Source organism: Pogona vitticeps, chromosome 2 (assembly GCF_051106095.1).
Source record: "Pogona vitticeps strain Pit_001003342236 chromosome 2, PviZW2.1, whole genome shotgun sequence".
NCBI classification, from domain to species: Eukaryota; Metazoa; Chordata; class Lepidosauria; order Squamata; family Agamidae; genus Pogona; species Pogona vitticeps.
In genome coordinates this window covers 28663649-28715625 of record NC_135784.1, presented here as the reverse complement: position 1 = coordinate 28715625, position 51977 = coordinate 28663649, and the positions used below count along the sequence as shown (strand labels likewise).

The following is a 51977-nucleotide window of genomic DNA, read 5'->3' as shown; positions in this document are numbered from 1 at the left end:
GAGACTAGGGCACACCTGGGCAAAGTGCGGCCCGAGGGCCACATATGCCCCCCCCCGAGCAGCCCCTGTCCGGCCCGCGGACAGTTTTGAACATCAAAACCATTTATAGCTTTTTGTCTAAAGTTGATCAGTTGCTTATCTTTCACATATTGCAAAAAACCTCTTTAGTATTTGTGAAGATTAACAAGTTTAAAATAAAAACAATCATAACATCACTGTTTCATTTTATTTTTAAGTAAAGTTGGTTCGGTCCACGAACAAAGTTCAGATTTTTCATCTGCCCCCCCTATAGAAATTAATTGCCCACCCCTGGACTAGGGGAAGCCTGCACTAGGATGAACAGGCTTTTTTTTTACTTCTTCAGGGAACTTTGCTTCTAATGACATAGTCATTGTGTCATCCTAGCTCGGCCATCTGCCTAGTTTTGCGAAGGCATCGGTCATCTGTTTGGGCTGAACTTGTTTTGGAAGTGTTGATCTGCCCCAATGATCTGCCTCTGCCATTAGGCAACAGGAGGGGCTTGATTTGGGGTACAGGAACAGCGGCAAGGCAGCGGAGAACAGATCCTAAGTATCACCCATCAAGCCTTGCCTCTCTTAAGCTTGCCTCTTGTCCCTAGAATAGTGGACTACATATCCTGTTCCATTGCCAGCACTGCAGTAAGATTTGTTGTTGTTGTTGGCTAGGCCTGTCCTTGTTCATGAAGATACCATCTTGTTCATGACCTCAGGCTGGAAGCTGTCTTGGGCCGACTCTGGTCCTGGATGTTTTGCCAGAGAACTGTGCTAGATCACCTTTTGGGTTCCTTCCAGCTCAGGATTTATGAATGCAGCTTGCCCAATCAGCAATAAAACAACCATATTGTTTGCCAAAATCTGTTATCTATTCACAGAGAGGCCATTAAGGGAGGGCTTGGCAATGGGAGGGGAACCAGGAATCCTTCTCAGCTCATACACAACCCTCACATTAGGCCAACACCATGTAATGATTAACCCAGACCACATCTCTCCAGCCAACTTCCCTGATTCTAGGCATCGCAGTGGCTGTTTCCAAAAACAGTTGTGCTCCTTTAACTGTTAGGCATGCTAAAAGTGTGTGTGTGTGTGTGTGTGTGTGTGTGTGTGTGTGTGTGTGTGTGTGTGTGTGTGTGTTTGTGAGTGAGTGAGTGAGTGAGTGAGTCTGTGTTGGGGGAAGAGAATTTGGCTATGTGATCGGCATTGATGACACGGACATGGTTGTTATGAGCGACCAAAGAAGTAACCACAGCAAAGAGCTAATTTGGAAAGGAGCCACACGCTCCACAGTTCAGCACATGCTTTGTGTGCCGAAGATCCTCCCTGGTACTTTTTGTGAAGTGGATCTCAGACAGCATCAGGGCTGAAAAGCCCCTTGCTGTTTCTGGATGGGAGGCCCTTTTGGCCTTTAAAAATTGGTGTTTTTCCCTACAAGCTAACATTAGAATTGCAATGGACTATTGGGGATAGAATTGCAATTGCCTGCTATTGGGGATATTGCACTTTTTCTGTTTCTTCTAGGGGTGTGCCATTCATGATGTTGTTGTTGTTGTTGTTGCTGCTGCTGCTGCTGCTGCTGCTGTTGTTGTTGTTGTTGTTTTCTATTATTTTGTGTGTTGTTGTTTTTTTTTTTTAAATCCAGATCCCGAATTCTCCAAGAATTCCCCATACATAATCCTGGGAATTTCAACCCCCGAATCTGCAGATACCTTCATTCCACTCACCTGAAAAAGGTTGAAGCCTCCTTCTCTGCTTTCTTTTAAGCCTTTAATTCCTGCCACAATGCTTTTTTTTGGGGGGGGGGAAGAGGTAATAATCTTGTTGCTCTTCATATTCTCACAGGGTACCTCCTAAAAAAATTGAACTAGTTCAGCACTAATTTGCCCACCCTTTCCTCTCTCCCCCCCCCGGTCCTTGATTCGTCTCTACCACCGTCATTGTTTCTGTATTTTGCCTCCGTTTTGACACCCTCCTTTTCTTTCTGCTCCGCGCCTCATCCTTTTGGATTTCGATTTCTCAATTTTCCTTTCAATACCATGGTTTTAAACACTCCTGAAATATATTGTGCACTGATTCTTTCTTTTGGTGGGAACGGAGAAGAATATGCACAGTTCTCAGAGCAGGTAATAAAAAAGTTTGGATATATTATTCAGACTGCAATATCCGGAATCTCTCCACCAGAGTTAGTGAGGGGCTTTGAAACTTGTGATGCAAAAAAAAATTACTTCCCTATTTTCTGGGTAACAGCTGTTCGATCCAGTCCATCAAATACAGTAGACCTAATTTCGAAAGAGCAAACTGAACTGCATGCCAGTACAGACCTTGAAACCTTGCTAAGCATTTATCGTCTTCCCACTGAAATAAAATCTCCCCTCCCCTAGTTTAATTCACATTGTGAGAATTAAGCTAAAAGCCAAGGGTCAACAGAAGTGGGATGAGCTGTAGAAAAGAGGAACGTCTGCCATCACATTTGTTCCATAGGCCATATTTCTCCTCTTACGGGATGTTGACTGCCATCTGTAGATGGACCTCGGCTGAGAATGGATGGGCTCAGGCTGTTATTGTTGTTGTTTTCTCTGTGCTCTGTCCTCAGCTGCCTGCCCCACCTTAAAAAGGCTCCGTGCCAAATCAATTACGACCTGTTAATCCCAAATCCCTTGAGCTGCAGCTCATAAGCACAACCAGCTATTAAACCCGGCGTACAAAAAAAAAACAAAACACTCAGCTACTGCTGTGGCTGGGCAGAGATTCCAACCAGCAAGATTGAGGGATCTCCCCACCCCGCTCCGTTCCCATTCCTCTATCCCAGGGCAAAACTGGATTAGAGGAACCATTTTAAACTAGCATGTGAAACCCAGATCTAATTTTGGCCAGTTTGGCAGAGTGCTGTTTTTGTCTCTCAGCGATCATCCACGTCAAGGTCACAAGAGACAGAGACCTGCATAGGTCTCCTCCTTCATTTCTCCTCCTCCTTGGGTGTTATTTAGCAATTAGATGGGCAAGCAGCTCAAAATATATAGGGAGAGATGGGTATAGTGCAGATGACAACTTGACACGAATAGTGTTAAGAGAATACAGTGACACTACACCTTCTTCAAACACACAGTGTCTAGGCCAGATCTTGGGATGTTACTCTTTTTTTGCAAGTAACTTCTGAATGTATCTAGAAAACATTGCTCACACATTAACACAGTGGCTGAAATCCTGTTTGTTGTTTCTTAAACACAACAGCATTGCACCTTTCTCTCCAAAAACTGAGCTTGGATAAGCACTTCTGTAGAATAAGGATCACACTATACATTACAAGTAACTTGTTTGCTTGCTTACTTGCTTCAAAACTGGTACTGTATACAACCTGATTAGTGCTAGGCCTTATTCTGGGCAGTTAACATCAAACAGAATGAAATCTATAATTGTTATTTTCCAAATTAAACTTAAATTTTAGACTGGACACCTCTCACTGATTTGTAGGGTTGACAAAAATCACATAAATCATGCCAAGCAATGGCTGCCCATTAACATAGTACAGTACTATTTATATTCCTGGGTGCACACCCAGTTGTATGACTGGTGAGTGCCCAGGAATTCAACTAGCACCTAGTTAATGAAAAGCAATTTGCCACCAAGACTTATGGCATTTCCCTTGTTGTTGTTGTTTAGTCGTTAAGTCATGTCCGATTCTTCGTGACCCCATGGACCAGAGCACGCCAGGCCCTCCTGTCTTCTACTGCCTCCTGGAGTTGGATCAAATTCATGTTGGTCGCTTCCATGACACTGTCCAACCATCTCGTCCTCGGTTGTCCCCTTCTCCTCTTGCCTTCACCCTTTCCCAATACCATCGTCCTTTCCAGGGAGTCTTCTCTTCTCATGAGATGGCCAGAGGATTGGAGCCTCAGCTTCAGGCTCTGTCCTTCCACTGAGCACTCAGGGTGTATGTACCAAAACATAGTTTAATAAAATAAATGCATTGTAATTAGTTTAATAAAATAAATGTAAAATAAATGTACAGTGGTCACAATGACCAGATAGGTGGGGTATTAAATAAATAAATAAATAAATAAATAAATAAATAAATAAATAAAGAAAGAAAGAAAGAAAGAAAGAAAGAAAGAAAGAAAGAAAGAAAGAAAGAAAGAAAGAAAGAAAGAAAGAAAGAAAGAAAGAAAGAGCCTCCTCCAGCACCACATAAGGGAATGGCACTTCCCTTATGTAAGTGTAAATAGCTGGCTGGAGAGCTCAGTGGGTTAAGTCTCTGGTTGCAGAGCCATAGGCTGGGAGTTTAATTTCCCCATTGTTCCTTCAGGGAGAAGAGCCACTCGGTGTAACCTTGGGCAGGTTGCAAAATGTCAGAGTGATCTCAAAAGCAGAGAACGGTAAACCACTTCTGAGTATTGTCTACCTAGGAAATCCTGAAAAGGGCGGCCGTAAGTCATAGATGACTTGACAGCAAAAAGGTTGTGATTAGTAAGTGTAAAAAAGGCAACAGAATTCAGGCCAACATTGAATGAGTTTCTGAAAACTAAATAAGGCTTTTCTGAAGTCTTGATTAGTTGTTCCCATAGAAGAACTATGGGATGCCACCAACATGAATTTGACCCAACTCCGGGAGGCAGTGGAAAACAGGAGGGCCTGGCATGCTCTGGTCCATGGGGTTACGAAGAGTTGGACATGACTAGACGACTAAACAACAACAACTACTACAGGTTGTTCTATGGGAGTGAGTGAGACTCACTGGCACAGCTGAAAAGGCCACCCTTTTTAAAAACCTTGATGGTGGCTTGTCTTTTTAGCAATGGGAACCGATGTGGTGGAATCAGCAAGAAAAAATTGCACTCCTGTGCATAATTCTTCTCTACCCACATTTCCTCATGCCTCAGATTCCAGACGTCTATAAACTATTGGGCAAGCCGTTAAAGAGGCAGCTTCACAAACAGAGACCTTGTTCGGGTCATCACAAGTAATGCAGACGTGGACATAAAGAATCAGACTAGCTAGAATATTTTTTTAAAAAACAACAACAACCCAACAACAATTGGGTGTACAAAATGTAGTCAGCAAGGCACAAGCAACTCGTAGTTACACATAACAGAGACAAGCAAGCCCACATTTCAGAAGAGAGCCGAAGCTGAAGTCAACACTTAGGCTTGAAGAAGACACATTACACCCACACAAAGAGGAAGAAATCAGAAACACACAGATGGCTGGAACAGACACGTTGACAACATAAACATTTAAACATACGCTGACTGAGAAGTACATTCCTACCTTCCTGCCATTCCACAAACTAAATCCACAGATGCTCTGATCTGCAGGATGTAGTGGACCCACAAGGGTACCTTTGTACACTGGTAAAATTTCCACACAAATATAGTTGGTGCAACCTGTGAATGAGTGTGATATGGCACCTGATTTCTGCATAAACACAACATCACACAGAAGTCATACTTAAAATGTGTGTTGATGGGTTGGAGCAGTGGTTTGCAACTTTAGGTAACCAGGCGTTCTTGGCCGGCAGCTCCACAGAGGGAAAGACGTTAACTCTACCAGCTCATTCACCTCCTCCTTCCCAACAGCATCATACTACTAAATAGCTAATGGGATTTTGACCCACAAGCGAAAAATGTGTACATTTCAGAAAAGCTCGGAAAATGCATACTTTAAAAAAATACACATGGAAATACATGCAGATGTGAAACAGATCCCAGTCCAAATAAGATGGAACTGAGAGAATCCATGTCACCTCACAGTGTATTAATTTCGCACCTCAGTAGAAGTACAGAACTTCTTATCCCTAAGAAATTACCCTACAGGCAGTCTTAGTGGTGATTGCCTTTGTAACTCAATCGTTAAGTACACAATATTATACTGAATATTTACAGCCCAAGGAGCCATAGAAGGAGGGACTTTGGCTCATGAGCCAGACAGGATCCTGCCTGGGTAGCAAACTTCTTTTGCTGTTATCTCCAGTCATGGATCACAGATAAGAGGTTATATATGATGGAGCTTTTGCAAGGGCTAAAGCTCTGGTTTGCAGCTTGAAAAGCTCTCACATAGGTGCTCTGGTCTGGAGCCCAAGAAGCTGTTGTTGTGATGTGCCATCAAGTGACCCCTGACTTATGACAATCCTATGAACGAGCAATCTCCAAAATGTCTTGTCCTCGACAGCCCTGTGAAGTTCTTGCAAACTGAAACATGTGTCTTCCCTTAATCAATCCATCTCATGTTTACTCTTCCTCTTTTCCTCCTACTTCCAACCTTTCCCAGCATTATTGTCTTTTCCAGAGACTCCTGGATTCTCATGATGTGCCAAAAGTAGGACAGCCTCAGTTTCAACTTTTCTCTCTTCCCCAGAGATAATTCTGGCTTGATTTGATCGATGACTCTTTCCCAGCAGTCCAGGGGATCTGCAAAATTCTCTTCCAGTACCATATTTCAAACAAATAATTTTCCCCCCTCTTTCCCCACCCAACCCCCATTTGGTACATGGTATTAAACTCTGTTTTGCAGCCTGTCAAACTGGGATTATTTCTGGCTAGACATGGCAAAGGATTCAGTGCCATTTTCCATGCTTGGTGGGGAAATGAGCCAGTTGGCTTCCTGTGCTTTGTACTGGATCTGTCCCATATCCTCAACTCTGCCCTCATTGCGACAAAGTGACCCTGCGACTTTTCTCAGATTAGAATTTGGCTGATGGGTTGGAAAAAAAGTTTCTTCACTCCTGATCTATCAGGTTCAGCAGAAGTCCTGTTTACACATGTGGGATACTAGATAAGCTGTCACCTTACAAATGTGTCCGCAGAACAACCTGACAAACTGGTAGCGTATTTTATGGACACAGACTTTCCTTCAGCAATGACATGTTGTGGTGGAATAGCTAAAATAGGACAGAATTGAGAGCGGGAGATGGGGAAGGTGCAAGATTGCCACATTACCCAGCTAGTTGGGTTTTACCCATGTCTTACATGGACTATCCTTATGTCTGTTTAGACCAGTAGTTTCCAACCTTGGTTCCCCAGATGTTCATGGACTTCATCTTCCAGAAATCTTAGCCAGCACAGCGAGTGATGAAGGTTTCTGGGAGTTTTAGTCCAAGAACATCTGGGGACCCAATTAGGAAACTACTGGTTTAGACCACCTGCTCCTGGCCCAGGTTCTAAGCCTTCACAACCGACCAATCGATCAATCAATCAATCGATAACTCCTAGCCCTTATAGAACCAGAGGCACAAAACAAAAGCATACAGACTGTTTGAGCTGATTGTTTTGTAAGAAATAAGCAAGAAAGATTATTATATGAATGGCTTGAGTCAACCAGATAGTGCTTGAATAACATAGAATTAAACTAAGATGTACAGTCGTGCCTCGCTTTACAATTGCCTCGCTTTACGTCGAAACCGCATTACGGTGATCTTTTTGCGATCGCAATTGTGATCGCAAAACAATGGTCTGAATGGGGTTTTTTCGCTTTGCGATGATCGGTTCCCTGCTTCGGGAACCGATTCTTTGCAAAACGACGATTTTAAAACAGCTGATCGGCGGTTTCAAAATGGCCACCGGGTAAACAAAATGGCTCCGCACTGTTTTCTGGGACAGATTCCTCGCTGCACAGGCAGCGAAAATGGCTGCCCTATGGAGGATCTTCGCTGGACGGTGAGTTTCCAGCCCTTTGGAATGCATTAAATGGGGTTTGATGCATTTCAATGGGCTTTTTTTCCGCATTACGACATTTTCGTTCTACAGCGATTTCACTGGAACGAATTAACGTCCTAATGCGAGGCACCACTGTAAGTTGAAACCCGAAAGACGAAAATACGACCTGATATCACAACATGAACAGATTGGATGACAGTACATTTTGTGTTCTCCTTCCCCCTCTTCCCCCCCCCCCATTTCCCCTCTATCTTTTATACTCCTTACCTTATCCCTAGTTGTTAAAAATAATAAATAAATAAATAAATAAATAAATAAATAAATAAATAAATAAATAAATAAATAAATAAATAAATAAATAAATAAATAAATAAATAAATAAATAATAAGCAAGAAACATACAAAAATGTTTTTATTTTATCTTCCACAGACTTCTGGAAGCTTAGCTGAATACAGCTTTCAGAACAGAAGAACAAGGTGGGGGGAGAAAGAGGGAGAGTATAAATTACTAAAAGCTTCTGTTGTTGTTACAGTTTTTGAGGTTGACCTTCTGGTTACTGTGAATATTAAATTTCTGGAAAGAGGATTCCAATAAGGAGATTATAATGTCTTTTTAAGAGAACTAATTCTACATTCATTTCTCTTTGTATGGGTCTTTTAAACTGCTTACTGAGACATGTATCCTTCCTAGTAAAGTTAAATGGGTCTTACATCTCAGTACTGTAAATGTGTGTAGCAGATTGATAGAGCTCTACCTATTAGGAAGCAGGATTGGCCAAGTTACTTTCTTAGCCTACCACATCCGGCTTCTCCAACCAACATGCTCTGCGTCTCTTCTGCCTGAAGGATTCTGAATGGGGAACTCGAGAAAGTAAAAATTGCTAGATGTGCTATGAGGATTTTCCCCTAGGACAACATAACCCATAACAGAGACACAAAGCAGCAGCTAATGGAGGTTTCTTATGCATAAGAAAGCACACATAAAACATTTGCTAGTTATAGTGAAAATATTCTGTCTATATCACAGGAGATGGCACTCCTGATTTTTGCAGTGTCTTGCATTTCTCCTGCTCTGCCTCACCCCCAGCAAATTAGATGACACTGTATAACTTGTGAAGAATTCCTGTAGTATTCCTCTGAAATGTGTGTGTGTGTGTGTGTGTGTTGCTTTTTGCCATTAGTAAACACTGAAGGCAAAACAACAGCCATCTCATGAGAGTGTCACCAGAAACCCATTACTGTAGATGGCAAAATGCCATAATTTCTTTATTTATATGTGCCAGCAATGAACAAGTGCTGCTTTACACGGTTTTCCTCTCTCCATTTAATTTTAAAACCAGCCCTGTAAGGTAAGATTTGTGAAATTTCTTTTTTCCTGCATCTGGCATTTGAGGCAAGCCCCACACTTCAGCCCCTCCTCTTCCTGTTCGCCCTGCTTGCTTTTGCTTGCTTCTCTCTTTCTCTGACCTTTTGACCATGTGGTCATGGGGGTAGTGTCTCCCGCATGTGGAGATTGCAACTTGTCATTTATTCTTCTGTTTGTAACTACTGATTGCAACTGTAAGTAAAGATACATTTTTCTTTTTCTGCTTGAAATGTTTCCAGAGTGATTTTTCACGTATGAAGTGCTAGTTAATGTGAAGGGGGGCAGCTCTGAGATTTGAGCTGTTCTCGAAGGCTTTCTTTGTGCAGTTGTTGTTTGTATTTTAAACTCTGCTAATCAAAAGAAAATGACCAGTTTTCCATAATAGAATTATGAATGCTGATTGTGGAACTCATAAAACCCATAAGAGTATTTAGGTATATTTGTGTTTTTATTTTGTTCTGGACTTTGGTATACTTGTTGAAACTGAATAATATGGCTAAATGCTCTGACAGCAGTTAAAAGGTACTTAAGATGCAGTGAGTAACTCTTTATAGCTATGTTAAAAATTTACTTTAAATGGGCTTTTTAAGGGCTTTTGGAGGCATTTTGTTTATGTATGTATGTATGTATGTATGTATGTATGTATGTATGTATGTATGTATGTATGTATGTATGTATGTATGTATGTATGTATGCATTTATTTATTTATTTATTTATTTATTTATTTATTTATTTATTTAAACTTCTATGCAGCCCACACTACCCAAAGGTCTCTGGGCGTAATGTTGGGAATGTTGTTGGGAATGTTTCAAATTTTATAACCTTTCATTAACTTCAAAGAGCAAGGGAAGTAATTCATTGATTTTGACTTTTTGTAAATATTTGCAAGGCATGGTAGAAGAATGGGCAAGAATTTGCTTTGAAACTCTTACAGAGACCCAACATTTTATTTCCTTACACGTCTGATGTGCTGGCAAAGAGAACACAATGCCTTAGTAATGCACAAGTAAGATAAAAGTTAAGAGCTCAGACTATAAAAGATCTCAAAAGAAATAAATACTAAATTAGTAGCTTAAGGCCTCAGCGTATCTAAATTTGGTTCTCAGGACAGGCCATGTGGCATATTCACCTACATGAGCTCCAGCAGGCTCAAAAGGAAGGGGTTCTAGCTGCTGCTGGGGTTCTGACATTGCCCCACGCTGCCTACAGATTAATTGCTGATTAATTGTAGCATCTGCATTTGTGGATTACGATCCGCTTTTTGAGACACAGTGACTAGAATCTTTCATGTAGTAAATCACAGAATACTACAGAGTTCACTACTCTGTTTAGGCTACAGCTTTAGCGTGGGGCATAGCAGGGATAGGGACCAACTGAGAAAGGAAACAGAAGACAATTGCATAATTAACACAGGCAATGAACTTTCAAAGTAATAATGGCACTGTTAACACAGGTCATAAAACATTCAGGGTTCATTACAGAAGCAGCTTGGTTACAGGTAGATAAATTAGCTTATCTGATGGATGGCAGTCAATAGTTAGATTGTTGCTTCTTAAATGTAGATGCAAATGGCTTCTGTTTTGAGGAAGCAATTGACTGCACTGAGGTGAGAGTTTCACCCAAGTACAACTTTTTGTCTATACATCAGTTTGTAGGGGGGGAAATATGTACAGTGAGCTGAAAATGCCTTGTCTTTATTCAAGTCTCTAGATACACACCGGCATTTAGCAGTGTACCTCACATCAGCTTTCTCCCTGTCAGATCTCCCTTTGCACTTCCGTTTTCCGCTTATTCACTTGTGCAGATTCATTCCTATCTGCCTTATGTGGAATCTAGGGGGGAACTGGTGAGAGAGGACAAGCATATATCATATTAGAAGATGAACAAATAAATGGACCTCTAACATTGTGGTCGCCCTGGACCCATAGAACTCCAGGCAGGCCTCTCTCCTCTCTCCGTCTGGTGTCCGGGTCTGCTTGTTTCCCTCTTCCCTTCTCATGCCATTCTTTTATTGTTCTTCCTTCTTTCAAAGGCTTGCTGCTCTGGCATTAGGACAGCTAGGTGACTGGAGAGAGAGAGAGAGAGAGAGAGAGAGAGAGAGAGAAGCAGAAATGGGCAGAGATAGAGGAGGTCAGCCTTGTTTCTAGCTTAAGGTAGTTCTGCTTTGGACATCCGGATTTGCAGGAGGCATGATTAGAGCAGAGCTACCTTAAAACCTCCTTCTCTTTCTTTCTCTGCTGATTCCTTGCTTTTTTTTACCGCTTTGGCTGGCCAGCTAGCTCTCCTATCCTGTTTTCCTGAAAATGAGACCTACCCTGAAAATAAACCCTAGTATGATTTTTCAGGATGTTCGTAATATAAGCCCTACCCCCAAAATAGTCCCTAGTTAAATGAAAGCCTGCCCTCCACCCTTGTGCAGCAACCAGAAGAAGATGACCTCACTGTATTTGAATACATGTAGATGGTTGTACATGAAAAAATATATATATAAAACATCCCCTGAAAATAAACCCTAATACGTTTTTGGAGAAAAGATTAATATAAGACCCTGTTTTATTTTCTGGGAAACATGGTAGTACTAGATTGTGTGTGTGTTTAGTCGTTTAGTCGTGTCCAACTCTTCGTGACCCCATGGACCAGAGCACGCCAGGCCCTCCTGTCTTCTACTGCCTCCCGGAGTTGTGTCAGGTTCATGTTGGTTGCTTCGCAGACACTGTCCAGCCATCTCATCCTCGGTCGTCCCCTTCTCCTCTTGCCATCACACCTTCCTAACATCAGGGTTTTTTCCAAGGACTCTTTTCTTCTCATGAGATGGCCAAAGTACTGGAGCCTCAGCTTCAGGATCTGTCCTTCCAGTGAGCACTCAGGGTTGATTTCCTTTAGAACTGATAGGTTTGTTCTCCTTGCAGTCCAGGGGATTCTCAAGAGCCTCCTCCAGCACCACAATTCAAAGGCATCAATTCTTCGGCGGTCTGCTTTCTTTATGGTCCAGCTCTCACTTCCATACATCACGACAGGAAAAACCATAGCTTTGACTATTCGGACTTTTGTTGGCAAGGTGATGTCTCTGCTTTTCAAGATGCTGTCAAGATTTGTTATCGCTTTCCTCCCAAGAAGAAGGCGTCTTTTAATTTCGTGGCTGCTGTCTCCATCTGCAGTGATCATGGAGCCCAGGAAAATAAAATTTGACACTGCCTCCATATCTTCCCCTTCTATTTCCCAGGAGGTGATGGGACCAGTGGCCATGATCTTAGTTTTTTTGATGTTGAGTTTCAGACCGTTTTTTGCACTCTCCTCTTTCACTCTCATTACAAGGTTCTTCAATTCCTCCTCACTTTCTGCCATCAGAGTGGTATCATCTGCATATCGGAGGTTGTTGATATTTCTTCCGGCAATCTTAATTCCGGCTTGGGCTTCTTCCAGTCCAGCCTTCCGCATGATGTATTCTGCATACAAGTTAAATAAGCTGGGGGACAGTATACAGCCTTGCCGTACTCCTTTCCCAATTTTGAACCACTCAGTTGTTCCATGACCAGTTCTGACTGTTGCTTCCTGTCCCACATATAGGTTTCTCAGGAGACAGATAAAGTGGTCAGGCACTCCCATTTCTTTAAGAACTTGCCATAGTTTGCTGTGGTCCACACAGTCAAAGGCTTTCGCATAGTCAATGAAGCAGAAGTAGATATTTTTCTGGAACTCTCTGGCTTTCTCCATAATCCAGCGCAAGTTAGCAATTTGGTCTCGAGTACTAGATTAGCAAGGCTTAAAAAAATCACGAGAGAAAGAGAGAGAGAGAGAGAGAGAGAAATGGAATGAGAAGGGAAGAGGAAAGTAGACCCAGGTATTAGATGTGTGGAGGAGAGGAAGCAAAAGGCAGCCAGTTTCCCCACTGCCCCCGTGGCCTGGCTGGAATGGATTCAAATAGAACAACTACAAACCCTTCCACAACGGCTCAAGTGATCACACGGTCTGTACCAATGTGACTGCATTTGATTCCAAAAAGTAGAAGCCCCGGTTGCAGAGGGAAAAGTATGGATTGTGGAGTGTGGTAAATCTCTGGGCTGACTCACATTGACTTTTACAGTCAATAGAAAATATTATGAATTTAACCATTCCAGTCCTAGAGCATTTTCTGCATCATCTGTCAATGTAGTCACATCCTAACAGGTGAAGATCTACTCAAAGTGGAACTGGAACCAGAGCCTAGTTACTTTTTTGGACTGCAACTTCCCAGATTCCTTTATGCTGGCTGGAAGATTCTCAGAGTTATAGTTCAAAAAGGAACTCTCCCAATTCTGGATGGAACCTTTGCATACTCCATATGCACTGTGATGATCTCCATACATCTGCCACCCAAGATATAGGAACTTTGCATATCCCTTGATTTCTTTCAGGATCTACTCTATTCCAGATGCTGCTCAAGAGAAGGTTTGATTTTAATAGTTAAAATCAAGAGCATTAAACTACTCTCAGAAAAGCTACCTTGTTTCCCTGAAAATAAGACCTAACCTGAAAATAATCCCTAGTATGATTTTTTAGGATGCTCGTAGTATATGCCCTACCCCCAAAATAAATCCTAGTTGTGAAAGCCCGCCCTCCACCATTGTGCAACAACCAGAAGATGACATGACTGTATTTGAATAAACGTAGATTGTACATGAAAAAAAATAGCATCCCCTAAAAATAAGCCCTAATTCGTTTTTGGAGCAAAAATTAATATGACCCTGTCTTATTTTTGGGGAAACACTGTATAATTCCAATTACTTTCATTTATTCTGATTCCAATTCTTCGAAGAGCTGTGAATACTCCCATATTTTTGGCCTTTGAGGGGTGAGGTGATATTTTTACTTTCTAAACCATCTCAGTAGAATTGGAAACCAGGACACAGATTTCCACATTCAGCACTACTTCATGTCTGCCCTGCCAAACTCCCAAAGACATGGCATAATAAAGTAACAATATTATGTATTATTAAATAGAGTGGAGAATAGCTCCATCAACCCCATGAAGAGACTTTGCTCAAGTATGTTTTGCCACAACGTCTCCTTATTTGACTCTCCGTATTCGACTCGTAGGTCTGCAGAAATGGGCAATGTTTAAAGAAAGGTTATACTAAATTATAACCCTTCGCCCTCCCCGCAAATGACAGCTAGTTCACTACAATCAGGGATGAGGTGGAAGGATTATAAGGGAGAAGGATGCCTACTGGGGGTACCCACTGTAATGTAATGGATGGAGTGATGGACTCTGCGGATCTGGGTTCGAATCCTCGGTCAGTCATGGAAATTCACTTGGGGAGCAGGAATGCAATTGCTAAAATCAAATATTTATTTATTTATTTATTTATTTATTTATTTATTTATTTATTTATTTATTTATTCTATTTGTACCCCGCCTATCTGGTCAAAACGACCACTCTAGGCGGCTCTCTATTCCTCACTTAGAGTTGATATAAGTCGGTTAGGACTTGATGGCATGTAACAACAACAACAACAACTGCTGTATCGAGGGGATTTTGGTGTGCTCTCAGTTGTAAGCATATCTCTTGTTCCTTTTTGTTAGAATTCATCTAGGGCCGTTGCGATTTTCAGTAAACACTGCTCCTTCCTTCCTTCCTTCCTTCCTTCCAGGTGCAAGAGGAAGCGCTTTTGAGAGGTCTGATAGCCCTTAATCACACCCCACTCCTTGAAACACAGGGTTTCCCCAACCCTACCCCACCTACTCCACTTCTGTGCGTTTCGCTCCATATCACGCCCGCTTCTTACCACCCAACGCCATAATTCCCCACTTTGGGAAGAGTTCTAGGGGGGGGGGAACGCCCCTGTCCCATCGAGGAGCATCGCCGAGGGTGGGGCGGTGAGGGGGGTTGGGTCGGTGGGTGCCTAAAAGGGAGAGGGTTTGCTTTAAAGACCATCCCCCCCCACCGAGAAGGGGGCGGGGCTCTATCGATCTCCCCCCGCCCCCTTCCCCGCCCCAGTCTGGAGACAATGCGCTCCCCAACCCCGCGCTGAGCCAAGCCATGGCGAGATCGGCGCGCCCCCCGCCCACCACCACCACCACCGGCGGGTGTTGTTCCTTTTGGGGGTGAGAGCCTGGCAGGATCCCTTCCCCACCTCCACCCCCCCCCCGCAAGCATCCGCGCCAAGAAGAGAGCGCGCGCGCCTTGAAGGCTGAAGTGCCTCTCCTCTCCCCCCCCTTCTCCACCCCACCCCACCCGCATCACTTTCCCTTTCTTGGGCGGCAAGAAAAAGGGAGCGATTTCTGGTGGATGGACTCGCCTTGGGAGAGGTGAGGACCCCGGGGGTTCGGTGGGGGGGTGGAAGAGGAGCCTGGGGGGGAAACAAGAGCTGTGCAGATTGAGCTCGGACTCCTGGGTTCTCCTGGAGGGGCGTGGGCTCTGGAGTGAGGCGGAGGGGGGGGAGGAACCGGAGCAAAGGAAGGTTGGGGGTGGTTCCCAGGGGAGGGGGGTGGCTCAAGCGTGGGGTGAGAGACTTCTGGGGTGGGTCCCCTCTTTCATCGGAAGGGGAGCGGGGTCGTGGGTAAGCAAAGGACCGAGAGGGTCGCCCCCCCCACTTCGATCCTGGGGCCTAAGGCAGAAGAGGGTGGGAACCAGATCGCCTGGGTCCTCCGAGGGGAGTTTGGTGGTTTTGGGGTGTCTGCATGTACGGACGTAATTGGGGGGGGGAGCAGAGAGTTCTCCCTGATGAGAGTGATTATAACCAGAAGGAATAATAACTTGGGCTGCAGAGGGTGGGGAGATGGGAGTCCCTTTTTCTCCCCCTCTGGAAGGAGTGTAATCTGTCAGAACAAGGGAAGCCAGATCTCCTGGGTTCTTTGGATGGAGGTCCTCTTGGGTGTCTGTGTGTGGCTTTTGAGGGAGGATGGTGGTTGAAGCCCCAAACTACTGATTTGGGATTGAGAGTGTGCAAGAGGAGGCAAGGGAGTGGGGTCCAAATTCAGCCAAGATTCAATTGGGAAGCCACCTCTCTTGTTGAGCGACAGAGAACTGGAGTTTGGGATTCTTTAGAAGGACGATAATACAGTATATGGTTTTAGGGTGGATCAGAGACTTGAGCTGCAGGGAAAAGCTTCATAGGTGTGTCTCTTCAATTAGTCGTGCATTGGAAGAAATCCACAGAAGTGTCCAAGTGTCAATCAGGCTGAGGAGTCTTGGCTTTGACCTCTTGCCCCACAAACCCTCCCACGCTCTTCTCTTCCTGATGTTGGTATCCTAACGTTCAGCCGTCTTCTCCAAAAGGGTTGCTGTCTCGCTTTGTTGCAGCAAAATCAACACTCTTGTGAGACCTTGAAGGCTAGCAGATTTATTAGAGCGGGACGTTGTGTGGACCTCCGCCCACAAAGTTGGTGAAGCTGGCTCCAGACCACACACATTCACTTTGTGCTAAATGTGTTTGTCTTGAAAGTGAGGGAAATGCGCCGTTCTTTTAAGAAAGTTTACGACACTGAAGCTTTGCTGGTGCAGAGCCCACAGTGCTGTCTTGGCTAGAGTTCTTTTTAGGTAGCCGTGAAGTCTAGTGGGGTAGGCTAAAATTGATCGTTGTTGTGGGTTTTTTGGGCTGTTTGGCCGTGTTCTGAAGGTTTTTCTTCTGAATGTTTCGCCAGTCTCTGTGGCCAGCATCTTCAGAGGACTCCTGTCCTCTGAAGATGCTGGCCACAGAGACTGGCGAAACGTTAGGAAGAAAAACCTTCAGAACACGGCCAAACAGCCCGAAAAACCCACAACAACCATTGGATCCCGGCCATGAAAGCCTTCGAGAATACATTAAGCTAAAACTGCTACAGCTGGAAATGGGATGGGAAGTTGAACGTTTATGTGATTTCTGTCTTCTCAGGGATGGGGGAGGAAATGGTAGGGCCTTTAGGTAGTGCTACAAAAACCACAACACCAAAACCTTTTTGTGATTGTCAGTTACTGTCGAGCTGGGGTGGACAAAACAAAGTTCTGGATTTGCTGAGTTGTATTTTTTTTTTTACAACAGATTCATTTTTGTCTAATACAACTGAAACATTGGGGAGAAAAATCAGGAGTGGACTTCTTGAGTGAAGGATCTTTTGAGTTTAGTTTGGGTTATTGTTGTGCTGTAAACTCATCTCTGAACTTAACGGCAACCCTATGAATGACCAATTTCCAAAACGTGTGGTCCTTAACAACCCTGCTCAGCTCTTCGTTTGGGTACTGATAACAAATCTGAACTGGACTGATGGATTCCTTAGTGGCCACCTCCTGGAGTCTCTATTTTATGCTGGGCTCCAGCTGCTGGGTCTGAAGAGTTCCACCAGCGTGAAGTCTCTCAGCTTCTGTGCAAAATGGTGAGGAGTGTACAAAGTAGTTTCTCATGTCCCTCACTGGAGGTGCAAAAAGCTGCTTTTCAGGGAACTGCAACTCACACAATCCCAGTGTTATCTGTGGGAGCTGTACTCCAGAGCAATCCAAAACTTCCTGTCTGGAAGGTTTGGCCTTTCAGATGTTTTGGATTTTGATTCCCTGAAGCCCCTGCCAGCATAGTTAGTGGTAAAGGATGATGGATGTTGTGATCTAAAGCATCTGGAAGCCAAAAAGGTCTCTCTCTCCCCCCCCCCCCACTCCTGACAAAGAATCTGCTTGCTGAATTACAGGGAGAAGCTTGTATGTTTTTGTTAGAATATGAGTTGTGTGTTTTGTTGTCTGTGCTGTTTACTGAAATGTTTGCATTGCAGAAATGTATATTGCTTTTAATTGACATTTGCATCTTGTCAAATTGGATTTTTAGAATACATGATCATGGCGATGCTATTTTGTATTTTGATTGAATTATAAAACCGTTAGGTATTTGAAGCGCTAATGATTGCTATAGCATTTTTATTGTTAGAGGCTACTTTTTCATACTGTTTGGATTGTTGCTTTCATAGGATTGCATTTCCCGTTGCCCTTGGAATCTGAAGTGAGAGGGCAAAGACTAACATGAAAAAATGAACTCAAACCGATTGTTACAGACTATTGCTTTGTTTGCCAGTATGAATTACTGGTTAGAGTGTCAGCCGAAGATTAAGCAGACACAGGTTCCATTTCCTCTTTAGCCATGAAGACTTGTTTTGCAAGCCATCCTTGTATGGTTCACCCTTTGAAACACTCATTCTGTTTCAGTCTAACCCATTTTACAGGGCTGTTGTGGGATTATCACACAGAGTGGCAGAACCTTGAGCTCCTTGAAAAAATAGGTAGGATAAGAGTGTAATAGGTGCTGTGATTCTGTGATGGTGTGTCTTGGAAATTGGTTTCTAGAGTTCAGCCCGTATCAAATTAACCACTGACTATTGGGATCATGTTTTGTGCGTGTATGTGTGAAGCCTGTTGGAATGTTTCCCATATGCTTCCCAAGCTTCTGTGATCTTATGGTTTTTTAACAATGGGGTGGGACATTTCTGCTAGGCCAGCTGGATAGCTGACAAGCTTAGAAGTCAAGATGCAGGATAGGCTTGCTCTGCCTAAAGTGAATTATTTCTGACCCCGTGGCGATCCCTTCCCTTCCCATGGGCCAAATGAAACATACCAAAACATAAATGGTATCCACCCACGGATGGCTGTTACTGAATTTTCTTTGGGGGACAGAAAGGAATTAAAGGTATAAAACATATGACAAGCAGCTTCCTTGCTTTCTTGGCCTCAGGCACCTTTCTAGCCTTAGACTAGCAGGGAAATAAAACAACCAATTAACTGATAAAGAGGAGAAATGGGGAAGAGGAGGCACTGCTGCAGGGGGTTTGAATTAAAGAAGTGGCCAATATATCTTTCCTTGAAAAAGTCTTGTGTTTAGCTTGGAGGCCTTTTCCTCATTATGTCTCTGTGTTGCTGTGCTTGATTGCTCTGGTGTTTTATGACCCTTGTTGAGTCAAGTGCGAGTTGATATGTATATGCAGGGAGGTTGGTTTCGACTTGTTCTGCAGTTGATTAGCAAACTGCTTCTCCATAAACTTATGTGGGTCTTTGGACTCTCTGACAAAGAATCCAGATTGAACACAGAAGTAATTAACTCCAGCCAGCGCTTTGTAGCCATGTGAAGGTTGAACGAGTGATTTGCGTTGGAAGTGTAAACAAGGCGATCTGTTCCAGAGCAAAGTTATGTGGAACCTCTTTCACCTGTTGTTACAAACTCTTGCCCCAGACCTTGGGCACTATCCTGCTCTCTGTCTCTCCATCATGTCTTCTCCAATCAAGAAAGAGGAGGGTACACCCATTGTTTGTTCTGCTGATGATCCACAGCAGAGGAGAGCTTCATGAGGTTCTCTCTCCACAGTTGTTGGGAGCAGGGCTTTTAGTGTGGTGGCCTCCTTATTGTGGAACCCTTCCCCATCTGATACCAGGTATATGCCAGCAGTCCTTATTTTTAGAGATGTGTTGAAGACTTTATCTATTGTTTTGCAAGCTAATATAGTGTGGTTCAGCCTTAACAACAATATTATGGGTCAAGCTAGTGTTGCACCTTATTTCAAGCATTGTTGTATTTGATATGTTTTGTTGTGTTGTGCCATGCTTTAAAATCCTTCAGATACAAGCAGTTTAAATATTGGCAGATAAATTAGTACTGTAATAACATTACTTGTGTCATCTCAAAAGAGACAGTGTGGATGTGGTGTAGTGTTGACCTCACGAGGTTCCAAATAGCTCCATCAACAAAGTGAGCTTTTCACATGTACTTGGGAATAAGTCCCATTCAACAAAATGGAACATGCCCAGTGGAGCAGGACATGTTCCATCTGCCCTCATACACTAAGTCCTATGAGGATAGATGAACCCACCAGGAGTACAGTCTGAGATGATAAAGAGGCAGTGGGAGAGCTGTCTTCAAGCATTATAAGGACTGTCAAAGAGAGATGATGGACGGAATGCATTTGCCTCTGTTTCTTTAGAGGATGGGTCTCGTATCTGTGGATTCAGGTGTCAAGCTCAGGAGGTTCAGCTAAACCTTAAGAAAAGTGTCCTGATGGTATCAAGGGAGCTTAGAAACATTACAGTTGTGCCCCGCTGGACGATTACCCCACTCTACGACAAATCTGCTTTACGTTGACGTTTTTGCGATCGCTTTTGCGATTGCAAAATGATGTTTTAAATGGGGTTTTTTCGCTGTGCAATGATTGGTTCTTTGCTTCGGGAACCGATTTTAGCTTTACAACGATCGTCGGGTTTTAAAATGGCCGCCGGCTGAAGAAAATGGCCCCCCGCTGTTTTCTAGGACGGATTCCTCACTTTACAGGCACCGAAAATGGCCGCCGTGTGGAGGATCTTCGCTGGATGAGTAGGTGTTCAGCCCATTGGAACGCATTGAATGGTTTTCAATGCGTTTCAATGGGTGTTTTAAATTTCGTTTGATGAAACGAAATTTAGCAATTTCGCTGCAACGAATTAACGTCGTCAAGCGAGGCATCACTGTACTCTTTTGGGCTGCAGAACAGATGAAAAGTCACTAGGCTGGCAGGTGATCAGGCTGTGAGTAGGATGGTTTAGAAGAGTTACTTCCAATTTCCGAACATGAGCTGTGTTGCTGGTTGTCAGGCGATGCTGTAGTGGCTGTGTTTCTGCACTGGTAAGGGCTAGGCTAGAGGGCTTCTGGGGACCCCTTCCAATTCTGTGGTAGTTCTAAATAGAGGTGTGTTTGGTGACAATCACAGTTCAGCTTTTCTGAATCACAGAAAATGGCGATGTAGAATAAAAGCAGCTAATAATAAAGAGAGAAAGAATAGACGTTTTTCTCCCTACTTTTCATTTCAGGAGCAGTACATAGTTCTTCACTTCCTCCTGATTTTATCCTTATGAGGTTGTTTAAGCTGAAAGATCACTCACTGAGCTTTAAGAGGGAGCTCTGGCTTGACCCTGGATCTCCTCAGCCCTGTTCTAAGGCTCTTATCATGTCATTGCAGCGGGTTTCTGTTGTATTGTATTCTTGTGAGAACTACAGTCTCCAACATGAGTCACTTATTTTTTAAAATTTGTATCTGTCTGGCTACGTTGATTTCTAGCAGGATTGAACATTAAAGCAATCAGGACTGCTCTGCACTATTGCTTCTAACGTTTGCAAAGAAAAGGGATTCTGGACAGATGCAGCTTGTCATGTGGGTGAGGAGCAAGCACCACATACCAAAATCCTCTCTTTTTATACAGTTCTTAAAGGTACAGGAGGTCTGGTATTTCTTGTAGCTGAATAATTTCAGACCCTCCCCCCGTAATTACGAATGAGTATGCTCATTAAAACTTTCCTAATGTGTGTGTTTGTTTTTTAGACTTCATTGAGGAAATCTACAGATATATGTGTATTCACATCAGGGTGGATAAAAATCAGTGATTTTTTTTTAAAAAAGATCTCTTTAAATCATGATTTAAATTAATTTTTAAATTTAAATTATCAAAAAAAAATCAAATCATGATTTAAACTGGTTTGACTGAAATAAATCCATGTTGATCATTTATATTTATTTTCTGGATTGTCACGGGTAAAAGTTGTATTTATTTACTGGGTTTGTGTCCTGCCTTAATTCTATCCTCACAACAGTTTTGTGTGGTAAATCAGGCCAAGACATCATGACTGGTCCAAGAGCACTGATTTTCACCTGGTGGGTTGTTTTTTTAAAATATTATTATTATTATTTAGTGCTTTCCCTTCTTTCTCTTTTAATGGCTGATATTTCAAAAGCCCGCATGTTCTCTCTCTCTCTCTCTGATATAATGCTAGCACAGGCTGATGGTGATGGTGGATTTCCACAACCCACCGGGAGTTGAGAAAGTGTGACTCATTTATCCTCATTTATCTACTAGTGCTGTAATGTGAGCTTTCTGAGCAGGTTGAAGAGCTCTGACTAAGGGGTAAATTCAGACTGTACTGCAATTATAAGAACTGGAGATTAATATTGTTGCATAGCAGCTTTTTTTCGTTTGCATGATGCTAGCTTATATCAGCTTGAACCAATGATCCATCTGTTTCAGTAATATCTATACCAGTGGTTCTCAATATTTGGCTCTCTAGATGTCTTGGACTTCGGCTGAGAATCTTCGACTGGTGGCCGTACCGGCTCCAAGGTTCTGGGAGTTGGAGAACTATTCAACTGTATGTAGCTGTAGCTGGACAGCCATTTTCTTTGTGGGACTTCTCTATTTGTTCTTCTTCCTCTCTGCCTAGTACACTGCTAGGATATTTAACTTATCCAGAAGCATGAACTGACCACTTGAAAAGGGCTTTCGAAATTAGGCTCAGGAGGACTATGTGAGATAAGGTGAGGACTGTTTGTGGTGCTGGGGCCACAGGTAGCCCACCTCTAATCAACACTGAGTAGTGGTCTCTCTCCAGGGCTTTCAAACAAGATCCTTCTCAGCTCTGTGTTGAGATGCCAAGGGGTTGAATCTGGGATGTTCTGCATGCAGAGCATGTGCTCTAGCCCTGACTTATGGCTCAGTTTTTCCTAAATAGCCTCATTACATGTCAGCCCCATCTCCCACGAAACCTTTAAATCCTCGGTCTTTTCACATGATGTATTGCGGATGTCACCTGAACATGAAGGAGCCCTGTGGCACCATGGGGACTAACAGATTTATTGTGGCACAGCCTCTTGTCGATGAGAGCCTACTTCATCTGCTGCTGCTTAAAGCAATATCCAGAACTAGGAGAGCTCCTACGAGGAGTTGGAGAGCAAAAGTTAGTAAACAGTGGACTTGAAAGGCTGTGAAATGCAAAAGATGTAGTAGTGGGTCTTTTATATGCCTGCACAAAACAATATGGGCAAAACCTCTCCCGAATACCCTGGAGATTGACACGGTGTTTCTTATTTGAGCAATCCAGGGATCACTATGTGTCTTCCAGGTTCTAAAAAGACAAATTAGTCCTCTTTAGAAACCCACATTAGACTGTTACTGTTGTATGTTGGCAGTAAAAGGGTGAAATTTAGTTATTGGTTCAAAATATGCTTATGGGGGCTAACCAGGGATTTGGTGGCTCTGTGGGTTAAACCGCAGAAGCCTCAGTGGTCCAAGGTCAGAAGACCTGCAGTCGTAAGATCGAATCCATGCGACAGAGTGAGTGCCTGTCGCTTGTCCCAGCTCCCGCCAACCTAGCAGTTCGAAAGCATGCAAATGCGAGTAGATAAATAGGGACCACCTCGGTGGGAAGGTAACAGCGTTCCGTGTCTAAGTCGCACTGGCCATGTGACCACGGAAGATTGTCTTCGGACAAACGCTGGCTCTATGGGTTGGAAACGGAGATGAGCATCGCTGCCTAGAGTCGGGCACGACTGGACAAAATTGTCAAGGGGAATCTTTACCTTTTTACCTTATGGGTGCTATGTCCTGTGCAAGGACTGTAAGCAAAACTCTGTACATAAACGCCACCTCCTTAGCTGTCAACAGACACATAGAAATAACCTGCAAAGTTGTTCTCCAAAACTATGGAAACAATGAAAGACAAGACAGACTTGACGAGGAAGGTCTCTGCGGTCTGTGTAAAAGTCGTATTGGAGGGAACAAGATGTAAGACCCTTTGAAGGCCTGAATTTGGATCCGGGTATGAGATGATCTTGTTTCTAGCACACATCAGAGTTACTAATGGGAAGCATTTGTGACCAGGCAAGGCTATAAGAAGTTCTTAAGATCGTCTGCTCTCAGGCTGGTTCTTCTGGGCCAGTGAAGAACTGAGAACCAAGGGCCAGGGTTTACTTTAGGCAGGAGAAAAAGCAGAGCTGGGAAAGTGAGGAATTTGTCAAAGGCAGCTTTTGAATGTCGAAATATCAGAAGAGTGGAAAGGCTGAGAATCAGAGCGGGGTGATGCTTACAGGGTGAGGCTGTGATCCATAGAGGAAGACCTGGATTCAAATCTCTACTCAGCCACAAAGGTCTCTTAGTTGATACTAAAGCATGAGGCTGTTGTTAGGCTGAAATGCATGGAGGGAAAACCATATATCCTGCCCCACAGCATTTCTTTAACTCTGGAGTGGAGGACTGGGGATGGATGAGTTCCAGAACTTCACACAGAACTGTAGTTCTGACACTGGTTTGTAGCATCTCCACTCCCCGTGTTGTTGCACATCCCCCATTAAATGAATAATTCTAACAAATGCATCAGATGGGAAATGGTTGTGTTGTGGCGAAAAAGCAGCCCCTCGATGTAAATCTACGAGAAGAGATGGCTTTCTGTGTGTCTGCGCTTGTATATATCCCATTGTTTCTTCTGCCTTCTCTTTTCCTCCCTCCAATATAAATTTAAACAGAAACATGTGTTACATTTTTTCCGCCTTAGCACATCCTGGCTGCTCCCCCTTGGCTGAAATTCCTTCCTTTGCAGGGTCCCAGTTTCCTTCTGCTCAACAACCCCAGCCGCAAAACAACCTCCATTAGTGACCCTCAGTGACCTGGGTTGGGGGCTTCTGTGACCCAGCCTTTGAGAGAAACAAAGCCGCCGCTGTGTGTATGTGTTTTCTTGGTGATAAAGGGGTTCTCCTTGCTATTTTTTTCCTTTTTTTTTTTCCTTTTTTTCTTTGCCAGAACTACCCCAGTTGGAAAGGAAGTGCTTTTTGTTGCCGTACAGTATTTTGTCTGGAAATCGTTTGTCTCCTGGTTACGATAAGGGCCTTCTTACGTGAGGAGGCCATTTCAGAGGGTGCTTTCTGTTCTGTCTTCTATCTCATCCTCTAAGATTAAGTGGAAATGGCCTCTTGACCATCACCATCTGTGCACTAAAGGCCGCAGCTGAGATGAACTGGGGAGGGATTAAGAATGACAGCAAACCTTACAGTGCCGTGTAACTGAGGTTATGTTATGCTATTGTGCTGTCAAGTGAGAAATGACTTACAGGTACCCTGATGGGGCTTTTGAGAAAAGTGAGATACAGTATTTAATTAATGACTTTACCAATTTCACACCCCCCAGTGAGTTCATGGCCGAGTGGGGATTCAAACCCAGTCCTCCTGAATCCTAATTGGAGGTGGAGATGAACTACCCAAATGGCGTTTTCATTATGGTTTGTGGTTCGTCAAGGTTGGCGAACCACGAATTTCCTTTTGGTTAACCAATGTATGACGAATCGATTTGTTGGTTCATTGGGGTCTTCTTCCTTTTTTGCAAACAGTGGTGACAGCTTACCTGTTGGATGTCTGTGTGTGCCTTGGGTCCACCAATCAGCTGATCAGTGGGCCATAGGCGCACAGGCTGCCAGAAGGGAAACCAGGCTGTTATTAGCAAAGACAGTGGCAGCAGCTTCCCTTACAGCAGCCTAGCTCACCCTGTGTGTCAGTGACCCGCCAGTTGCACACAGGGTGAGCTAGGCAGTGATGGTAAGTGGCAGCAGGGGTGGCAGATGACGAGGACAAGGTAGGGATGCAACAGGGGCAGTGGGAAGGGTGTGAGGCAATAGAAATGGGAGAAGGGCAGTGGAGGGGCAACAAACCAGGAAATTTGTTGCATCACCCCAAAATTAATTGCTGCAGAAAAATTTGGGTTGTCTGGTTTGGATGACCCTGAACCAACCTGAAGCACTGAATTGGTGATTTTTCATGAATTTCTTTTTTCATTTTTTAGCCCTGCCCCCATCTCTAATCATCATTCATTACTCTGTCCACTGCAGCACGCTGGGTATCTGAACTGAATATGGCTGAAATCCAGTAAAAAGTTGCGACTAGAACAGGTCCATTGAATCACTGGGACTTACGGAGGAGTTGACTCTTCAAATGCCCATTCATTCAGTGGGTTTGCTCTACTGCTGGATTTCAGTCACTTTAATGTAGATGAGAACAACTTGCTCTAACCCCAAGCAGAACTGCATGAACTCACTGTGCTGAACTGTGAAAGGATGGAATTATTATTATTAATTATAATTTTAGAACTGCAGAACTAGAAGGGACCCTATGGATTATCAAACACAACCCTTGTCAAGGAGGCACAGTGGGGAATCAAACTCCCAACCTCAGGCTCCACAGCCAGATGCCTAAACCACTGCAGATGGCCCAAGCACAGTCTCTTTCTAGACCAGCAGAATGTACCCTTATGATGTTCTATTGCAATCTTCATTGTCTCTTGCCATTGGCTTTACTGGCTAGGGTGGTTGGGAGTAGCAGTCCAGCAGAATCTGGGAGCTTCCAGGTGGTCAACCCCCTCTTGCCCCTCCAGTCTGGAAGAAGGCTTCTTGTTTTTCATCAGAGCTCACTCTACAGCAAAAGGGACCATGGATGTAATGCCCGCTAGCGAGTCTCCTGCGTGGCTGTCTGAATGCTGCCATTAAAAAAACAAAACAAAACCAGAATGCCTTAAAGCAGGGTTGGGGATTCCAGAAGTCATGGTCTCCATTTGACTGGTCCTCATTGCCCACCCATTTTCCTGGAAAATAAATGGGGGTGGGTGGGGAGAATCATGTCTTAAAATCTCCCAGTGGGTCTAATTTTTCTTTAAACGAAAAGTTGTGACTTGTGGTCTTGTTGGAGGGAGTTCGTGCAGCCCACAGTGGGTCCGGGATTTATGCAAACTGACTCCCGGACCTTCCAAAGTTGCACACTCCTGCCCAAGAGAGATCCTTTGTGAGGACTTTGTGTCAGATTCAGCCACTCACTGAACTGCTAGTGGGAGGAGTAGGTTTAAAGCAGTGCTTCCCAGCCTTGGGTACCCAGATGTTCTTGGACTACAATTCCCAGAAATCCTGGCCAACACAGCTAGTGGTGGAGGGTCCTGGGGGTTTTAGTCCAAGAACATCTGGGGATCCAAGGCTGGGAACCAGTGGTTTAAAGCAAGTGTCAGATTGGCCTGTGAGGCCTGTCCATGTTGAACCTTTGTTGGATGCTGAAGGGTCTTTACTTGGGGAGGGCAGGGAAATCCAGAAACGACCGCAAGTCTAGCATGTTTACTATTCCAGTGGTGTGTCTGGGTTTAGACTTCCTAACTCATGCAGGGAAGAATTTTTTTGATCCACACTTTGATGAAAACTTAAACTCATCAGTTCTAAATCCCTGCCAAGCCATGAACCGTCCCGTAGGACCTTTGGGGCTAGTTAGTCTCCCAGGTTGACCGACCTATCACACAGAATTTGGGTGAGGATAAACTGTGAAGGAGGAGAACCCTGTGCAACATCTTGGGCTCGCAGGAGTGAGGGATATATTTGTAACAAACAAATAAACAAAGTGGGATAGAATTCAGCCTCAATGTTAATGATTTGGGAAATATTGCACGGCAATTAGCAAGAAGTGCAGAAACGTGTGTTGTGGGGAAATGCACATGAATATGCATCATGTTACATCAAGTGTATACAAAAATACGTTATTATGGAGGATATTGCTGAGAAAAACCTGAGACGTTTGTACAGTGGTGTGTATGTTTTGAGAAATTTAAGAAGGAAACAAACCAGTTTTGGAAACTGATGTGGAAATAGGACAGAACAAACATAATATTTGAAAAATGAGAGACTGAAATTGAGGTTGACAGATCCGCCTGTCCCTAAGCTTTATTATCCATATGCTGTTAATTTAGCGTATGCAGAGAGAGGCAAATTTTTCTTGAAGCCATATTCATCAAATTTATGAAGGAAGAAAAATCTTAGTTTACACACAGTAAACTGAGCGTTAATTGTTTTATTTAAACCTTTCACTCTGCATACTTGTTCATACGAACAAAACATTTGTTTTTAGATAACACATCCCTGCCCCCTTTGAATAGGTATGGAGGACCTCCTCCTCCTCCTCCTTTTTTTTGGCTTGAGGACCAAATTCCAATTTAGATCTTGGGACAGTAGTCCAGCAGTAGGTGGGACTAAGGATGGTGAATGTGGCTGAAGCAGAGTGGCTGGAGTCAGGGGGGGGGTCTTACCAATTAAGACAGCTTCCCACAAACTGTCTAGATCAGTGGTGTCGAACTGTGGCCCTCCAGATGTTCTTGGACTTCAACTCCCAGAAGCCTTCACCACCACCTCTGCTGGCCAGAATTTCTGGGAGTTGAAGGCCAAGAACATCTGGAGGGCCACAGTTCGACACCACTGGTCTAGATCATAGCACAGTTCTGTGCCTAGCTACTTGTGAGTAAACTCCAGCGCAACAGCTTTCAGGAGGCTGGACTCAATGGCCTTATTAGGCCCCTTCCAAATCAATTATTCTGTGAGTCTATGATCTCATTTCTTGCATGAAAGGAGGTACTTTTTCCAGGATGCCACCTCTCACGTAACCATATTCAACAGTGTGTGTCGTGTAATGAGAAGAAATAAAACGTGCTCTGTTTTTAATTGTGCATTTTTAGTTACTCAGGATGTTTTCGGTTGATTATTGTCTTGCATCACAGCCATAATTAAAAAAAAAGGATTCTGAAACTGTTAATGTTTCCCTACATCAGATGCTTAATTGCACTAACTTTCCCCTCATTTTGTTAGCTGTTCCTCCCAAGGATGCCATGTCCCTGAGGAACAATCTGCATATTTTGCCTGCTAGCAAAGCATTCTGATTTCTTCGCTGCGGAACAAAAGAGAGCTTGTCTAAGAACTGGAACAGAAAGGTGTTTTCTCAGCTTGGCATGTCAATCTTAGCAGAGTTAGTAGTGACAAAGGTCTTCTTGACCTGACCTTACAAAGGCAAATATGAGAGTTGTGACTGGTTCTTGGCCTGTCTGTCTGGGACTTGTGGTCCAGCACGATTGGGGGAGACAATAGGCTGTGGAAGGCAGCCTGTTGTCTCTTCACACTTTCCCAACAACAGGTGGTGGAAGGCTTTTTAGCAATAGGTGTGATTGCAGCCATAGAGTGTGTGACTGCCTGTAGCTCTGCTCCAAGGGGGATGTTGATGGTTGTTGGGTCAACTACCAATAATCCCATAGGCTTCAGACTGGAAGGGTAAAAAGTAACCAAATTTATTGTTGTTGTTGTTTAGTCATTAAGTTGTGTCCGACTCTTCATGTCCCCATGGACCAGAGCACGTCGGACCCTCCTGTCTTCTACAGCCTCCCAGAGTTTGGTCAAAGTCATGTTGGTAGCTTCGATGACACTGTCCAACCATCTCGTCCTCTGTCGTCCCCTTCTCCTCTTGCCTTCACACTTTCCCAACATCAGGGTCTTTTCCAGGGAGTCTTCTCTTCTCATGAGATGGCCAAAGTATTGGAGCCTCAGCTTCAGGATCTGTCCTTCCAGTGAGCACTCAAGAGTTGATTTCCTTCAGAATGGATAGGTTTGTTGTCTTTGCAGTCCAGGGGACTCTCAAAACTCTCCTCCAGCACCACAATTCAAAAGCATCAATTCTTCAGCAGTCAGCCTTCTTTATGGTCCAGCTCTCACTTCCATACATTGCTACTGGAAAAACCATAGCTTTGACTATGCGGACCTTTTACGGCAAGGTGATGTCCCTGCTTCTTAAGATGCTGTCTAGGTTTCTCCCAAGGTTTCATTGATTTCCTCCCAAGAAACAGGTGACTTTTAATTTTGTGACTGCTGTCTCCAGTTTTATTGGCGCACACTTAACCATGGATTCTGGATTAGTGGCTCTTCTGTCCTCTGTGGGTTTCCCGGGGGTAGCGTTGCCAGCACTAACCCCTTCCCCAGGTATTGTCCTTCCAAGAGGGGACTCACTGGGAGCCCTGAAAATCCCAGCCGTGCAAAATGGGAAGGGGGGATGAGTCCCAGCTCTGGACATGCTTTCTGTATGCCAGTAATGGTGCATACATCGTGCACCGCTGATTGAGAATGAATTTCCTAGAAGATCTGAAATGCAATGGGCCATAACTCCTCCTTTTTTAATACTTGAGGGGAAACTATGCTGACATTCTGACCTAACTATATCCTATTGACAAATGCTTCAATGTGAAAAGCACTTCCTTAGTTCATATGATGCTTGGAAGGGATTTTTCATTATCTTCCTGACAGTTTTAGGATTAAACTCTGTTGGAGAACAGATCCATCAGTTGAGCAGCTGAGACCATGAGGCAATTAGCTTGATCACTGATTAGCGTACTGAAACCAAGGAGGAATTCTACCACTTGTATTGGTGAACTTGCTCATTCTGGAGGTTGTTGAGAAAAATCTATTGAATACTCAGGAAGAAAACTAGTTCAGAGATTTGGGGAAGTACATCACCAGAAGAATTTTGTTTATTTGTTTATTTTGATCTAGGATTCACAAGAAGCCGCCTCAGACCATTGATCTTTAAAGCCCCATCCTAGACTCTATTCCAATGTTGTCAACACTGATTCTGCAAGGTTTTTGGCCATTTTTTTCTCAAAGACCAGCCAGTAAGATACCACATGTTACATATCGATTTTCTAACTGCAAAGCAGATACTCTGCAATTGACCTGCAGATCTTTTTTACTGGATTGGTTGGATAGAGCACTGGTTCTTAACCTTGGGTTACTCAGGAGTTTTGAACTGCAACTCCCAGAAGCCTTCACCACCAGCTGTCCTGACTGGGGTTTCTGGGAGTTGCAGTTCAAAAGCATCCGAGTAACAAAGGTTAAGAACCACTGGGATAGAGCACGCACAAAATTGGCCTGTGCATGGATTAGGGGAATTTTGTGGCAAAAGTACACCTTCTCGTACTGAGCTGATGATCATATTAGGTGGAACTCTTTTGACTGGGACATGGCTAGCTGGTGAGAGGTCAGATTCTGAATGGGAAATTTGGGCCTATTGTTGTTTCTCCTGCCTTACCTTTTGCACAGTGGAGGTTAGTGAGTGACTCCAATGTTGTGGAAATGATGAATCTGCTTTGGATTTGAGTCTGAAGTTTAGTTCTGGACCTGTTTTGGGGACAGAATTCATCACTAGGGATGGAATTGTTTTTTGGACTGCAAATCCCATCATTCTCTATTCTCTGACTTCTGCCTGACAGAGAGGCACCTTGCAGGCACCTAAATATTGCTCACATGAGAGAAAGGCCTGACCGCCTTGAGGCCTGGATAGGCCTAACTCGGCCTATGTTTCTTGTTCAGGAAAAAAGTTCCCAGCTCTGATTGGGGAGGCACATTTAGATGTCTGTAAGTTAGATAGAACTCCCAGAATCATGGGCTTTGTATTAAAAAACAAAAAAAATGCCATCTCTATTTAGCGCTTTAGATAGCTTTTATAAATGTCAGACTAAAATTTGTAGCAGATTCATTACCTGATGACAACGAGGTCACCAGACTGCAGCGATACACTATAGTCTTTCATACTTGCTATAGTACAGTTATAAACTCCTTAAGGGAGCATTTCCTGTGTTTTCAGAACTTCTCTTTTTCAACTGATAAAAGGAGGTGGGGAAAGTCTTGAATAAAAGGCTGAAGAAGCTACTTGGATGAGTAGAGAAATGTTTCAACCTAGTATGAAATAAGTCCCGTTGCCGTGACTCCGCTTCCAGATAACCTCATCTGGATGACTGAGAATCTTCACAGATATCCTGAATCAATGTTTGGATGCAATTAGGGACTGGAGTTGGTGGTGGCGGTGAAATAAGATGGCTCTATCCGGACAAGTCAACAAGAAGGGCAGTCAGGGAGTGTGGGATTATAATTTACTCTGAATGAGATTTTATTACTCTGAGGGGCCAGGTTGGGCCCCTGGGGCTGTGGAAGACAGGAGGGTCTGGCATGCTCTGACCCATGGGGACCCGAAGAGTCGGACACAATGACTAAACAACAACAACAACAATAAATGTGGTGACTTTTTACCCTTCCATTCTGTAGGACCAGCAGTGTTCCTTGAAAGCCAGGAAGAGAACTAATTCAGATATTAGTTTTAGCTGTTGCATCCAGTCGTCTTTGGTTAGCTTCAGCTGGAATATTATCTAGGATGCTTCATACCTCAGTTACCTCCCAACTAGACGATTGCACTACACTTTGCATGAGGTTGTCTTCAAAACGTGTTCAGAAGCCAGCTAGTGCAAAAATGTTGTGGACAGACTGGTGTGTCCTTTAGAAATTACTGCAGGATCCTTCAGTTTGCCTTTGCACTTAATTCAGTGTCCTGGTTTTGAAATAGGACTTGGACATCTGAAAGGGTGCCTCCCTCCGCATGTACCTGACCAGACTTAGAGGCCCTGGTGTATGTTCTACCATGCCGACGAACCAGCTTGGAGGGTATAAGAGACCAAACTCCGTAGCAGTATTTAGATTGTGTAGCTGCCCCCTCAAGGGACGTTAGGCTGGCTTCATTTCCATTGAACTGTCAATAGTAGTGGTGCCCAACCTTGGGTCCATAGATGTTCTCAGAAGCCTTCACCACTACTTGTGGTAGCCAGGATTTCTTCGAATTGTAGTCCAAGAACATCTGGGAACCCAAGGTTGGGAGCCACTGGTCTATAGGTAGCTAGAACACTGTTGTTCCAAATATTTTTTGTTGTTATTATTTAAATGATTGGCTTTTAGAGAATGTTAGACCTGGCTTCAAATAATGTTTTTAGTCAGTTTTAAACGCTTTCCATCTGTTTTTAAATGTCATGATATTGGCAGTTTGCTGGACAGAAAAGCACTAAAGAAATACAATAAATAAACAAATGAGGCACGTTGTGTTTGTTGGCATGTAACTCCCAGGTGAGACTGCTTACAAGATTACAAACTGTCATTCCTCCACATATTATGAAGTTTAAACAAAGGATAGGCTAGAGGCCGAGTGCGTGGTGGGAGGAGGATGAGCAGGAAGGGGGTGGTGAATATAACAAGGTGCCCGCCTGGCCTCAAACCTCCCCCCCCCCGGCACCTTCATACCCTTGGCAGAAATGTGTGCAGTACTGGCTTGATCCTTGCTGAAGTGGTTATAAGCAGTCTATAACCAGGCTTATTGCTGAAGTTAACATGATATTGATTTTTAAAGAAGCAGGTGGGAATATCCAATGAAACTGATCCTGTCTCTACAGTAAGAAAGAATCACCTTGGTTTTCTTGACGTAAGATTTCCATAAAGAAAAGAAGCTGGTAGCAATTCTTTTGGACTGTTTGTATGGGGGGGGGGGGCAGGGTGCATCTTCGATGAATAAAGGCCTTGAGGCCCTGTAGCTAATTAGTTTATTGTAGCTTACCTCAGCAGGTGCACCTAGGAAGCCTCATCCTGGAATGATCCAATTAAGGTATTGCTATATGAGAACTCATTCTCTAGTGGGGGTGGCTGATTGGTTGTGCCAGTCCTTTATCTCCATTCCTTTAGAGCAGTGATGCCCAGCCTTGGGTCCCCAGATGTTTTTGGACTACAGCTGCCAGAAGCCTTCACTACTAGGTGTGCTGGCCAGGATTTGTGGGAGTTGTAGTCCAAGACCATCTGGAGAGCCAAGGTTGGGAACCACGGCTTAATGGAAGTTGACCTGGAAATGTTTCTTCTTTTCAATCACTAACATTCTCCAAGCCAACATTCCCAGCTCTAAATGGAAGAAGACCAGCTAAGAATGTCTGCAAATGGATAGCCTTTTTTAAAAAAGTCACTATCTCTAGGGATTGTGGGTTCATATGCAAAAGAAGATGACCAGACAGCCTCTGAGAAGAAAATGTGATTATGCATAGGCAGGGAGCAGGGACACAGTGTGCCACTGTTATGCTTGACCTGGCTGTGCTTTTGAGAGGAAGTAAGGATCTCTCTTAGGCCACCCCAGGGATGCACAATTCACGGCTCTGGAAACCACATGTGGCCCTTATTTGCATCACAGATGGCTTTCAAAACTGCTGAGACCCCCCACCCCCACTTTCCCTGCAGCTCATTCATGTTTGTTATGGTTTTGAGTTCATTTGCATCTTCTTTCTTCTCTGAGTAACTTGTGTGCATGTATGGATTAATAAAACAGTTTGAAAAAGCAATCTTGATTGATGGAGTATACGTGTGCCTGTTGATTCTTTTTTGTATAGCATTTTGACTGCTGCTCACCTGAAATTCTTGTCCATGAAATCAACCATCACCGGGGAAGAGTGATGGCTTAAGGGTGTGGAGCAAAGGCTCTATCTGCAGTGGGGTTGCAGGTTCAAGTCCTGGAATCTCTGCCCAGAATTTGGAAATATGAAAACTGAACACAATAGGGTTCCTCAATTTTTGGCTCCACTCTGGAAAAGAAGATAGGACTTTCAGAAAACCAGATTTTGGGTGGGTGAGAAGTTTAGGAGAAGAGGTTAAGAGTATCTCCAACACAAGCTGGCATTATTTTGCCACAGAAACTGCCGCAACCTTAATCAGCATTCTCTGCCGAAGTCCATCAAACTCTGTGCTGAGGACAGCTGAATTTCTACCATCTGTCTAAATGATTCGAGCTGGAACAGATTTGAATAGTTTGCATACATTATTCTGCTCCGGCTGACCATAGAGAATGGGAAACAGTTCTACAAAGCTGCTGAAACTGTGCCCTTTGCCCTGCAGATATTTCTGCTCACTCCTTTGTCTTATCTCTGAGATATTAGCTGGTAGTAGCTGTGTGCTATAATTCGAAACTTATTTTCACAACCCTTGCGTATTTAAAAATGTGTATTGTATGATCTAAGCTGTGCAGAGGATCTGCAGATGTTGGATATTCAGGGTCTGGCATTAACTCTTGGACTTTTGCAGTGTGATTGCGTAGAACATGCATCCCAGAAGAGTTGACCTCTGATCACTGATCCCTTGATTGGCTTCCTTGTGGAAGCAATTTGTCTGTTTAGTTTGATGCTAAGAGGAAATCTATTATTGCCCTTTGGTGCCGTAGGTTGGCTTTGGGAAGACTCTAACATCTCAGGAAGTTGGGAGCTGGTGGGACTGTTAGATCAGGGCCTACCTGGCTGGGTCCAGATATTGATTTAATAACAATAACAATCTTAGAGCTGCAGAGCTGGAAAGGACCCTATGAACTATCGAGTCCAGTCCTTGTCAAGGAGGCTCAATGGGGAATCAAACTCCCAACCTCTGCCTCCACAGCCAGATACCTAAACCACTAGGCTATCCAGACCTATCCCTCTTCCACACAGAGTGAAGAATTAGGGAGCAAGTGCTGCTTGCCCAGATTTTGAGTTCAACCATCATGCACCAGGATGGGACATTTTAGTCTCCTGTGATCATAATATGTTGCAGGATTCAGTGCTAGACCTATAAGGTAGGCATTCAGTAGCTTTGTGATCTGCACGTTTATCAGCGGTGTCCCCAGCCACTTGCCATGTACGGATGGATTTCCCCCCCTATATATAAAACAAGCCACGGCAAAAATTTCCCAAACAAGTATACTGCTTGTCACTATTGGGGTACTTTTATGTCCCATCCAATGTAATGTATGGGGGGAACACCTGGCAGATATCCTTTAATCACCATATTACTGCAATGAGCAGGGGGTTGGAATCGGTGGCCTTATAGGCCCCTTCCAACTCCATGATTCTACCACTTTCTAAAAAAAAATGCTGCTGCTTAGAAGCAGAAATTACAGACTATTGTTAGCCCCAGTGTGTGTAGGAACTTTGATAGGTTCTCAGTCGGTTCAGGAAGTACAGTACAAGAGATGTACAGTGGTGCCTCGTATAACGATCACTCCATTTAGCGATGAAAGTTTAATGCGTTTCTATTGGGTTTTCCCACCCGCATTGCGATGTTTCCGGATAGCAATGATTAATCCGGAATGGATTAATGTCGCTATGCAGGGCACCACTGGTACGTTTAACCCTAGCTCTGCGCATAGTGTTAGCCCTTTTGTTAACCCTCAATACACTGGAAATCCAATAGGGTCAAAAAATGTCCTATAAGCTCCCTCAATATACAGTAAGTTTGTGCAGGAATATTATTTGCAGCAGCCCTACCTGGTGCCTTCTTGGAGTACATCTGCCATCATCCCAGTTCAGAATGATAGCAGTTGTAGTCCAACAAAGCATTAGGCGGATGGAGGGGCAGTTGATACAGACAGTCTTGGGGGGTCAGGGTGAGGCAGATGAGGACATCTTTCTTCATTTGAGAGATTCCTAGGTGATAGGGAGAAACCTACTATCTCCTTTCTGCAAGTTCATACTTGATTCCACCGTGATGGGCAATGACAGGGAAAACACAGCTGGTAAAGCCAAAGTGCCATTGCCAGTCCAAATATAGAGATCAATCTGTAGCATTTGATAAAAGGTGTTTCCTATGTTTCTGCTTACTGGTGGGGTGAGTCGTCCTTGCCCTTCATATTTAGATCCCACTCTTTCTCTAGGGGAACGTAAAACAGTGCAATTCTATGCCCTTCTATCTTCAAAACAAGCCTATGAGGTAGATTAATCTGGGCAGGTACAATAGAGTGGTGAGGTTCCTACTGAACAAGGATTCAAACCCAGGACATCAGTGCTTCCAAAACTAGCAGCTCTCAATTCGTAGTGGGTCTAAGCACAAAACATACATTTTTAGGGATGAAAAAATGGTTGATAGTGGTTTTTAGTTATTAAACTGGAACAGGTTCGGTTACTGAAACCACTGAAAGGGTGTTGATTTGTGAATCAGATTTGCTCAAGAAAAAGGCTCATTTGCTAGCTAAATATTATATATACCCTTATATCTCGCTCCAGACCATGGCCACCATCTCTTCATTCGGCAAGTACACTCACGCCATTGTCCGCTGCATTCCCTCCTCATTTGGCACAGCAGATCCGACGGCTGACGGTTCCGACATCGAGAATGAGCCGGTGGACCTGGCCAAGGCTCATCGGCAGTATGGCGTCTACACAGGGATCCTGCGACAGAAGCTAGGGCTCCAAGTCATTGAACTGGCTGCAGATGAGAGTCTCCCCTCTTCCCCGCTGGTGGGGGACCTGGCAGTGATACAGGGAGACACGGCATTGCTCACTCGGCCTTGGGCACGCTCGCGACGGGATGAGGTAACCTACAGATCTGGCTAAAGCCTGTTTGGGGCTGAAATGCCCAAAGCAGCTTTGTAAGTAAGGCTGCCAAAATGAATCTGATTTCTTCCGAATATGTTCCTGGGGAATTACTTCTTTCCCACTCTGCAAAGCTGTCTCTACTTTTAAAAGATGAATGAAATTTGACCCTCGAGGAGTGCACTTTGTCCATCCCTGGGCCAAAATCTGAAACATTGCACAAGGTCTCAAAATCAGCCATTTCTGATCCTGACTGTGGCTCTCTTTTAAGGCCTCTAAAACCTGCCTAGACTGGTAATGTAAGGTATACTTCTGCCGAACTTTGGTGCTCTATTTCTGTCCATGTTTGCTTGCTTGCTTTGTTTTCTTCTTAAAGGGTGCCTCGCTAGATGATGATAATCAGTTCCATTGAAATCGCTGTTTAGCGAAATCATTGTCTAGCAAAAAGCATTTCCCCATTGGAATGCATTGAAACCTGTTTAATGCGTTCCAATGGGGAAGAATCGTAGTTGTCTAGCGAAGATCATCCATAGGAAAGCCACTTTGCGGACCACCTATCAGCTTTTTAAATAGCTGTCTTGCGAAGCTTAGGTCCCGATAACACCTGTTTTGCGAGCGCGGAGGGAGCTGTCAAAATTGCCGTCTAGCGAAAATCAGTTTGCAAATCAGGGACCAAACATTGTCCAGCGAAATTCCCCCATAGCAATCACTGTTTTGCGAATCGCTATAGCGATCGCAAAAAGTCAATGTCTAGCGAAGAAACTGTCATGCAGGGTAACTGTCTAGCGAGGCACCACTGTATAAGACTGCAGATTAATCAGGGGCTTCTGAGTTTGACGGAGTGGAAGCCAATTACTTGTGTTACTGGGTCTGAAATCTCTCACAGCGTACCCCCCTAAGACAACAGACTGAATGACCTAAAACTGTCATGGTGAACTGATTTTCTAGCAAGTAGACCCCTGCAGACCCCTGCTGTATTAAACAGCCTCAAATGGTACCATGGAGGCTCTGGTCCTCACTGAGAAGATTTCTGCTTTCAAAGAAAGATGGGCTGCAGGGCCTCGCCATTGGCGCAAAACCTTGTCATCAGTAGCAAATCCCATCTGTTCCTGGGGAGAAGCCACTGGGATTAATCCAACCCTTGTCCCTCGGCAGCGCTGAGGCCACCGCCTGACTTGTTGCCTTGGCAATTGGAATTATGCCTTGCTCAGTCCCTCACGGCCTGTCTCCCTGCTCCGAGGTCACATACGGTGTATGGATACAGAAGTGTCTGTCCCTATATGTCCCTCTTCAGCCCTAGTGAATAATTGGCACCCCTTACAAAGGGAAGGCCCACTATTTCCGTGCTGTATTCTTTTGATTTTATTTTTTTTAATAGGGATTTTTTCCCTTCCAAAGCTATCCGGTGCTCGATGCTAGTTCAGTGTGGCAGAAAGTAACTTTCATTGATCTAGTCTTCTGATTTATTCCTTCCATTCTTGAGTGGAGTGTTCTTAATTTTAGGGCTGCTTCTTCTTGATACCTCTCCTGTGACAGAAGTTCTGTGCCTAGCGTGGTGCTGAATTTTTTGTTTTGTTTCAAGGTTTCTAGTTGCTTAAGGGCCTCTGAGAATACACAGGATGTCTTTTCTCTCAGCAGAAGAGAGTTATCTTCTCCAAAGGATGGGAGGCGGGGAACGCATTTCGACACAATACACAAAATATCCTGTAGGTATCAAAGACGGTGGCGCAGGTGCAGACTGTGCTTAGAAGAGTGTGCGACCGGAAGCAGGAAGATAACAACAGATAACAACAGAGCCAGCCCTGCTGCCATCTATCACCATCCCATACCAATGCCATCAGTCGCTGTTCTCTTCAAAAGCAATTGCCAGTAACAGTGGCGCTGACACCATAATCCATATTTTATTTGATTTCAAATATTTCCACCTCACCTTTCTCCTTAAAAAGGACCCCCCCTCTGTTCTGAATTCTGCTGTTGTATTTGACCTAGAAGATGAAATTCTACCTGACAGAGGCAGTGGCCTTGCCATTAGACAAAATGTGGGGGAAGCCTCAGGGGCTGGTGTGTAAAGAGTTGAAGGTCAGAACTATGGGACCTTACATTAGAGATGAGGATGAACCGCCAAAATAGCGGTTCGTCCAGGTTTGGGGTCCATCAAAGTTGACAAATCATGAATCTCCTCCCCATGAACGGATGAACTATGAATCAGTTAAAAAAAGAAAGCTGACCCCCCACATCCTGCCCTCCTTCCCACTACCCTGTCACCTCCCTACCTCAGCTGCTGCAGTCCATGCTGCCGCCACCATCTGCAGCGGCTTGTGGCACAGCAGCCTCCACAGCCACCATCCACCGCCTCTCGTTGCAATGGCCTTTGCCGCTATGGCCTGCCTTAAGGGAATCCGGGCTGCCCTTTGCAAAGATGGCGGCTGCAGCTTCCCTGCCCTAAAAGAAGCTGCAGCCACCATCTTTCCAAAGGGCAGCCAGTGTCCCTTACAGCAGGCTGTGGAAGCCACCGCAGCGGGTGGCGATGGATGGCGGCGGTGCTGGATGACGGCAGCGACTAAGGGAGGGAGGGGAAGGGGGAGGGGGACAGGCTGTGGGGCTGCCTGGCTGCCTATGGGCCTGTTGATCAGCTGATTGATGGGCCCATAGGCAGAGTGGGAAAGCCATAGGTAGATAGGAAAGGCTAGCCTTCCCTCTTTTCCTATGGGGGACAAATAAAAATGGAGCAATAATCGTCCCTTTGTATTCACCGGAGTCTCTGGAAGTCACAAATAGGAAGGGACAAATATTTAATAAATCAGTGATTTTTAACGAATTATGATGATTCATTTTTAATTGGTCCCCATGTCTACCCTACACAGTCTGCCTCACATCCCATAATTTCCTTGCTATCCCCTCACCAATGTCTGATTCAGCTGTCACTTGGGTCAGCATGTGAAATGGAAGGAGGGTGCTATTTCCCCCCTCTTATTTTGATTTACCAATTGATTGGCCCAACTGTGACTGATGTCTGCATGGGGGTCTAGCCCTGTTATGAGGCAGAGTGAGGTAACTTTGAAGGTTAGAAGATGCCAGTGGACAGAAATGGAGAGCCTGGTGGCTATTCCTTCTTCACTTCCATTGTTTCTTCTGCTATCGTGATTCCCCGAAAACAAGACAGGGTCTCATATTAATTTTTTGCTCCAAAAACACATTAGGGCTTATTTTCAGATGATGCTTTATTTTTTTCATGTACAAAAGTCTACATTTATTCAAATACAGTCATGTCATCTTCTTCTGGTTGCTGCACAAGGGTGCAGGGTGGACTTTCACTCAACTGGGGCTTATTTTTTGGGATAGGGCTTATATTACGACCATCCTGACAAATCATACTAGGGCTTATTTTCAGGTTAGGTCTTATTTTTGGGGAAACAGGGTTGTGATTAGGTTCGTTGTTTGTCATGTGTAACCCCGGTGTTGGCGCGGGAAAGAGAGTCGGAGGCTGGTCCTTATTTTTAACACAACTGGATTTATTACTAAATAAACTCAACTCCATTGGTTCAGACAGGTCCATCAAACTGAGTTCAGGCAAAGGACGATAACTTCGCACCTTAAGCGTCTTTATGCCGCTTCTTATTGAGGGGCCAGACCAAATTGTTCCCAGTCAGTCATGGGCCTCAGTGGGGTACTCCTCACCGCACACACCATCCCACAGCAGGGGTGTCTCGCCCAATCTCCCTCTTGTTGAGGCTGGAGTAAAGGGGGACTACTACCATCCATTTCAACGGCTCCAAGTCTTCTCCTCTTGCGCGTAAGTCTCTAGGATCAGGTAGTAGTCCTCCTCCAGCTTGGAGGTTTGGAAATTCCTTAAGTATTGTGGCAAACCCTTCTTGCCCAGCGCTCCATTCCGTCTGTACTGCCTGGTCCCTTTTATCAGGCAGCACGCCCATTACGATTCGAAAACTTCACACGCCTTCTGTCTCATTTATATCTCCCTCCCACACAATCAAATCTAGTTCCTCCCCCTTTTCATCAGCCAAGCACACTTCCAGGGACTCTCTCTCCTCTACTTTATCCTGCTCTATATCTACCAGTATGCCTCCACGGATCCATATCCTTCCTCTGTACTCTGCTCCATGGAGGACGACACACTGGTTCCCTCTCCTTCACAAGGGTAGAAGGCAGGGCCCATGTATGCCACACAATCTACAGTGGGGTCTTGACTTAAGAACGGCTCGAGTTAAGAACATTTTGACTTAAGAACCGCTCTCAAAGGAAAATATTGACTTGACTTACATACTTAGATTTGAGTTAAGAACTAAAAAAACCACGTGGGAGGCAGGGAAAGTGCAAAATTTGAACTTTCAGTTAACTGTTGGCCAGTGAAAAGGGTGCCTGTCTGCTTCCTCACTCCTCCCAGCATTTAGAGAGTGGATTGGGAGTCTTCAGACTGCCTGGTACTGCCTGGACTGTATTTTCCCTGCCTTCCCTGAACCTTTCTTGACCTAAGAAAAAAAGAAATAAAATATCCCCTTCTAGTGGTCGAAGGCAGAATAGCAGCTTCCCATTAGTTTCTATGGACGGAAAAGAGCAGATATGGATCAAATGGTTTTCAATGCATTCCTAGGGGAAATGCAGATTTGACCTGAGAACTTTTTGACTTGAGAACCGCCTTCCAATACGGATTAAGTTCTCAAGTCAAGACCCCACTGTATACTGGGCTGTTTGAACAAGCATGCTGTTTCCCATTTGGTGAGGGCAACATCCCACTTTCATATTTAAGTGAGAGCCAGTTGCCAGTCAGTTTTTTCACACAGACTGGAGATAGACTGCCATGTTTTCTTTCACCTCTTTACACGTAAGGGAAAGGTTCCCCTTGACATTTAGTTCAGTCATGTCCGACTCTAGGGCGTGGTGCTCATCCCCGTTTCCAAGCCACAGAGCCAGCGTTTTTCCATAGACAGTTTCCATGGTCACGTGGCCAGCCCGACTAGACACAGAACACCATTACCTTCCCACCGTGGTGGTACCTATTTATCTACTCGCATTTACATGCTTTCGAACTGCTAGGTTGGCGGGAGCTGGGACGAGCGATGGGAACTCACTCCGTTGTGTGGATTCGATCTTACGGCTGCTGATCTTCTGACCTTGCAGCACAGAGGCTTCTGCAGTATAACCTGCAGCGCCAGCATGTCCCTTTACACATAGTGAGGGTCAAAATTGGAAGTTGTCTGCTTTACTCTGTATGCAGTGTAAAATAAGGCCCAAATGGGGGCACCATATGTGATGTTACTGTTTACATATGGAACAAAAGAAATTTCTTATATGGAAATGGGATCTTCTTAAGAAATGTAATCTTGTGTGTCTTAGTCTTGGTCCCACTAAAGGTGTGTTCCTGAAGTCTTATACTTTCTTAATAGAAGAGGTATATGTCTTTTTAAAAGATCTTTTTAAAATGTTTAAATTTTTAAAAAGATATTGTGTCTACATTAAAAGTGCCTTGGCTGTCTTATGTGTAAACATTTGGGATACAGGGGAAAACGCAATAGATTTCTGAAACAGAAATATCATGAAGGTAAAGTTAAAGCTACAGCAAATACAAGAGGAGTGTCTTAACAACCAAATCCCAGATTCAATACAAAGAACAGCTTTGGCACTGTCAGCTCAACAGTGGAGCAGATCTATAGAAATTAAATTAAAAATCACATGTTCCAAGGGATGCGATGGGGTTTCTGAATCATTTGTAAAATAAGAGCGGCCCAGGAGTCTCTGTGGAATGAGGATGAAATACAAGGATAGATCGAATTAAAGGTCATACATCCCGACTTGGTCTCTGGCATTCATGCCCAACCCACAGATGAGAATCTCGGCCTCTATGGAATTCCTCGTATGTCTGTCTGTCGTGAGGGAAAGGTTCCCATCCGCCCATTTTTTCTGAACAATCAGTGGGGTGAAAGGGGGGGCTTGGATTTGCAAAGAAAAAGCCTTAGTAGAAGAAGCTGCCCCCCCCGCCTTCCTCTCTGCCTAGCCCAGCTCTCCCCATTTGGCATTTGATTCTAGTTGCTGCTTGGATTAGTCATGGAGGATAACGGTTACTGGCAATCGCTTTTGAAGAGAACCGCAGTTGATGGTGTTGGTATGGGATGGAGATAAACTGCAGCAGGCTCGGCCCTGTTGTTGGGTAGAGTGGGGTGGTTGCCTCAGGCGGCAAGCTTTGAATGTTATCAAAACTAACTCCCGATTTCCCTCTCTTTCCTCTTCCTAGTGTCTGTCCCTCCTTGGCCTAAGTTTTTTTCCCTTATATAAAATTGTTTTTAATTACATTGTTATATTTCTGTTGTAAGCCGCCTAGAGTGGTCTTAATTGACTAGATAGGCGGGATATTAAATAAATAAATAAATAATTAAAAAGGCAGCCCCTTGTTCATTAATGACGTGTTGTGGTAGCATTTTCACTGCCAGAGAGTTGGGGTAGGGGGGCACTTGTGGGGTTCTCTGTCTCAGATGCCAAAATAATGAAATGGGCTTTGGAACGGCTGGATAGCTCAGTGGTTTAGGTCTCTGGCTGTGGAGCCAGAGGTTGGGAGTTCGATTCCCTACTGTGCCTCCTAGACAGGGACTGAACTATATGATCCATAAGGGTCCCTTCCAGCTCTGCACTTTTAAGATGATGATGATTGTCTTAAAAATGATCAACCCCCAGCTCACCTACCTGGACGTAGGTGAGCTGGGGGTGGATACAATATGGTGGTTTGCCTCAAGCAGCAAGTGACGTGGACTCACTCTTGCTCGTTGCCATTTATTTAATTTTATTTTAAAAGTGTTTTTAATGGCTTTCCTGCCCACTAAGAATCTCAAGGCAATGCAAAATCAACAAATTAGAACTATGAACCACATGTGGAAGACATTATTTTTCTAAACGAACAAACAAACAAACAAGAAGAAATTAAGATGCTCTTTAAAGGTAATTTTAAAATACCCGTTAAAGGCAGATTTTCAGTCCTGGATCTAAGGACTGAAAGCTTTTTAGTATAATATCGTTCTGTTGGCCCACAAGACACTCAAGAGGGTTGACGCTAGTTTTACTTTCCTTGGGAGATCATAGATCATGGGAGATGAAACAGCTCTTCTCCTGAGGATCTCATTTTTGTTTGCGTTTTCTTCCTTTCTCCGTAAACCTTTTCATAATAGTTTTATTCTTCTTCCCCTGACCCACCCTTTGTTGCACCCTGGAGCAGCACTCTCTCATATTTTGTGTATGTTCCGCTGTTAAGAACATGGATGTTGATGTCCCTGCCCAAACGAGAACAGTGGTGACATGCTAAGCCTTGTCAATGAGTCATTGGAATAGTTCTCTTTGGGTGTTCATTGTATTTCTTTGTTACATTTCTGCATTGCCTGGCAGCCAAAGCTCTGAGGGCAGTTCGCAAAACAAACCGCAAAATTACACAGAAGCACAGTGAAGTGTAACCATCCAGCCACTCTCTAAAAAGTTTTAAAACAGCAGCAGAATAAAACTCAACCCAACCCCAGAGCCACATAACATAATAATTCAGGTTGAGATAAGTCGATTGTGGTCTTTGTAAGCTGGTTTTGTTTTGTTCTGTTGGTGACACTGCTATGGAATAAATCCCTCCAGTGAGCGGCGAAACCTGAAAAGCTTGCCCTCTGAGATAGCCGAAGTGAGGAGAGGTTAAGAGGGCTTTCAATGTGGAACCCATTTTGTGTGCGCTGCTCATACTGGCAGGCCTCTGAAACCTACTTAGTAGTGATAAGTCAAGGTTATTGTTGGGAGGCCATTTGGTGGAAGTCTACTTGGAGAGACATGTATTTACCGTTCCTCGTACTCTACATCAGTGGTCCCCAACCTTGGGCCTCCAGATGTTCTTGGACTTCAACTCCCAGAAATCCTGGCCAGCAGAGGTGGTGGGTGAAGGCTTCTGGGAGTTGTAAGTCCAAGAATATCTGGAGGCCCAAGGTTGGGGACCACTGCTCTACATGTATGAGGGATGGGGGAATACATGAGGAAAACTAATGCATGAGTCTCCTGACCTATGTGAAATTTCCATCTCTCTAATTCTCTCTCTCTCGCTCGCTCTCTTTGTCCCACTTCTCCCAGATCAGCAGCGTCAAAAAGGTCTTGGAGGAACTAAAACTACGTGTAGTAGAGGTTACAGATGAAGGAGCTACCTTGGATGGAAGTGATGTACTTTTTACAGGTAAATGATCCCTCCACGATGGGATGTCAGTCTTTATTCTGGAGAGGGAGAGATCCTGTAAACAGAGGGATTAGATTTGGAGCTGAAAAGCCTGTTCCAGCTCTTAGACTTGCAATGTTAAATGCATCAACGGGGTATTCCCCCCCCCTTATCGATCGCTTTACTTACTGAAAATGCTGTGTAACTGGTTGATGATGATGATAATTGTAACCTAGAGGGCACTGGAAAGCTTGAAATGATTTCAATGACGGTTTACACCCCCACCTACAAGGTGGGTTGATTTCTTTACAAAGCAAAGCAAAAGAAACTCAAAGCTCCCTGGAAGTCACACCCTCTACTCACAGATGCGTGCAGTGAGTAGCGAGGGAAACAGGTTTCATATACGCTCAGAGGCACTCCTTTTGATTGGATCTTCATATCCAGGGTTGAACACTGTCATTTTAAAAAACATGTTTTAGATGTGAAGGTAAAGGTAAAGGTTCCCCTTGACAATTTTTGTCCAGTCGTGTTTGACTCTAGGGGGCGGTTCTCATCCCTGTTTCCAAGCCAAAGAGCCAGCGTTTTGTCCGAAGACAATCTTCCGTGGTCACATGGCCAGTGCGACTTAGACACGGAACACTGTTACCTTCCCACCGAGGTGGTCCCTATTGATCTACTTGCATTTGCACGCTTTCCAACCGCAAGGTTGGCGGGAGCTGGGACAAGTGAGGGGCGCTCACTCCGTGGCGTGGATTTGATCTTATGACTGCTGGTCTTCTGACCCTGCAGCACAGGCTTCTGCGGTTTAGCCCACAGCGCCACCACGTCCCTTATTTTAGATCTGAACTATGGCTCAAATAATGCTCTCCCTTGTTCTTCCCAAATATCCTTTTATCCAATCATAAACAAAGCGAGAAGGAGAGCAGCCAACGGAATGACCAAGGCTGGCCCTACGGAGGCAGAATGAAGGAGCCACTTTAGATGGCAGGTTTCAGGTGGCGTGAAAGGGAAGCCGATTCTTAGTTCTGTCCATTTTCTCGCTACTTCCTTTCTACTTGCTAGAGATGGGAAGAGGCACATAATGGGATTTTCTGCCTTACATGCCAAAATAAATGAGTTTGGGTACTTTGCACCCTAATGTTGTGTCTTTTTTGGGGGGGAGGGAGCTCTTTTTGCTATTGTGCACTAGATCATTGCTCTCAACGGGGGCCATATGTTCCCCCTTGGGGGGGCTGGCACATTTTGAAGGGGCCACAGACTGAAAACAATTCTTCACACACCAACTTATAAGGTTTGTTATGTGACTTCTACAGCCCTGACTCAGCCAGTATTTCTTTCATATTTTGTTTATGTCCGTGTCTCCCCCCCCTCCAAGTTTGAGAATGGCTGCATGAGGTGGCAGTAGATGGTGGGCTGACTCTGATGGTTATTGGTAACTTGTAGGCCAGATGTCTTCAAGCTTGTCTCTTGGTGTCTTAAATAGTGATGGCTGTGGTCTATCCCACTCCTTTTGCAGGTAGAGAGTTCTTTGTGGGGATTTCCAAGTGGACTAATCACAGAGGAGCAGAGATGGTGGCTGATGCTTTCAGGGTAAGCTGGAATCTTAAAACTGAACACTTTCCTTGACCCGACACACATCTTTGAAATTCTTACTCATCTAATGTTGGTTTTAGGTTGTCCTTTTTCTCCTTCTCCTCAGCTCATCCCCATGAAGTATGAACTGGGTCTATGTGTCAGGACATTCTAATGCTAAAATAAATTAAGATGGTTCTTCCCAAGGTTTCTTTCCACCCAGACCTATCCTCCAAGGAGTTTCTATAGAGCATTCTGGGACACTTCTCCTCATCAATCTTGTGGCTTCTATGTAGGGTGGACTGCTGTTCCCGCCAGCTTGAGACAGCATGGGAGTTGTAGTCTGACATACACAGAGGGCCCCCAGACTGCGAAACGTTTGTGCAGGGGTGTATATTCATTTCATATGGAGGAAATGCAAAGATGGCCTGTTGGGCCTCCGTGTTCTGTGTGGACGAAAAGCATACTGTAGAACAGCGTCTTCCAGTCGTGGGTCCCCAGATGTTCTTGGACTACAACTCCCAGAAGCCTTTGCCACTAGCTTTGCTGGCCAGGATTCCTGGGAGTTGGGAATCACTGCCCTAGAACAACATTAGTAATTCCTTGCAACTGTGCATTGTAAAAGGATAGTTTGATAATATTAGTCGGTTCATCTTTCGACAGCACTAATCTGCCATAGCTGATCTTCTCATTGAGGAACTCCAGGGTTTGCTTTGAAGACATCCTTTCCTCTTGTTCTGTTTTTTCCCCCCATGGTTTATTCAGTTGTTTTCCCAGCTCCATTTCCCAGTGTAACCCACTGGATCATCAGCTTTTAACTGTGGAGCTGACTGCTTCGGGAGGTGTTGAGTTCTCCTCTATGTTGGAAGCTTTAAGCAGAGCTTGAATGACTATTGATACTTCCCTTGTGGATTTTCTAAATAGATTGTACTAGGTCAGTGGTTCCCAAACTTGGAACCACTGATGTTTGGGGACTACAATTCCCAGAAATCCTGGCCAGCACAGCTAGTGGTGAAGGCTTCTAGGAGTTTTAGTCCAAGAACATTTGAGGACTCAAGGCTGAGAACCACTGCGTTAGCTCACCATTTTGGTCTTTTTTCAAATCTATGATTTTATACCTCTAGGCTCCTCTGAAATCTTGGCGGTAAGGCCCCAATGCCCTATCTATACCTTTGCTATCTTAAAACCTTGCCTTTAGCATACTGGATGAACTCCAGACTGGAAACAACTGCTTCCTGGCTCTTCTGAAAGCAGATATAGAACAGGAAGAAACATTTCTGAATGGTTCATGGGTGGGGATTGATGGCTTGTTAGGCATCCTTTGCATTCTACTGTTGTCATCCTTATCTGTTGCTCATGCAGGCTGGAGCTGATGGCAGTCCCTAGGCCAATAATATCTGGTGGAGGGAAGGACACATTCTGCTTCCTGTAGTACTGCTTTAGCCTACCTTTAAGAGGCTGCTAAAGATAGATCTCTTTAGAAAAGCGTTTAATGGCAGCCTCTCATGATCTTTTAACATGGCCTTGCCAAGTCACCATTTTATCACTTTTCAATGTCTTATAAGCGCTGCTTTACCTTGGTATTTTCGTTTGAATTCTATTCTGTTCTGTTTCAGTTCATTAGTTGCTCATTGTTGATTTTAGTTTGTTAGCTGCCTGGAATAGTACCCTGGCACTAATGGGGCAATATATAAATAAAGGAAATAAATAATAAATAAATAAACATGGGCTTTCCAATCTGGCTCATCATCTTCAGTCCTCGTATATTTAGTCAGGAAGAAATTGCAGCAGAATATTACCTCACGGTGGCATTTCCTTGTTGAAAATCTTTCTAGAAACTTGGTTTTCTTATTTACGTTTCCTCTTCCTACTCTTTTCTTTATCCTTTTTTCTGGAAAAGGTTGATTTCTCTTCCGGGCATCGCTTTAGTTCACAGCTTTCCACGGTGAACCACTTTTTTTTGGGGGGGGGAGGCGTGCACTATAGCTCCTGTCATCACCGGACAGTGTTTTCCTTTGCCTTGCTGGTGGTGCCAAGAGCCGAACACATCTGGAAGGCACCCAGATGGGGAATATTGTTTTGTATTCAGTGTTCCTGTTGAGGGCATGGATGGGATCCTATTCTGGAGAGGAGGGGAGTGAAGCAGAGGAACTCCTGGTGGTAGCTGAACAGCATTTGGAAGCCTAAGCACCTGTTTGTCTCTTTGCAGGATTTTGCTGTATCTACCGTTCCCATCTCAGGCACATCACACCTCTGCAACTTCTGCAGCATGGCTGGGTCCGACACGGTCATCATTGGCAGCAGTCATGTGGCGAAGAAAGCCATGAAGGTAACCCTTAAAAAATCACCTGGAGGGCCCTTCCGACAGGAACCGTAGGGGACTTAGATCTACCTTCTGTCAGCCCAGCTCAAGAGCCTCCCCGGAAGTGTAGACCACTCTTGCTTTTAAGGAATTAATTCCATGCAGGGCAAAAGAATTCTGTGGAGGCGAGTCAGCAGAGCAGGAACGGAGGGCTCTGCCTAGGTCCATCAGACAAACCAAGGAAGCTGGCAGACAAGGGAAGTCTGTCCTCTTTGCCTAGCAAAGAAAATCTAAGAGGGCCACTGTAGAAAGATGAAAAGGATTAATTTCTCCTTTCCTAAACACCTGGCAGTCTAGTAAAAATTTCTATGGCCTAGTTATTTTTCTGGGCACCTTTTTGGAAATTATAACAAGGGTTAGCTGTTTCTGTCATGAATCTGGCCACCATTAGGTCAGGCTACCTGAGGTTTGCATTTTATAGAGATCTCCGGATAATTCAGATTCTCTCTCTTTCCCTCCCTGTCTTTGTCCTGAAGACCATGGAACAGTTAACAGATCACCACTATGAAACGTTGACGGTGCCTGACGATCCAGCTGCTAATTGCATCTATGCCCGGCTTGGCCAGAAGAGCAGCATCCTTTTGCATCGCAGTGCAGAAGAGTATCCTAATAGTGTGCAAGTAAGAGGAAGGGAATACCCAGTGTGGGATAGTGGATAAGCATGGGGACTAGGAATCGAGAGACCTGGATTAAAACCCCCACTTTTCCATTGAAACTCACAGACGATGGAAGTGTCAAAACGAATCCCTAAATATCTCAAAAACCCTATGGGGACCATTATAAATTGGTTCCAAATCGATGGCCCGTAACCACAACAAGGTGAAAGGGATAGCTTATGGAGGGGAGTGTTAAGGGGTAATGCATTTAAGTGGGAGGAGATGATGTGGTTTATGAGGATATATGTGGTTTTTGTTAGGGCAGGGCCTCAGATAAATTTGGGCCAAATCCATGAGTACAATTAGCAGAATTAGTCACGTGAGCGGTGGTGGCTACTTGTTTAAGTGCTCAGTGAATGAAAGGTTGGTATTTGAGGGATCTGAGTCACTCTATCAAGAAGAGAAAAATAAAGAGCCTTCCGTTGTTTTCATGAATTCTGGTATGGCTTGGGTCTGTGCAGTGGTAGAATTCAGAACCTTTATATCTGGAAGGAGAGGTAACACCTTTCTGTCTCTCTCTCTCTCTTCTCTCTCTCTAGCCCTTCCAGAAACTTCCAGACTACACCCTCATCCCTGCTGCTTGCACTGAGGTAGCCAAACTTGGTGGGACTCTCAGTTCCTGCTCTCTTCTCATCAACAAGAAGCTGGAGATCTAGTGCCTATATTGAACCCCATAAAAAGTGCAGGTTCTCATAGTTCCTTAAAAAAAAAAAAAACAAGAACCCTGTGTGCAAAGTGACTTCCCTGCTTTCTTTGTGAGGCGACGACACTTCTCTCTCTCTCTTTCTTTCAAACTTGCTGATTCGGCCGGCCTTACTTTTTTTTTTTCTGTTGCTTCTCCTGTTCTTTACTTGGGATTTTCCATGGAGTCCCACCAATCTCTTTATTTTCTGCTTCTGCCTACTGTGGTGTATCTTTTAGAAAGACAATTATCCCCAGAATAGGTAGGTCATGCCGAAGAAGGACCATAGTGGAGGACCAGAAGCTGTAGCAATTCCGCCAACCATCACCGCTTCTTAGTATGGTTCTCGGTGTGGACCACGGACAACAGCATTGCATGTGTCATGTTTTGCACATTGTTTCTCTGGGCGGGAGGACATCTTGGAAGAAACATCAGAGATGTCCATAATGGAAGCCCTGCACCCATGGTGGCTGCCGAAATAGATCGGCTTCTCCCCCTCTCTCTTCTTCTCTCTTACAAGCCCATGTTAACAAAGGGGAGCAGAAGAAAATCTTGTAGTGGAAGCCCCCACCGTGTGTGATGTTACAAGCAGCATTTGTCTGGTGGTCTGGTTCAGCCCGTGCTGCTTTGTTCACCCAGTGGGATGATGATTCCAGTACTATGAGAGATGTAGAGGAGGTCCTGTTTGCCCATTTGCAAATGCCATTGCTTTGACAGCTCCGTACAAGATACAGGAAGACTTCTCTACTGCACTCTACTTTAAAACCTTTCTCCTCTAACGTGATTATCCAAGAATCTTTAAATCGCAGTGCTCCTGATACTGTTGGACTGCAGTTCCCAACAGCTCAGCCTGACCGATGGTGAGGGCTGATGGAAACCGCAGGCCAACCACATCTGGAGGGCCACATGTTTCTGATTCTTGCTTTAATAAAGGCTATCTTGTATGATCTCCTGGCCTGCTACGTACATCTCTCTCTGGTGCTGCAGTTTGGGGATGGGGAATTCGATTAGGTCAACTCTCCCGAAACCCCAGACTCAAAACCGATTGTTTCCCCACTGCCATTGCAACAGACAACCTCTCTGTGTCTCTGTAGGGTTCAAGCAGTCATGGAGGAGCAGCGTTGCAAACATAACGGCATTTCTGTGGAAAGCTGCTTCCTCCCCAGGCACTGTGTATGTGTTTTTGTAACTTAGTTAGGGGGTGTTAGTAGGAATGTTTTTGAAAGCTGTAGAGGGAGTGCCCTCTGTTGGGAAATAGGCATAATGACAGAAGTAGACTTTTAGATTCACTTACTGCCTCTTTAATCTCTTGTGAAATCAATTAAAAATAATAATTAAAAAAAGACTGAACCAACTCTAGATCTTGGTTAATTTTTCTTTTGTTCATGTGTTTGGATATTGGGCTCTTAGGCCTGTCAGCTATGCCCTGCTTTAATGCAACAATTTAATTTGGAGGGAAAACAATTTATTCCAATTCTAGTTGTAAATTTATGATACTGTATTGAATTGTGGATCCTGTAACAACTAAAAGGAGCAAAGGGAAAAATGTAAGGCTAGAATTTTTTTGACTTTGTTTGAATAAGGGAACTCACGAAAGTCTTGGCGGCAAACTGCTGCTTATTAAGGAGGTGCTGGTTGCGTTCCCGGGCGTGCTCAAGAACACAACCAGCACCTTGTTCATGAACGGCAATTTGCCATCAAGACTTAAGCAATTTCCTTATGCAGGCACAAATAGACAATAGGATTCTGACCAGTAATT

The 51977-nt window shown here is 44.3% G+C and overlaps 1 protein-coding gene across 3 annotated transcripts; it reads left to right on the top strand.

Annotated features, from left to right (window-relative positions):
• The first annotated feature begins 15050 nt into the window (after positions 1 to 15050).
• DDAH2 (DDAH family member 2, ADMA-independent) lies at positions 15051 to 51572 on the top strand. 3 transcript variants are annotated; one of them, XM_072989089.2, is made up of 7 exons: positions 15051 to 15319; positions 36459 to 36767; positions 44868 to 44967; positions 46463 to 46536; positions 48728 to 48847; positions 49357 to 49500; positions 50076 to 51572. In XM_072989089.2, exons 2-7 carry the CDS (start codon positions 36462 to 36464, stop codon positions 50190 to 50192), a joined length of 861 nt encoding a protein of 286 aa, XP_072845190.2. In that variant the 5' UTR covers positions 15051 to 15319; positions 36459 to 36461; the 3' UTR covers positions 50193 to 51572. The 3 variants fall into 3 exon arrangements, with proteins under 3 accessions (XP_072845190.2, XP_072845191.2, XP_078244807.1); XM_072989090.2 differs by lacking the exon at positions 15051 to 15319 and adding an exon at positions 15502 to 15570; XM_078388681.1 differs by lacking the exon at positions 15051 to 15319 and adding an exon at positions 17032 to 17362.
• Positions 51573 to 51977: the final 405 nt, after the last annotated feature.

Coding starts and splice junctions, on each gene's coding strand:
- DDAH2 (XM_078388681.1), top strand. Junction 36,768..44,867: donor CACGCTCGCGACGGGATGAG/GTAACCTACAGA, acceptor CACTTCTCCCAG/ATCAGCAGCGTCAAAAAGGT. Junction 48,848..49,356: donor TGGCGAAGAAAGCCATGAAG/GTAACCCTTAAA, acceptor TTTGTCCTGAAG/ACCATGGAACAGTTAACAGA.